The sequence below is a fragment of the Corvus cornix genome, unplaced genomic scaffold, assembly GCF_000738735.6.
Source record: "Corvus cornix cornix isolate S_Up_H32 unplaced genomic scaffold, ASM73873v5 scaffold7, whole genome shotgun sequence".
In the NCBI taxonomy this organism is placed as follows: domain Eukaryota; kingdom Metazoa; phylum Chordata; class Aves; order Passeriformes; family Corvidae; genus Corvus; species Corvus cornix.
This window is the reverse complement of record NW_024108692.1, coordinates 270,835-341,470: the sequence shown is the minus strand read 5'-3', so window position 1 is coordinate 341,470 and position 70,636 is coordinate 270,835. Positions and strand designations below refer to the sequence as shown.

The 70,636-nt window shown below is 48.8% G+C and overlaps 1 protein-coding gene, 1 long non-coding RNA gene and 1 other non-coding gene across 4 annotated transcripts; all 3 read left to right on the top strand.

The window, feature by feature from the left end:
- The first annotated feature begins 26,202 nt into the window (after positions 1-26,202).
- LOC120412263 lies at positions 26,203-38,943 on the top strand. The gene is made up of 3 exons (XR_005604788.1): positions 26,203-26,310; positions 26,558-26,623; positions 38,015-38,943. It is a non-coding gene; the product is annotated as an uncharacterized LOC120412263 (long non-coding RNA).
- Positions 38,944-39,012: 69 nt separating this feature from the next.
- LOC120412283 (E3 ubiquitin-protein ligase TRIM58-like) lies at positions 39,013-56,603 on the top strand. 2 transcript variants are annotated; one of them, XM_039572668.1, is made up of 12 exons: positions 39,013-39,960; positions 40,319-40,405; positions 45,207-45,359; positions 46,279-46,446; positions 46,786-46,953; positions 47,362-47,526; positions 48,209-48,373; positions 50,355-50,519; positions 52,663-52,827; positions 53,170-53,337; positions 54,619-54,645; positions 55,644-56,603. In XM_039572668.1, the coding sequence occupies exons 4-12, from the start codon at positions 46,320-46,322 to the stop codon at positions 56,201-56,203; spliced, it is 1,710 nt and encodes a 569-aa protein (XP_039428602.1). In that variant the 5' UTR covers positions 39,013-39,960; positions 40,319-40,405; positions 45,207-45,359; positions 46,279-46,319; the 3' UTR covers positions 56,204-56,603. The 2 variants fall into 2 exon arrangements, with proteins under 2 accessions (XP_039428602.1, XP_039428603.1); XM_039572669.1 differs by having other exon boundaries at positions 40,304-40,405.
- A 13,457-nt stretch (positions 56,604-70,060) lies between these two features.
- On the top strand, positions 70,061-70,247 carry LOC120412285. Its single transcript, XR_005604798.1, has one exon. It is a non-coding gene; the product is annotated as a U2 spliceosomal RNA (small nuclear RNA).
- The last annotated feature ends 389 nt before the right edge of the window (positions 70,248-70,636 follow it).

Sequence of the window (70,636 nt, the reverse complement as noted above, 5' to 3'; positions counted from 1 at the left end):
AGACCAAAGGGAAGGAGGCTGCCACTGGGATTTAACAGGAATTCGTCTTCCCCAGTGGGACGGGGTCAGCCAAGACAGCAGTTGGGAAGGAATCAATGTGCCATATGTAGGGAAAAAAAAGAGAACATTAGAAATGGATTGTTAAGGGTGTCAAAGTCTCCTATTGTATCAGGGGCTACCCATTCTGGAGCCCTTGATAACATGCAGGGTGGGTCTGAACTGAGAAGGGTGTTTCCTAGTAGACACAGGAGCCACTTAGATTACTTTGAATTTTATGCCAAAGCGGGGACAATTGTCCAAATGGTTTTTTCCTTATTCAGGAAGTAAGTGAGAAAGATGAGCAGTGTGTTTTATTCAGCCACTGCTGGTGAATGTGGAGGATGGGTTTGAAATGTATATGTTTCTGTTTGTTCCTAGTTGTGGTTACGGTTTGCTAGGAGGGGATTTGATGACTGAGTTGGGAACGTGGTTGTGGGAAGTGTTGTGAGGGGTGATGGGGAGGCTAGCACTGTTGTGCTGATAAAGCTGATGCTAAAATAAACCCAGAAGTGTGGGCAGTCCCAGGGAAATTTGGAAAAGTGGATATGGAGCCTCTCCAAATTACTCTGAAGCAATTAGGACAAGTGGTGTCTAAAAAGCAATGCCCTATTTCAAGGGAAGGAAGGAAGGGGTTACAGCCAGTAATTGAGTCCCTGTTAAAGTGGGGTCTTTTGGTGCCATGTATGTCTCCCTATAACACCCCTATCCTGCCAGTTCTGAAATCAGATGGAACCTATAGAATGGTGCAGGACCTAAGAATAATAAATGATGTTATTAAACCCAGGCACCCCATGGTCCCAGGTCCTTATGCCACCTTGAACTTCCCTCCTCACACTGCTATTATTCAGTACTTGGTTTAAAAAATGCTTTCTGGGGATGTCCACTTACAGAGGATAGTAAACAGTATTTTGCTTTTGAGTGGGAACAAGAGGAAAAAGGGAAAATGGTAAAGCAACAATTGATATAGACGGTCCTTCTGCAGATATACATAAGCACCAGTTTTATTTGGGAAAGCCTTAAGAATTCACCCCACCCCCAGGGACTAGGTTATTGCAGTATGTGAATGACTCAATAAACCTGATGAGCAGAAACAGCCTGTTGGACCTCCTGCAGCACTCGTCGCGCTTCCGGAGTCAACTCCTGAGGTGAATTCAGATCAGGATCCCCTTTTAATATATTAAAAAGTGAGGAAAGTTGCTTTGGGGTTAGACCTAGATAAGGTCGTAACCAATTGATGACACCCAGCAGTTTCTGAGCATCATTCAAGGTTTTAATCGAATCCGGGAATTGCACCTCTTGGCGTTGGATAGTTTGGTCCAAAATTTTCACTCCTAAATATTTCCAAGGAGGATGCTGTTGAACTTTCTCCGGAGCTACCTCCAATCCATAGGCATGCAGAGCAGCGAGCAGCTGAGGCTGTATTCTCAGCAGTTCATCCCGAGTGGACGCTGCCACCAGGATATCATCCATGTAGTGGTAGCAGCGTGCATCAGGAAACTGCTTGCGAACTCCGGCTAATGCTTGGGCGACATACCACTGACAGATAATTGGGCTGTTGCTCATCCCTTGAGGGAGGACCTTCCATTGGTATCTCTTAGCAGGTTCAGCATTGTTAATAGCAGGCACAGTAAAGGCAAATTTTGGTTTGTCATCAAGATGCAAAGGAATTGTGAAAAAACAATCCTTTAAATCAATGATCAGGATGTCCCACCCCGTAGGAATCATGGTGGGAGAGGGCATGCCAGGCTGCAATGCCCCCATACCTTCCATTACTGCATTAACTTTCCGGAGGTCCTGCAATAATCTCCATTTCCCTGATTTCTTCTTAATTACGAAAACAGGAGTGTTCCAGGGGCTAGTAGAAGGTTCAAGGTGCCCCTGTTGTAACTGTTCCTGAACCAGCTGATGAAGGGTGTCTAACTTCTCTTTTGGTAGGGGCCACTGCAGCTCAAAGACTGGTGTGTCGGTCAACCACTGCAAAGGCAGTGTAGGATGCTGTGCGCCCTTACACACAGTGACCCCTGCTAAAAATTTGTCCCAATCCGTACACCCCAAGCTGCCAACACATCCCGTCCCCAAAGGTTAAGGGAAGTGGTAGCAACATAAGGCCTGATTGTAGCTGTGTGCTCCTCTGAGTCCTTCACCATCACAGGCCGTTCGCTTCAATAGCTCTGTGTGGTTCCTCCTAATCCTGCGATGGCCGATCCCACTGGGGGTAAAGGCCATGAGGGAGGCCACGCAGAGAAGGAGATGATAGTTACATCAGCACCAGTATCAATCAAACCTTGAAGCTGAGTCCGGGGTGGACGGGCGTTCAGCAGGATCAGGGTACATGTCATCTGTGGCCTTTGGTCAGAGATGTCTGCAGTCCAGAAGGCCTGCGGAAGTCCTGTAGATCCACTGCCGTTATCTTTGTGAGTTTGTTGTTCTATCCTGGGGACACAAGACTTAAAAGGCACTAATTTAGCAAGGCACGTCTTTTCAGGAATAGTTACAGGGGGTTTTTGTGTGGAGACCATAGCACAAATCTGACCTTTAAAGTCAGCATCAATAACTCCTGAGTGCACTAAGATTCCTTGATGGGCAATGTCAGGTTTTCCCACCAGCATCGCACTGGATCCCTGGGCTAAGGGTCCATATGCGTCCAAGGGAACCTTATAAATACCGCTAGAGTCTAAGACGACTGCGGCTGTGGTGTGGACGTCAAACCCGTCTGATCCGTGGGTGCCGTCTGATCCCTGGGTGCCATCTCTAGGGTGGCTGGGTAGGCCTGTGCCTGTACCACTCTCTGGGGGAGAGACTGCATCGGAGAGCAATTCCCCCTCTTTGCATCCTGGTGGAAGTTTCCCAACAAAGGCTGACCTTTGGCATGAGTCTGGGATCTACAATATGTAGCAGTGCAGGTGGCTGCAGCTATTCTTTCTCCTAAAGAGAACTCAGACAACCAGCTGTGGTGGTTAGCAACCCAAGTTTAGCATGTAACTTTGCAGTCATGGTGAGAACCCACGATTCCCTTGTTTTACCTTTTGCATGTTTTCCCCTGACTGGTTAATATTTTGTCACCTTGTTTTATGTATGAAGTTATGTATATTCATTTTCCTTGTTTAATATGTATTAGTTCTAGAAAGTTCTTTGTTCCTCGACGCCCCATTGGATCCTTCCCTAAGTCCCTCCTATGTGTTGTTCCCATTGGTTCCCTTCCTGTCAATACCACCTGCTTGTCTATCCCATTGGCTGAGATCCCTTTCCCCACCTATTTTGTACCCAGTATAAGATCCCTGGACCCTCCCACCAATTGGTCTCTTCATCCCTGTCGTTTCACAGGAATAAACCTGCGTGGAAAACATCTGGAGAGTCCCCTCTCTTTACTTCTTTGCCTTTGCCTGCGTGCCTGCTAAATAGCGACAGAAGGATACAGCCCCTTTTGGGTGAGGAGCTCTACCCCATTTTCACTGTGTGTTGGGCACTGAGTGCCGCCTTCCAGAGGGGTTTCAGCGTTGACCTCCGGGCTTTGTGTCAGCATACGAGGGGTTAAAACCCCCTTCTGCCAGCTCTCAGTGGCTGCAAACACCTCCAACAATAGTCTGAGCAATGCCCTGCTGTGCCGCACCTCTTGCACTGGGGGATCGGTGTGTTCTCTTTTTGGCTTGGCTTAGGCCATTTCCCTATTTTTGTGTGTTTGGGTTGCTTTGGTTCACGACCAGAAGATATGTGAACAGGCTGCAGGAACGCAGCCAAAGCAGACCTTCTCTGGTTCCCAGATCCCACCTTAGCACAGGCTTCGACCATGTCTGTTACCTCAGGGTCTCCTGGTAAGGCATCTATGATTTTTCTGCACTCCTTGTTTGCATTATCTCTCACTAACTGCCTTAACAACATCTGCCTTAACCTGTCATCCTCAACCTGCTTCTTGAGAGAAGCAGCGACTTCCCTTGACTGATTTCCCTTGAACTATTTCAGTATATCTCTTTCTGGGTGCTGACAACTCTATGGTTTTCAACAGGGCAGCCATGCCGACCTGTTGAGCTTGCTGCAGGACGCTAGAGGACAAGTTACCCTGTAGACTGGGATCAGAGAGGGGACCAGTCCCCATCAAAGCATCCACTCCTGCTGTCTGTCTAGTATCAGCAGCAGGGAGCTGCATATTCGCTAATGCAGTCCTGTCGGCCAGCTTTCTCCAGGTTTTCTCAAAAACTGTAAATTGTATAGGTTGAAATAGGATTTGATCCAGGTGTCTGATATCAAATGGAGCAAGCAAATCCGTGTTTATCACCCTTATTATCTGCATAACCTCAGCAGAACCTAGCCCATGTTGTGTCACCTTGGATTGCAGATCCTGTGCAAGCTTCCAAACAATCACCTCATGCTTATCATGCTCGCCTGAATTTGGGAGAGCCTTATACACTGGGAAAGCTTGGATCTCCCCTTTCAGGGAGTCACTACCATCCTGAACTACTGGCACAGCCTTTGGATGCAGTCTAACAGCTTCCTGATTACTCCCATAATCCTCAAATCGGTTTGGCATCCCAAGTGTTTCCAATAAATTCCAATCACCCTCCTCCAATGCTTGCATCTTAACAGACTCTAAGAAGCGATTGTAGTGGGTCGGACGCACTGTTACCGTGCAGTCCTGAAAGGTCCAAGGGCGAGACCGGCGCAGCCTTTTCCTTCACTGCCTGGCTGGGGCAGCTTTACACCCTGGGGCCAAAGCCTCCTCTGCCTCACTGCCCGACGATGAGTCATCAAGTAAAGGCAACTCTGAGGCGCTGGGAATGAACAGAGGTTGGCGGGGAGGAACGGACTGACCAGAAGCAGAACAGGAAGCACAGGTTGCAATCGGCCGTGCTGTGGTTTGAACTGCAGGCTCTTTTGAGGATGCGATCTCGGCCGGCTTCGACCGATCTGGTACTGGAGTTGCTGCGGCCGTCTCTGGGGCTGCAGCCGCTCGCAGAGCTGCTGCTGTATCTTGCTCCACGGCAGTGTTCGGTGCTGCCGCTGGCCCCTGTGCTGCGGTCGCTTCCAGAACTGCAGCCATCTCCTGCGCCATGGCAGCTCTCTGCGCCGCCGCCGGCCGGGGCATGGCCGCCACTGCTGTCGCTGGTCTCGGCCCCGCAGGCAGCTGGAGCGCCGGCCCTGCGCTGGCTGCTGACACCGCGGCCGCGGGTTCCGGCTTCGCCGGTGGCAGTGGCACTTCTGGGTTTGGCGCTGGCCGTGTCACTTCCGGATTCGGAGCCGCGTCTCTCGCAGGCGGCGTGGGCCCGGCCCACCCCACACAGCGGGGTGCCTCCAGCCCCTGCAGCAGCTGCTTTTGCAAGCTGAGCAGTTCTGGTAACTGCCGTGAGATATTCGGCAGTTCTGTCAACAAAGGCAGATGACATCTTAGAATGCCAGCTGCTCGGGTCTGTGACTGCGCAGAACAGTCCGGCGCTATGGAAGGCGATGTCTTATATCCAGGCGTTCTCAGCGCAGCAGACACATGTGTGGATGGGCTAGGAGCCGCCATGGGGGTCCAACAGGCCAGACCGCTGACCTGCGGCCGCGGATAAGCTGCATCCGCCACTGAGCCAAACAGCAAGGCGGGCTGCATGCCCGCCTGCTGCCCCGACACCGCCGCCACTGCCGGCACAGGGTCCTTGCGGGGCGCGGAGCCCTGTGACTGCGCAGGGTGACCCGGTGCAGGCTCCGGGGCAGGCTCCGCCCGTGGACCCGGAGGGGTTTTTTCAGATCCACCACCACGCGCCCCTGGAGCCCGGTCAGTGGGGTCCACTTCGGATATCTCTCCTTCACTCGCCACCAAGACAGACAAGCCAGCTCTGCTGCCACAGTTAAGGTCTGTCAGCAGAATAAACATTGAACGCCAAGTTTGGAATAATTCCAACACTGCCAGGTCCCCAAACGAGAGCTCGTGCCGTATAGCACAGCCGAGTTCCTGCCACAGCCCAAAGTCCAGGGCAGTGTCTCTGTCCATGGGAATGCCATGCAGGGCAGCCCAGTCTAATAACTCACAAAGTGAGTTTTCAGGAATGGAGGTGTGCATTATACTGAAAACACCTTTCCAGACCAGGACCACAGCATTGGTTTATGAGCCGCTGTTCACCATTTCTCAGTCCCGTCGGGCCTCCCGGTCCCGGGGTGGGGGAGGAATGGAACAGCATGCCTCTAGAGGAATTTGGCTTGGCTCACAGCAGCAGGACACGTCGCAGCATGCAGATCACATCGGCGTACACCAATTAATGCGCAGTAAATATTACCATATCCCGCAGCCGTAGGGAGGAGGAGAGAAATCCAGCAGGCAGGAATTGTGCAGCAAGATTATTTAATTACTTTACAAACTCTTTTATAGACTTTTTTCTTCATAGTCTAATTGGACAAAGGATCAACCACCCCTTGGGGTGATTGGCTAAAATCCTAAAATATCCATTATCAAAATATTTTCCTACTGTACTATAAACAAAATTCTACAAGGTCGCAGGTGTTCATGGTTTACAGAACTTCTGCTAATCTCTTCATGAGAGAGAAAAGTATCCCACGGCTTAGAAAGCAATGCTAACAGCATTTTTGTATCCACACTGTGGTTAGCCCTAAATATGGACGTAACCAACTGATGATACCCAGCAATTTCTGAGCATCATTCAAGGTCTTAATATAACCCAAGAATTGCACCTCTTGGTGTTGCATAGTCTGATCCAGAATTTTTACTCCTAAATATTTCCAAGGAGGATGCTGTTGAACTTTCTCTGGAGCCACTTGCAATCCATAAGAATGCAGAGTATTGAGCAGCAGAGGCTATATCCTCAGCAGCTCGTCCTGGGTGGATGCTGCCACCAGGATATTATGGTAATGGTAACTGCTCATGGACTCTGGACAAAGCTGGAGCGACATACCATTGACAGATAGTCGGGCTGTTCTTCATGCCCTGAGGTAGAACCTTCCATTGATATCTCATCGCAGGTTCAGCATTGTTAACTGCAGGCACAGTAAAAGCAAATTTTGGTTTGTCATCAGGATGTAAAGGAATAGTGAAAAAACAATCCTTCAAATCAATGATCAGGATTTCCCACCCTGTTGGAATCATGGTTGGTGAGGGCATACTAGGCTGCAATGACCCAATACCTTCCATTACTGCACTGATTTGTCGGAGATCCTGTAACAATCTCCATTTCCCTGATATTTTCTTAATTACAAAAACAGGAGTGTTCCAGGGACTAGTAGAAGGCTCAAGATGTCCCTGCTTTAATTGTTCCTGAACCAGCTGACGAAGGGCGACTTTTCTCTTTTGGTAGGGGCCACTGGGGAATCCAGATAGAGGTGTTTACTAGCCACCGCAAAGGCAGTGTAGGATACTCTGCGCCCTTCAGCACAGTGGCCCCCATTAAAAATTTGTCCCAATCCGTACCCCCCAGGCAGCCAATACATCCCACCCCCAGAGGTTAAGTGGAACTGCAGTGACAAAGGCTTGAACTGTAGCTGTTTGTCCCTCTGGGTTTTCTACCAGTACAGGTCGTTCACTTAAGTAGCTCTTTGTGGTTCTTCCCAACCCTGCGATGGCCGACCCCAGAGGGGCTAAAGGCCACACAGGAGGCCACGCAGAAAAGGAGATGATTGTCACATCAGTGCCTGTGTCAATCAAACCTCGGAGCTGTAGCTTGGGCAGCTGGGCATTTGGCAGGATTAGGGTACATGTCACCTGTGGCTTTTGGCTAGAGATGTCTGCAGTCCAGAAGATCTGCGGAAGTCCCGTATATCCAAAGCCACCATCTCCATGATTTTGTTGTTTTGACCTAGGAACAGACGACTTAAAAGGCACAAGTTGAGCAATGCGCATCATTTCAGGAATAGTGACAGGGGGGTGGGTGTGGAAACCATAGCGCAAATCTGGCCTGTAAAATCAGCATCAATAACTTCTGGGTGTACAAAGATCCCCTGAATGGTAACACTAGACCTGCCCACAAGCAATGCGCTAAAGCCTTGACCTAGGGGTCCATATGCATCCAAGGGATCGTTATAAACACTACAGGATTCTAAGGTGACTGTAGCTGTGGTGTGCACACCCACCCTGGCTGATCCCTGGGTGCTGCCTCTAAGCTGGCTGAGTAGGCCTGTGTTGGAGGAGCCATGCCCCGGGGAAGTATTTGTGTCTGAGCGCACAGTCCCCTTGTGCTCCTGGTCAAATTTCCCAAGCGTGTCAGAAGTCGACCATTGGCATGGTACATGGATTCACAGTATTCTGCACAATGACCTGGCCTACCGCATCTCCTGCATTGAGCAGCTCCCCTGTTCTCCTTATTTCTCTGCTTTTCTCTAATCTGTTTCTGACTGCTCTCAACCTTAGATTGCTTTTTTGTCCCATGATCAGAATTTAACTGAATAGGCCACAGAAGTGCAGCCAGAGCAGACTTATGATCTCCAGATCCCACCTTAGAGCAGGCTTCAACCATGTCTGTTAGTGTGGGTTCTCCTGGCAAAGCATCAATGATCCTTCTACACTCATCATTGGCATTATCTCTTGCTAGTTGCCTGCACAACATCTGCCTCAAGGTCTCATCTTCGACCTGCTTCTCAAGGGCTGCAGCAATTTTTTCCACAAAGGATAAGAAATGCTCCTTCTGCCCCTGAGAAATTTTCACATATCGTGTTTTAGGAGCAGCCATGTCTATGCTTTTTAATAAAGCTCCCATGCCAACATTTTGAGCCTGTTCAAGGACCAGAGGATCCCAATTAGCTTGGAGCTTGGGATTGGAAAAGATACCAAGTCCCGTAAGAGCCTCCACTTCAACTCCCGCTCTGGGATGATTTGGAGGTAACATCATATTCTGAGCTGCAGCCTTGTCAGCCAGCCTTCTCCAGTTCTCAAAAACTGTATATTGCACAGGTTGAAATAACACCTGAGCTAAATGCTTAACATCAAACGGAGAAAGCAGCTCAGTATTCAACACTCTAATAACCTGCATAACTTCAGGAGAACCATGCCTGTATTGTGCTACTTTGGATTGCAGATCCTGGACTACTTTCCAGGCAATAATTGCATGTTAGTCAGGCTGACCCGAATTGGGAAGAGCTTTCTCTACAGGAAATGCTTCAATAACCCCCTCTGAGGAGGCACTATTGTCTTTAACTACTGTTGCACCTTCCTGAGGTAGGTGAAACATAGATTTAGAGGAAACATAAAGATTCTAGTCATACGCTTGGGACTTCAATAGTAAGTTTGGGCCCAGTAAGAGCTAATCAAAATAGTTAGGAGAGCTGGACCTGAAATAGAGTTTTAGATGCTAGTAACTGATTACCAAATAATTGATGATCTGTCATTTGCATGTTTGTTCAGCTGTGCTTAGAATAATGAGCAGAAACATTGATAAGTTGGTGTATAGAATAAAGACAATTACCAATTTCCTCCCTTTGTAGGAGCCCATCCAAAAGTCATGCAAGAGGAAACTTACAGGTCACTAAAGTAATTAGAATTGTTAAAACTCAGAGAAGCAAAAAGGTCAAAATGAGGAAGATGTTACTTCATTTTCTTTGGGACCACTGACCCAATTCAAGACCACCGACTCAATTCAGATCACACACTATGCATGCTTAATGACATTTAAGGCTCATTTCCATACGAAGCAGAGAATGGGAGATGTTAATGTTATGAATATGCATTTTGTATTTTGGATATTCATAATATTTGGAAATAAAAGGTATCATGTTTGCTTGGATCGGGGCCCTGCATCTTAGGGAGCTATCCCACGCAGAGCCTGGCGCCAAATAAAACATGCACTTTCTAACTCTAAACTGTTAGAGAGTTTTTGTCCGTCTCAGTTGGATATCGGTATTAGATCGATATTCAGTTTTTTGGTAAATCATAGGAACCTGCATAGGTTCCTCCTGAGGCATCTGTACAGCTCCCTCTGTTTCTCCAGGCATGCCTACCTTCTCTACTAAATCCCAATCTCCCTCTTCTAGAGCACGCAGTTTAACCACCTCCCAGAACTGTTTCGCATGTCTTGGACGTACCGTCACCCTACAGTCTGGGCGTGTCCAAGGACAGTTTTGTGGTACTCGTGTTAGCAATTGCCGGGCCAGCGGACGGCGCAGCAGCGGGGGCTGTAGATGGTTGCGTGGAGCAGTGATGTGGCATTGCTGGCTGCAGCGGTACCGGTGTCCGTACGGGCGCGGCCGGAGCCGCTGCGACTTCCGCGTTCGCCACTTCCGCCTTCGCCGCGTCGGTTTGCACAGCCGGCTCGGGTCTCTCTGGTGCAGGCCGGGCCGCAACACGTCCGGCAGTGCTGCAAGCTGCTGCATCATCTCCGGCAGCACTGCCAGCCACCGCGAAATGTCTTCTAGAGCTGCGGAGATTTCCGCCATCGACAGCTGCCCTGTCTGCGCTTGTGCGGGGAAATGCCCGGATGATGGCGCTTGCGCGGAGAAGCCGGGCGCCGCTGACGCATGCGCAGCACGATAGGGCGGCTCAGGTGCATGCGTGGAGGCGGTGTGGTAGATAATCCATAAACTACGGGTCCCGACGGCCGCGCTGCTGCTCCAGCTTAAAGGCGGCTGTGGCGGAGGCGCCGCGGGCGTGCCGGGCGGTGCCGCCAGGGCTGGCTGTGGGGCGACCGCTGGGACGCCTCCCGCTGCTGCGGGCTGCGGCATCGGGGGGGCTGTAGGAATTACGGATCCCCCCCTGCCGCAACTGAAGTCGGTGGCTGTGCAGCCATCTGGGCTGCGGAGGAGGGAGGGGTGGCCGCTGGGGCGAAAGGTGGGGGATGCTCCATCTTGTTACGTTGTTCGGTTATCTTTGGTAACTGCCTAGCAGGCGAGGAGTATTTCGGCATCACAAACTCATGCAGGGACGGATATTTAGGCGGAACATAGTTCTGGGGCAAAAGGTAGGACCCCTGCGCAGCCTCCGCGTTTCTCTCCGGTTCTGCCGGTACTGGAGCTGCGGGAGCGACCTCCATTTCAGGCGGCGCCGGCGATGGGTCCGTAGACTCGGTACCCACACTGCTCTGAGTCTCTAGACTCTCTGATGACTCTATCTCCTCGGGAATTGTATCTCCCTCAGGACTCCCCGAACTGGGCTGTCCCTTTCCTTCGTGTTTCGCATAAAAATCTTGTAAGACATCAAATAAGAAACGCCATGCACGAAGTAGGTCATGCACACCAGTATCTCCATATAGGAACTCATGAAGTAATCTATCCCCTAACTGTATCCAAGTTTCCAAGCCAAAAGCAGTATCAGGCTCTGCTGAAAAGCCGTGATCTGCCACCTAACGCAATACATTACAAAGAGCGTCATCAGAAATATTGGCATTCGTGGCCGATAAAACAGCTGTCCAGGCAGCAAGGACCGTGCTTTCCTTTGAATTTTTATGCCCCATCTTTCAGTTTAGACTTCCATCGCCATAGCCCCAGGGCAGGGGCGGGGGGGAAAATGGCACACGTACCTCCGAGCTGCCGGAGAGTCTCTGAAGTTCGGTTGTGGTCGTAGTGAAACAGATTTAAAAGAAACATAAAAATTTTAGTTATAGGCTAGCTGTGTTGAAATTAGTTAGAATAAGAAAGAATTGGAGCTGGACTAGAGTTAATTAAAATAGTTAGGAGAGCTAGATTTGAAATGGTTTTTAAGATGTCAGTAACTGATTACAGAATAAATGATGATCTGTCATTTGTATGTTTGTTTAGCTGTGCTTAGAACGAGGAACAGAAATATTGATCAGTTGGTGTAGGGAACAAGGACAATTACCAATTTCCTCCCTCTGTGAGAACCTGTTCAAAAGTCACGCAAGAGGAAATGTGGAGGTCGCTAAAGTAATTAAGATTGTTAAAGTTCAGAGAGGCGAAAAGGTCAAAATGAGGAAGATGAGCATGCTTCATCTTTTTAAGACCACTGACCCAATTCGAGAGCAGCGACTCAATTCAGAGCACGCACTACGCATGCTTAATGACATTAAAGCTCATTTCCATATGAAGCGGAGAATGGCAGGGGTCATTGTTATAAATATGTATTTGTATTTTGGATATTCATCACTTTTGTGGATGAATGAACTCTGTAACCGTTCATACCTGGACACTGCGCATTAGGAAGCTGTTCCACGCTGCTGTCCGGCGCCAATAAAACATTCACTTTCTAACTCTAAACTGTCAGAGAGCTTTTGTCTGTCTCAGCTGGATATCGATATGAGATCGATATTCTTATGTTGGTAAATCAGTAGTACACATCGCGGGCCACAAGATGTAGCTATTGTACCGAGAAACGGCAAGAATCACACCATAAGTCCAAGGAGAAATGGAATTATTTTATTAATTACAAGCTGGGTTATATAACTTGATTCACAAGAGAGCATGATACGATTGGTCCCTTGATCAACCACCTCTTAGAATGATTGGTGGGGGTTCCACAACGCCCATTCAAAATACTTTCTCCAGTGTACCAAATCAATAGTTGGAAAACAAGTTTGGAGGTGCAACATAAAGTCTTGGTTTACAAAAATCTCAAATCGTTTCTCAGCTAACTTGCATGAGAAAGGAAAAACTTTACAGAATGCTTCAGCAGCTGGAAAATTCCTCTGCTCCTAGCTTTTTAGCATCCACAGGGACGTCTAAAGGGAGGGCACAAGTGATGGAGAGAAAGGTTGAATGTTTGGAGCATATTTTGACTGAAGGCTTGCAGTGTGTTGGCCCAGAGGGGGTCCAGGGAATCTTGGAGGTGCTGTTGCCCAGGACTGAAGGGGAGCTGTGACAATTTTTAGGATTAACAGGATATTGGAGGACCCGGATTGAGGACTTTTTTGTTCTAGCCAGACTGTTGTGTGATTTTTAACTCAAGATAGCCGCACTGTTGTGGTATGGACACCAGAGCAAAATTTGAGAAAATTAAAAGATGAATTGATTACTGTCCCAGCCTTAGCTTTTGCAGACTCAGAAAAGGAATTTGAATTGTATGTGGATGTTAAACAGGGCTGTGCCAAAGGAATTCTAGTGCTAAAATATTTGACCCATTGATGAGGAGGTGGCCCCACTGTTTGCTCTAAGGGTGACTGAGGCTCTGTTGTCTGCAGAACTGTGCAGCCACGACTTTGATGGCAACTGATAGCAGGATTGTTAAAGTCTAGCATCAAGTTCTAAATGGATGACCAGCACTAGATTGTTACAGTATGAAACCTGCTTAATGGAACAGGAGAGTTTAGAATTGAGAAGCGGGGAAGGGTTTAACTCAGCCTCCTGTTTAACTGGTCCCGAGGAAGGAGCCTTAAAGGAGGCTCATGATTGTATCCAGGCAATAGATCTCCAGACCTGAGCTAGGGAAGATTTACAGGATACCTCTCAGCCAAAATTATTTATATAACTTCAAGAGTAATAGAAGGAAGACGAATTACTGGATATGGTATAGTTAAAGGAACGGAACTGAAAGAAGAGGGTGTGAAAAACGAGGTTCACTCTTCGTAAAATTTAAAAAAAGTTTAATAAAAGGGACAATTAGGAGACAATAGCAAAAAGGGTATTACGGCTGGGTGCTTTGGCAGAAATCGAAAGGCACACGTCTACATCCAAAAGATCGTCTTTAAAAGTACATCTCTTATTGCATATTCAGCACAATCATGCATGAGTCATAAATTCTTTGGAGTTTCTGTGTATCATCCCATCTGCCTTATCTTCCTCCTTGGCTCCATTCCATCTCTGCTCCCTCCGTAAATTCTTCTCTCTCTGGTTTCTGGTTTTTCTTCTTCTCTGATAAAATATTCCAGGAATGTGAAGGCTTTCTCTGCCTATCTTTTCTAAATTAACTACAGAAACAATAGACATTCTATATCATGTATTACATTACAGAACCTAGGTAAAGTTTTTCTAACTTTAAGGAACATGCAAAAAGCCAACATCACAATACATTCATAACAATTATATAACATGAGAAAAGCCATCATCACAATGCATTCATAACAAGGGGAAGTTACCATGCACATGGTCAGCACAGACTGCAGAATTATATGCCTTAACAAAAGCCTGCAAATTGTATCAAGGACAGGTGGTGAATATATTTTCAGATTCAAAGTACGCATGTGGGGTGGTAAATCTGTTTGCAAAACTAAGGACAGAGGTTTATTAATGTGTAGGGGAAAAAAGTTCTCTCAGGAGAGCTTTATTACTTACCTATTGGAGGTGGTGAAAATACCAAAAGAGGTAGAAATAATACATGTTAGGGGACATCAGGCAAGGTACTCAGCAGAGACTGGCAAATGGAGAGGCTCAGAAAGCACCACTTTTGCCAGAGGTCTTCGGGATCCTCCCTTTGCTGCCAGTGGCTCAGCCATTGCTGGGGGAACTGTCTTTTCCACCAGAGGAGTTGGAGATAATTGTGAGTGGTGGGGCAGAAGAAAGAAGGGAGAATTGATTTACAAAGGACAGTAAGCAGTGGATTCCAGGAGCTTTGATCCTGCAAATATTAAAACAACTCCATGGGGGGAGTCATTTGGGCTCTCAAGGATTGGCAGAAGCCTTCCTCAAGATGTACTGCTTTGGGTCTTTCTGTTTTAGCAAAATGAGCAGTTGAGGGCTGCCTGATTTGGACCAAATTTAATAGCCAGTCTACAAAGGAGATGGCAAGGCCAGGGAGTGACCCTGGGCTACACATCCTTTCCAAGGATGACGGGTGTATTTTGCTGAGATGTCTCAGGTGAGAGGGCTTAAATATCTTCTGGTAGTGGTATGCCAGCTGGCTGGTGGCCAGAGGTGTCTCTAGTTGCTTCAGCAACTACTGGATCAGTTATTAAAGTATTTTTAGAACAAATGATTCCGGAATATGGGATTGTGGGGGCAGTGGACTTGGACAGGGGAACTCATTTTGCAAGGGGATCCTTCAAAGGATTATGGTTCCTTTGGGAATTCAGTGGGACCTCCATATCCCTGGCATCCTGAGAATTCAGGTCAAGTAGAAAAGAAAAGAACCAAACCCAAGGAGATAATTCTCAACCTAGTCAAAGGAACGGAGGTAAGTGATGTATGTTTAAACCAATATGTGACCAGAATATTGGGTCTAGTGAAATCTCTTTGACAGGAAGCCCAATTAGCACAGACACTGCCTTTGGACTTTGCTGTTTGTAGCATCCAACCAGGACCACAGAAACAGAAGTCAGGACAGCTGAACACGGGTGGACCCATCATACTCCAATCAAGGCCTCTAAAACCCCAGAGATTTGGACTTATCAGCAGGAGGGAAAGAATGGGAAACCTCAGCTAACTCCACAAAAGTGAAACAGATCAGTACCATGGATCTCTGTGGATTAGTGGGTTAATACACTATTTCCTTGCCACACTTGGTTCAGGGCCCAGATGTGGAAAAGCTGGGAAGGGGAAGTTCAGATGTTAATTTTTATACCATGCCAGGTGGTTAAAAAAGTTTAATTAATGATAAGTAAGGTTTGTAAAGATCAATTGAGAAATAAGAAGAGGGGGTATTCATAGGAAAGATGTGTGCTAGTGTCTTTAGAAACAATTCAGTGTGTGAAATTATGGGTGTTAATGTCTGAAAGGGGTCTTAATGTCTCTACCAACCTCAAGCTATTTTGCCTCACTGCTCTGGCCTTGCCTACCTCTCCCTTGACTTGCCCACAATTGCCTGCACTTGCTTTGCAGCGCCTTGCCTGCATAGAAGGCAAGGTAAAGAGTGGTAGGCAGGGCAAAGCAAAGCCAGCAAGTTGTAGGTAGTGTGAGGCAAGGCAGACGTAGGCAAAGGAAACAAAGCAAGGGTAGGTTAGGAAAAACTAGGCAAGGTACTGAAGGAAAGGCAAAGCAAGGCCAAGGGAGTTGGAGTGCCTTTCCTTGGGAAGCAAAGGACATAGTGCCAGTGTTGGTGGAGCTGATGATAAGGTACTATGGGGAGGCAAACTCCAGCAAGACATTTCTCTTCTGGCCCCTTCTGTGTAGGAGCAATTGTTGGATGTATGCAATAGTGGAGGTGGTAAGCGACTTTCACTTGGTAAGTTCCTGAACGAGAATGGCAATGCTTTTTCATGGGAAGGAAAGAGCGTAGCCCCAGTGTTGGGGGTGCAGAGAAGAAGCTGCCTGGTGGAGGTCAAGGGTGGCAGCAACTTTCTGTCCTGGCACATTTGGTGTGGAAGCATTCCCTCAATTCATACAATTATGAAGTCAGTATCCATCTTTGGAAGGTGGTCTCCTGACAGAAAATCAATTTGGCATATGGTTTCCGCTTCTCAGAGGTGGCCTTCTGAAATACTGGCAGCACACATCTTTTGGACAAGGTAAACAGGTACCCTGAGTCTTGGTGAGCAGCTGATCTAGTGCTCTGGACAGGTAATGCCCAGTAACAGTGTTCCGGCACCTTTGTATGGGATCAGTCCCTTGATGTTTTGTATTTTGGAGGAGGGGATGCCATTTGTTTTGAGATGGGCTTCTAGTTCCTCTCACTGGCAAAGAAAGCAAGTTTGGATCCGCATGTTGGGTGGTCTTAGTGAATTTAAAGGCTTTTTCCAATAGGCAGTTCTCTGGGTTAGATGGTCTGTTTCTTCTTTTTTGTGGGTCCAGCGGCTGAATGTGTCTAGTTTTGTAACTGGAATCTGTTAGACTGGAAGTGCATGAGGGTCCATAGAGCTGAGCGCACAGACCTGTGTGTGCTGCACTTTGTATGCTGCAGTGTGTGCATCCAAAATTAGTTTCTTTGCCAGAGGAAGCATGAGCCCATCTCAAAAGAAATGAAATCCCCTCCTTGAAAATACAAAACATCCGCGAATTAATCCCCTACAAAGATGCCAGAACACTGCTACTGGACATTGCCTCCCCTGGGCACTAGATCAGCTGCACACCAAGACTGAGCAGAGCTGCTTACCTTGCCCATAATAAATATACTGCCAAAAAGTCCAGAAGACGAGCTCTAAAAGCTGGAAACAATATGCCAAAAATTGAATCTTTCAGGAGACCACCTTCAATATATGGATACCAATCCATGGTTGTACAAGTCAAGGGAATGCTTCCACACCAAATATACCAAAAAAGTTGCTGCCACCCTTTACTTCCACCAAGCAGCTTCTTTTCTGCACATGAAACACTGGGGCTACATGATTTCCTTCCTGTGAAAAAGCATTGCCATTCTCATTCAGAAACTTACCAAGTGAAAGTCGCTTACCACCTCCACTATTGCATACATCCAACAGTTTCTCCTACACAGAAGGGGCCAGGACAAAAATGTCTTGCTGGAGTTTGCCTCCCCATAGTACCTTATCATCAGCTCCACCAACACTAGAACTGTGTCCTTTGCTTCTCAAGGAAAGGCACTCTGAATCATCTGGCCTTGCCTTTCCTTCAGTACCACTGCCTAGCTTTGCCCAGCCTACCATTGCTTTTGCCTTCCCTACCTACCTCTCCTTCCCTTTCCTTGCCTTCCATTCCCCTCCTTTGGTTTGCTTTGCCTTGCCATCCAAGTAGGTAAGGCAATGTAGTCAAAGTTTAGGCAATTCTAGTCGAGAGAGGTAGGGAAGTCAAGGCCATACCAATGAGGGGGAAGCAAAGCAAGGCAATGGAGTGGCAGGCAAGAAAAGGCCGAGAAATTGTAGGCAAAGCAGAGCAGTTGCTTAGATGCTTCGTCCTTTTCCAGTTTCCCAAGAAAGACACAAGAGATCCAACTTTGGGTGCTCTAGATCACTTTGGTGAATTAATCTGTATACAGAAAAGTAAGAGAAGTTATGGTGGGCTTCATCCTCTTCCCCCTGCCACACATCTCCTGATATCTCTGCTCTCCCAACTACCTTTGCCTCTCTAGCTGCTTCCTGGAGCATCCCAGTTGTCTTTTGCTGAAGAAGGTGAATGCTCTCTTCAGATTCTGGATCTTTTCTCTGCTGCTCTCCTTCCCCCCTTGTGGTGGTGCGATGTTTTGTTGTATGTTTTGTCCACATGCTCTGGATGCTTCAATGGTGTAACTCTATTACGCCCTTGCCCCCATTCCCAGTTGATTACACCCCAAACCCTAGCTGCTCCCCCAGTGCTCCCTACATGGTTGTTCTCCTCCCCTCATTCTAGTTGGCTCTCCATCAATCACCCAAGTCCCTCGCATTGTTCCAGAGGGTTCTGTGTCCATCACCTAAGCCCTCCCTGATTATCCTTATATGGTTCTTGTCAATCCCCAGAGACCCTGCCCTTTGTGGTACCTCCCCTCTGGAAATCCCCTAAACCTCGACGCCCCATTGGGGCATGTGGCCCCTTTCCCTCCGCCCCTTAAGGCCATTGGTCTGTGTGTACATCTGTCCCTGTCCATATCCCTCCCCCAGAGATCCCTATTGGCCTATGGTCGAGCCATTCCCCTTGTAACACCCTCCTTTGTAAGTTGTTGCCCGCCCTTGATCTGCGCTTGTTCTCCCTGGACTCCCTCCTGGCTGTAAATGTGGAGCTGTATCCAGAGACAAACCTCCTCGCAACCTTTTATCTTTTCCCTCGTCGGGGTTGCTGACAGCCACAGCACCTGGGGTTTCAGCTCCCCTGGGCAGAGCTGAGACTCCAGAGGAGCAGCCTTAAAGCCGAGTGCCTTTGGCTGCTCCCCACTCCTGCCGCACACTGCGAGTGCTAGCTGGGCTGTGGAGAAGTGGTCGCTGTGACACCCCCTCCTTTCACCATCTTGAACTCTGCTAGTTTGTGGACCCCACATCCAAAGTTCCAAAGCACAAATCCATAGCAACAGATCCCTGTGTCTGTTTCCCATGGCCCTGGTCCCTAGCAATGGGCCCTAGTGCAGGTTCCATGGCAACTGAACATCACAGTGCATCCATGTTTTGGCTGCTTTGGGACTTGAACCTGGGCAAGTGTCACATTGCAGGTAGGTATCGAACTAAATGTAAGAACAAGTCCTTATCATGGTTGCCATGGTAATCATCCTTAGTAATGGGACCTTTGGATGGTTGCAGTGGCACCTGAGTCTAGCGGGGGGGGGGTCCTTATGATGGTTGTCATGGCAACCAATATGTCAACAGGACTTTAGGGTGGTTTACATGGCAACCAACTCACATAAGTGTCCATGGCATGGTCCCTAGGAATGGGCTTTATAGATGCCATAGAAGGTGACCACAGCAATGGATCTTCATGGAGGTTTTCATGGCAACTGATCCCAACAATGGGAACTTATGCTCATTGTTGTTGGCACCTGCTGACAGAAAACTGTATCAGTGCAAGTGAGTGTAGCAACACTCCTTAGCAGCAGTGGTGTCGGTGATTGAGGCATGGACCCAGACCAGCAGGGAATCTGAATTGTTTATTCAAAGAAATGAGCTGGTTTTATACACTTTTTCAAGGCACAGTATTTCCTTATATGGCAATTCTCACTATGTGACCTATCCTGTGTTGCCACATCAGCAACACACTTTCCAAATATCCTTCTGTGGGATGATCACTCGCTGTTCACCTGTCCATCAGCTCCTGGCAGGCTCCTCTCCATAGGGGTCTGCTGTGTGACACCTCCCCCCAGGGTCCAGTGGAGACAAGCTTCTCTGTGCCGCCATGTGCTCCTTTGTGCTGCCATGTGCCTCTGCAGGCACATCCCACAGCTCACAGCTCGATTCTATCTTATCTCTCCCCATACAGGGGTTTACTGATGATTATCATGGCAACCGACTAGCAATGGGTCTCAGTTCAGGTATCTATGGCAACAGTCCCCAGCCACAGGCCTTAATACAGATTGCCATGGCAATCCACCATCACAACAGGTCAAGTGCTTGTTGCCGTGGCAGCCGTTAATGCAGCAATGTGTCTCAGTGCAAATATCCATGACAACAGGTTTTATGTTGGTTTCTATAGCACCTGACCGTATTGACGGGTTTCAGTGCAAGTGTCCATAGAGATAGTTCATACCAGTGAGTTTTAATGATGGTTGCTAGAGCTTCCAACCTTGGCAACTGGATCTAAGGATGGTCTTATACCTTTTGCTATTATCTCGGCACTCTGGGTTCCTACACTGTTGCTCTTACCCTTTGTTTTCTTATCTCATTGCTGTTTCCAGTAAATTGTTCTTATCTCAACCCATGATCTTTTGTGCCTCCAATTCTCAACTCCATCCTGCTGCAGCAGGAAGAGGTAGAAGAAGCAGAAGTAAGAGAGTGATGTGTGATTTGGGACAGTCTTGCTGGGGGCAGTGAATTGGGAAGTTCCATTCCTAAACCACAACACAGACACAAGCAGAGATGAGGCTGAATGTGCAGGGCTCAAGAGAGGCAAGTGGTAGGAGGTCAGTACAGCTTTTGGAGAAGGGTCCGTCCTGCCTTGTGTAAGGCCCCAAAAACTTGCTCGAGGAGCCTCTTACATTTTTTTTATGAACTCTGAATTAGGCACATGGGTGAAATAGTGACAAGATACTCTCAGAAAGTCAAAACAACAAAACTTTACTGGCAACTTCCATAAATCAGAGGACTTTAGCAAAAGTTTAGAGCAGCATTCAATCAACAGAAAACATTTCACAAAGCACTACCTTAGCCCATTCAACTTAGCAAACTCCAAGCCCATTCAATTTTAAGTTACTCAAAACTCCAAGAAGATGGAGCTAGAAAAAGGAGGAGAAAGAGAAAGAGAGAAGATTTAGAAAAGAATGAATGTAGCTACTACTCCTGAGTTCCAGCAGTGTCTCTGATGATATAAAATCCCGGATGAGGTAGGGTCAAGCCATGTGCTTTCCTTGTATCCTGGTTTAAGTACGTTTTGGTTTTCGTGGGCTGTGGAGAGAAACAATGGACTCTACATGCTCCAGTGTGAATCAGGCTGAGGCCATTTTATTGATGAACTACTGTCCCTAATACACAGTTCTTGCTTTCCTACACGCGATTGTGCATAATTATTATTGGTTAAGGCCTATTTTCACACAAAGCTGCTTTATGCTTTATGATTGGCTCTTGTATGTGTGTCACATCGTCCATTGTGTATGTCACAACTGTCCTTCAGTTGGCATTTTCTTATCCTTCCTTTGCTTGTTCCTCGTTCACATCCTTCCCAATGCTGCTTGTTCCTTTCTCACAACCTTCCCATGGACTTTTTCCCCTGTGTATGTGCTTAAGTCCTTCTGTCTTACATGCTCTGGATTTTCTATCTTATGGGTGGTTCACAATATGTATCATTTTCTAGTAAAAACATGGTTTCCACATTGGGCCCTTCCCCAGGTGCGACTTCTGGTCTGGTAGCCACTCTGGAGATGGGTTAGGGGCTCCAGGGCGGCCAGTGAAAGATCACCTCTGGTGTGCCAGGAATCGGCGGCCACTGGAGGGCTGAACTAAAGGCCCTGGGGGTTAGGGTGTGGGTAGCAGGGCAATTCCTCACCAAAAGCAAGGCCCGACCTTCCCCTTCTCCCACACATGCATCCAAAATGTTTTGAGCCAGCAGTCTCCTCCAGTCTTTCAAACTTTATCCTGAGCTATGGTTTCATGATGCTGGTTTGGGCCCTTGGCCATCAGAGTCTTCCACAGGTTCTCCAGGCATCACAGGGTCCTCCTCCAGCTCCCAACCAGGAAGGAAAACCAAGTCCACAAAGGCACCCCAGAAAGGGCTGAGCATGGCTGTGACCTTCAAATTGTCAGCTGCTTTCCATAGGAAATAACAGAAGCTCCCACAGACTCTAACCCCTGCCATGTAGCATGACATGAGGAGGAGATTCCTCCTTTAGAGGTCAGAGAAAGGAAAAGGAGCCCCAGAATTGAGGGACTGTGCCTTTGAGAGCTTTCCTTTACAAATGCATGGAATACCCTCTGCTCTAGGAGGATGTATCTCTCCTCAAACAGGGACATCCTTGTGGCCAAAATCACCCCAACCTGAAGGCCAGGCACTGGAAGGGGTTCTGCAGGTAACGTACTCTGGGCACAGACCTCGACTGGCCTCGCTTCTCTCTGCAGTGACAATCACACCCCAGGGCTCTGCAGCACCACATGGGCTTTCACAGGGAGGTTGCTCGGGCCTCACTTGGCCCCTTCCCTTCCTGCGACCCCACACAGGGATTGTTCTGCTCCTGCCCTTCTCCTCCCAGAACCTCCCCTGAACAGCATTTTTTTTGTGCCTGGAAATTCCTTAACAAGTCAGTTGGGTTCTTCGGGCTTGACTTAGAACTTTGGTTTTTCCTCTGTCAGCACACGGCAGAACTGCTCAGGGTGGGAAGGAGCACAGGAGGTGTGTAGTGGGGTCTCCTGCTGAGAGCAGGGTCTGCCCTGAGGAACAAGCTGAGGGCTCAGAGCTTCAGCCAAAGGGGTGCTGAACACTCCTGGCACCAGAGAGGTCAGGTTTGTATCTCCCAGTGGTGCTGCAGAGAGGGACCCCCCAGCCAGGTGAGAGATACTCCAGTATGAACCTGGTATAAGAACAGTCCAAATGGCACCAGGAGCCTCTGCCAAGGTCACCAACACAGCCTGGTCAGGTGGGCTCTGTGCCCACGTGTCCACACGTGCCCCCAGGTGTCTGTCACAGCCCCATCTGCCATGGCTTCATCAGCTGCACTTCTTCCTTCCCCTGTGTGCTTATGGTGGTCCTTCCCTGAGCATTTGTCAGCCCCTGGGGACCTCTCCAGATCCAGATGAAGCTCCATGCACAGGTCTCAGAAGCTGTGAGTGGTGTGAGGTCAGGAGAGCTGTTAGGGTAGTGTCAGTCCTGCCTTGCCATGAGCAATGGTTTCCTGGGGCTGGTTTGGGCCCTTGGCCATGACACTCTGCCACAGGTTCTCCAGGCTTGGCTGGGCCCTGCTCCAGCTCCCAGCCAGGAAGGAAAACCACATCCACAAATGCCCCCAGAAAGGGCTGAGCATGGCTGTGCCCTCGGACACCACAGAGCTGGAACAGCTGGCACTGGACTGGGGAAACGGGACCTGTCCCCAGCCATGGCTGCAGAGGCAGAGATCTCTGGAGAGGCCCTTGCCAAGGTGGGAGGCACCACTGACACTTCAGGGAAAAAGGTCCAGCTGTGATGAATGAGCTCCACTGGAGGCTTGGGGGAGGATGAGAGCAATGAAGGCAGAGGAAGGGACCCTTCTAATTCCCCCCAGGAAAAGTCCCCCAATCCCATCCTCCTTCCTCCCCTTGCCTCTGGGTACCATGGTCCACCCAAGCTCTCAGCTGCCGTGTGGAGGCATTGCCCTTCTGCCTCTGGATAACAGATGAGCACATGGGAAACTTCTACCTGAGGAGAGCTCAGAGTGAGGAAGGTCTGCTACTTCTGTGGGCCAGAGCAAGGCTTCCCTTGGTGTTTCATCCTACTTGTTAGACTAGTCTAACAAGGAGCTGAGAAATGCTCCCTTACAGTCAAAGAGTGAAACAGAAACCCAAAAGTGATGTGTAAAGCCCTCAGCCATTTCACCTGACCTTTGTGTAGAGCATTCCTCTACCAAGCATGAGGAACAGCCTCTGCTAGAGCAGGTTCTGCAGAGAAATTTGTCACAAGGATTGATCTCCCATGGCCTTGCTTCTGAAAACATGAGGTCCTGTGAACCAAGAGCCCTTACCTCGAAATACAAGAACAGCACCAGCAGCCAATGTGAGAAGGAATAAAGGGAGTTGTATCCAGGAAGCAGAGACCCACTGCGATGCACCTGGAAAAACAGAACCTTTGAAAAAAATTATCTGAGTGTCATCTGGCAATGTTCAATCTTACCCCCAAACTTAAGCACCTGCCTAAAGAGTTTCTGTGGAGATGAATGCAGAAATAGTCCCATTCCTCCATGGGTGGGCAGAGCCTGCCTTCCCTCGGGATGTGCACAGCCTGTGGGGCAGGAGGGACCCTGCTCATTTCTCACTGCAGCCTGTCCTGCCTGCAGTGCGCCGTGATGCTCTGGGATGGGTCTGGCTGGGCTGGAGAGCTGTCACTTTCCCTGGCACTGGGAAGGGCCTCACAGGGCTCCTGTGACCATGAGCCTCCAGCAAAGACTTCTCAGGATGATGGGACTCACCTGAGAGGAGCACAGTAGTTTCCTTCTCCACCTGCAGCAGGGGGTTCAGGATTTGACAGGTGACTTTTCCCACTTGCTCTCCTGTAACTGTGGCTTTGCACACATTGAAGAGTTTCTCACTGTCCTTTCCAAATGAAATAATTTTATGATTCTATGATTCTGTGCTATTTTTGATCAGTGAATCCAAGCTAAGCAGCTCCACCTGATGTTATCAACACCTGCATACAAACGGTGCCCACTGTCCAGCTGGGGGGAACTGGCAGCCCAGATCATCTCCTTAGCCCAGATGAGAAGTCACAGCAGGGAGGGCCCCATTCCCCTCAGTTCCACAGCCAGGGATGCTGAGCACTCAGGCGTTTCGCCAGCCCCACACGGGTCAGAACAGGGCTCAGGCTGGGCATGGAGCATCCAGAGCATCTCTTGGCACAGGAACTCCCCCCAGGCTCTTTTGCACCTTAACCAAGCTGTTCCTGCCTGCTGCATTTCACCACACAATGAAACTGCCTTCGAACCTACTGCAGTCCAGGCTGGGTCTCCTGGAACATTCAGGTTTAGAGCTCCTTCCTTGCCTAAAACTCCCAGAGCTGCCATGACCATCATGGGGCTGGTGAGATCACCAGTTCCTGGGTTCCCTCCTGGGTGGTGGTACATGGGTTGAATTTTCATGGCTCCTTACAGATCTCTCAGTGACTCAGAAATAAAGTATCACATTAAACAAAAGGCAGGTGCCATTTAGCCCACGAGCTGCTGGGAGCTGGCACATGAGACACTCTCCCATTTCCTCCACTCAGCTTCTCCAATCTCCAGCTGTCAATTTCCCAGACAGAATGAAAGTGCTGATCTTACTCCTGATCCTATGGAAAGACATTATAAGCTGTTTTTACATGAAGTAAGCAGAGGATCCTATGATCAGAACCAGGGAGACCCTGCATCCAGCTGGGAGAAGGAGAGGGACAAACAGTTTTACTGGAGTGTGTGCATCTGATGGCCTGGCACAGCAGCCCCACCAGAGTACAAAGTTCCAGCAGACACTGGGGCACAGAGTACCCCAACACCATCAGGCTACAGAGGGGTAGAACCTGTCTGTACTTCTGGAGTGATGTAGGATCCCAGCAAGTGACTGTAATGGAGGCTGGAATCAGCCTGACTGGGAATGAGTGGCTCAAAGTGCCCCACTGTTACTGTCCCAGAGGCTCTGTGGATTCTTGGCAAAGGCCATCTAAGGAGAAGGGATTTCAGTTTTCTACAGCAGCTTCTCACAGGACTTGTCCTCCAATGCTTGCATCAGTTTTGTTGCCACCCTTCAAGTACCTCCATATTCTTTTTAAATAGTGGGGCCCAGAGTTGCACATGAGGTGAGGCTGCAGCAACACTCAGTGCAGCAGGATCATTGCCTCTCTTTACTACTGGTTCTGATGTCTTTGATAAAACTTCTGCAGGGCTGCTCTGTAGCCACTCCTCTCCCAGTCTGTATTTTCCTCTGGCATTACTCTGCCCTAAGCGCAGATGTCAACACTTGTTCTTGTTGAATCTTATGCCTTTGACAATTGCCAAACACTCAAATCCATCCAGACCCCTCTGCAAAGCCTCCTGCCCCTCAAGAAACTCAGCAGCATCTCCAGTTTGGCATCATCAGCAAACTTGCTAATGATACATTCAATTCCTGCACCCAAATCACTGATAAACACAAGGAACAGACATACTCTAGGACTGAGCCTGCAGGAACTCAGCTGGTGACTGTCCAACAGACAGAGGTAGCTGTATTTTCTACAACCCTGGAGCCCTGGCAATCAGGCAGTTCTTCACTTAGGGTACCATATACCAGTTTGTCTCACAGCTGGGCACCTTGTCCAGAAGGCTGATGTCAGGGTCACTATCACTATAACCCAGGAAAGCTTCATCCAGCACCTTTCTATCATGAGGCAGGTGACTTATCATAGGATATCAATTTAGTTAGAGAAGACTTTCCCAATATCAAATAATTTCTAGGGCAATGAGAAATACTTCTGACACAGTCTTTGAAGGAAGAAACAGCTGAGAAAAGTGACACTAAGGGGCAAGTTGAATGGGAATCCAAGAGTACTTCAGATGTCATCCTCTAGAAAAACAGAATTTCTCCCATTTCAAGTTGATTTCTCTAAAGGGTGACTGTAAGTTCCAGGAAAACCCCACCTTCATTCCCTAGGTAACCTGTCAACAAAAACATCAGTCTAACAGAATAATGATCCTTGATCTTCAAACAGAGCCACACCCTGAGTTAATCCTCCAGTGTTTAATTCTTCATTTCGGTTTCGTTCTTGAAAGTTATTTCCTTAAAGAGCTGATCAAAGTTCACATTTCATCTATAGATTGAAGACGTGGAGATCATTCTTACCTGACAACAGGTAAAATCTAGCTCTAATTCTAAAACAGGGCACATTTTGTGGGTGTTGAGTAGGATCTCTGCTTGTCTTAAACCTCTCATTGACATCGAAGCTCCATTTGCACTTAATTGCCTACATCACCAACACAGAGCCCTCATATAGCAGATGAGATGTGACCTTCAGGAAGCAAAGTGACTTTTAGGCAAAGAAACACCATATTTGAACTTCAGGATCTGATTCTTCTGTTCATTTTCCTTCCCTTCTGCAGCTGGAAATTTCTCTGGCAAGAAAATACCAGTCCCATATCAGTGCTCATCTTTGCTGACCGAGGCAGGTAAGCAGCTCTCTGTTGTTTCTTTCTCTCCTGAACAAGTGGTGAATGTGCTGCTGCTGTCGGGGTGGAAAGGAGCCACTCTCTTCCCTTCACCCCAGCTGTATACCCAGGGCCCAGCGACCCCGAGGTGTCCTCAGGCAAAGGTGGCAAGAACTGGGGTCATCAGCAGCACAGCTGTTCCCAGAAGGTCTCAGAGATGAACTAAACATTATGGGGAATGGTCATTTGGGGGAAAAGTTGAGATATGGACTGGCCCTCTGGGTCTGGTGTTTGTTTCCCAAGGATCGTTCTGATGCTGTCCAGGGGGAGGTGGCAGAGCAGGAGAGAAGGGCGGAATTCCCCCTCTGGAAAGGGCTGTTGGGCCCAGGGACGCCCTTGGGGCAGGGCCTTGAGGCAAAGTAGGGCTGATGATAATGCTGGAACTTCCTTCTGAGGAGCAAGGCTGGTTCCAAGTCTGGCCACTTGGAACTCTTTCCTGTTGCAAGCTGCAACAGTGTGAAACTGCCTTGATTTTATGGTAGCTCAGGATGATGATAACTCCCAGAGCACCCAGGGGTCAGTTGCTCATACAGAAATGTTAACAAGCTTAAAATTTCTCAGTTAGTACCTTAAGTACCTTAAGTGATTGAGGTTGTCAGTTCATAAGCAGCAAACCTCAGGTCATCACAGCATTGTCTTTGTTTACCCATTAAATAATTCATCTCATAATTCCACCGTGTTCAGGGGTCTTTGCAGATCTCACAGGTGGTGCAGAGTCAATGTCATCCTCACTCAATTTTCTCCCCTTCTGGTCTAACACTGATTCTTGTCCTCAGTTAAACTGTGTCCCCGTGTGTCTGTTTAGCAGTGCTGAACATGAAGTTTTGAGGGATGGAGAAACTCCGCCTCTGTGTGTTTTTTGTTGTGTTGAGTTTTTTAGACCTGTGTTCTCATGGCAGGGCTGGTTGAGAGGGCTTTAAACTAGGTTTAAAGGGGTAAGGGGATGTGTTGGAGAGGATGAAAGTTTGGTAAGAAAGTTTCACAGATATGTAGGCTTGGCAGAAAGATCTCTGAATGTAGAAACTGAGGATGAGATAGAAATGGAAGCAAGTTTTGATATAGAGTAAAAGATGTTTTGCTGAAACACTGACCACTGAATAACTGAGAAGGCAAAGGTTGGAGATGAGATGGAAGGAGATTTTTATGATTAGGACAAAGGTATGTGACTACAAACAAACACATGTTTTTCACCAAGTAAATAAGTCTCAAGAAGAGCATAAGTAAATAGAAAACATGTCTTTACCAAAAAGAGAGATATGGCAGGCAAACAAGAAATGTTGATGTAGCAACAAGAAGAGAGGTCTGAGAATTTTCCACTGTAAGCTTAAATTGTAACTTACTTACTCTTGAGATTGGATAATAATGACTAAAATATGGTGATGGTAGTAGTTATGATAGGCTATAGGCAAATGTAAAGGTATTGTGTATGGTGCTTATTGGTTGTTATGTGTTAAGATACTCTGCAAAGAAAAGTATAAAATGCTTTGTAACTTGAACAGAAGGGGACTTCAGGTATGCCCACAGCTGGAGCTGGCAGCTGTAGGGCTGGCTCTGGATACCCACTCCCTGAACTGCTGTAACTTCGCCTATGCAATAAACAGCTTTCAAGAGAGCTGCCTGAAGTCCAGACATCCTTCGTGAAACTTTCTCCTATAGGGATGAAACCAGGCTGTCCAGAGATGAACCTAAGCATGATAAACCAGAGTCAGGTGAAGTCAGCAGCCCAGCTGAAGTTCATGTACACTAATGCACGCAGCACGGGTAACAAACAAGAGGAGCTGGAAGCCATGGTACAGAAGCAAAGCTGTGATGTAGTTGCCATCATGGAAATGTGGTGAGATAATTTATGTGACTGGAGTGCTGCAATGGATGGCTACAAGCACTTCAGAAGAGACAGGAGAGGGAGAAAAGGTGGAGGAGTGCCTCTCTATATTTGGGAGGCTCTCAAAGCCATGGTAATTGAGACTAATGGTGATAAGGTCGAGTGCCTATGGGTAAGAATCAGGAGAAAGGCCAACAAGGCCAACATCCTGGTGGGAGTCTGTTACAGACCACCCAACCAGGATGAAGAGGTGGATGTGTTATTCTATAAGCAGCTGGAGGATGTTTCAAGATCACCAGCCCTTGTTCTTGTGAGAGACTTTAACTTGACAGATATCTGCTGGGAACTCAACACAGCAGAGAAGAGGCATTCTAGGAGGTTCTTAGGAGGAGAACTTCTTGTCACAGCTGGTGAGTGAGCCTACCAGGGGTGAGTCCCTCCCAGACCTGCTGTTTACAAACAGAGAAGGGCTGGTGGGAGATGTGGTGGTCCGAGGCTGTCTGGGGTACAGTGACCATGAAATAATAGAATTCTCAACATTCAGTGAAACAAGGAGAGGCATCAACAAAACTTCCACTCTGGACTTCCAGAGAGTGGACTTCAGCCTATTCAAGAGACTGATTTGTAGAGCATCTTGGGAAACAGCCCTTAAAAAGAGCATCCAGGAAAGATGAACATACTTCAAGAAAGAAATCTTGATGACACAGGAGCATCCTGTCCCTATATGCTGAAAGATGAGCTGGTGTGGAAGACGACCGACCTGGATGGGCAGGGAGATTTTGAAGGAACTAAGGGGGAAAAAAAGGCGTATCATCTTTGGAAAGAGGGGCAGGTAACTCAGGAAGTGTTTAAGGATGTTGTTAGGTTATGCAGGAAGAAAATTAGAGAGGCTAAAGCTCAATTGGAATTTAATCTGGCTGCTTCTGTAAAGAACAATTATAGGAGAAAGTTTCACGAAGGATGTCTGGACTTCAGGTGGCTCTCTTGAAAGCTGTTTATTGCATAGGCGAAGTTACAGCATTTCAGGGAGCGGGTATCCAGAGCCAGCCCTACAGCTGCCAGCTCCAGCTGTGGGCATACCTGAAGCCACTTTCTGTTCAAGTTACAAAGCATTAGATACTTTTATTTGCAGAGTATCTTAACACATAACAACCAATAAGCACCATACCCAATACCTTTACATTTGCCTATAGCCTATCATAGCTACTACCATCACCATATTTTAGTCATTATTATCCAATCTCAAGAGTAAGTAAGTTACAGTTTAAGCTTACAATGGGAAATTCTCAGACCTCTCTTCTTGTTGCTACATCAACATTTCTTGTTTGCCTGCCATATCTCTCTTTTTGGTAAAGACATGTTTTCTATTTACTTATGCTCTTCTTGAGACTTATTTACTTGGTGAAAAACATGTGTTTGTTTGTAGTCACATACCTTTGTCCTAATCATAAAAATCTCCTTCCATCTCATCTCCAACCTTTGCCTTCTCAGTTATTCAGTGGTCAGTGTTTCAGCAAAACATCTTTTACTCTATATCAAAACTTGCTTTCATTTCTACCTCATCCCCAGTTTCTACATTCAGAGATCTTTCTGCCAAGCCTACATATCTGTGAAATTTTCTTACTGAACTTTCATCCTCTCCAACAGACAATAAAAAGCATTTCCCTATATACTTTCCTAGCAAAAGGAGGAGCAAGGAAAACTTCCATTCTTTATTGGACTTAGGGGGGAATATAGTTACCAGAGAGGAGGAAAAGGCTGAGGTACTTCACACCTTCTTTGCCTCAATTTTCAACAATAAGACAGAGTGTCCTCAGGACAACTAGCCGCGAGCTAATAGATGGGGATGGGGAGCTGAATAGCCCCTCTGTAATGTAGGAGGAAGTAGTTAGAGACCTCCTGAGCCACTTAGATGCTCACAAGTCTATGGGACCAGATGGAATCCATCCTAGGGTGATGAGGGAGCTGGCAGAAGAGCTCATGAAGCCGCTCTACATCATTTATCATCAGTCTTGGCTCACTGGGTAGGCCCCAGAAGACTGGAGGTGGCAATGTGGTACTCATCCATTAGAAGGGCTGGAAGGAGGATCTGCGAAACTCCAGGCCTGTCAGCCTGACCTCAGTGGCAGGAAGGTTATAGGTGTTATATGTTCTATAACAGATCACCCTGAGTGCCATCACACAGCACCTATAAGGGTGACTGGGGGATCAGACCCAGCCAGCATGGGTTTAGGAGGGGCAGGTCTTGCCTGACCAACCTGATCTCCTTTTATTAAGAAGTGGCCAGCCTGGTGGACGTGGGAAAGGCTGTGGATGTGTCTACCTGGACTTCAGCAAAGCCTTTGACATCATCTCCCATAGCATTCTCCTGGAAAAGCTGCAACCCATGGCTTGGACAGATGCATCTTTGCTGGGTTAAGAACTGGCTAGTGGCTGGGCCCAGAGAGTGACGGGGATGGTGCTGCATCCAGTTGGTGGCCAGTCACTGATGGTGTCCCCCAGCAGTCAGTGTTGGGGCCAGTCCTGTTTAATATCTTCATTCATGATCTGTGTAAGGGGATCGAGTCTACCATTAGCAAATATGCAGATGACACCAAGATGGGTGGAAGCATTGATCTGTTGGAGGGTAAGAGGGCTCTGCAAAGGGATGTGGACAGGCTGGATAGATGGGCCAAATCAAAAGATAATGAGATTCAAGAAGACCAAGTGGCAGGTCCTGCACTTTGGCCACGACAGCCCCTGCAGCACTACAGGCTGGGGACAGAGTGGCTGACAGCAGCCAGGCAGAAAGGGACCTGGAGGTACTGGTTGACATCTGACTGAACATGAGCCAGCGATGTGCCCAGGTGGCCAAAAAGGCCAGTGGCATCCTGACTTGGATCAGGAACACTGTGGCCAGCAGGACCAGGGAAGTGATTCTTGCCCTCTACTTGGCACTGGTGAGGCCGCACCATGAGTGCTGTGTCCAGTTCTGGGCCCCTCAATTTGGGAAGAATGTTGAGATGTTCCAGCACATCCAGAGAAGGGCAACAAGGCTGGTGAAGGGTCTGAAACACAAGTCCTGTGAGAAGCAGCTAAGGGGGCTGGGGTTGCTTAGCTTGGAGAAGAGGAGGCTCAGGGGAGACCTCATCACACTCTACAACTACCTGTAGTCAGGTGAGGGTCGGTCTCTTCTCCCAGGCAACCAGCAGTAGGGCAAGAAGACACAGTCTTAAGCTGCACCAGGGGAGATTTAGGTTGGACGTTAGGAAAAAGTTTTTCTCAGAAAGGGTGATTGGGCATTGGAATGAGCTGCCCATGGAGGTGGTGGAGTCACTGTCCCTGGAGGTGTTTAAGAAAAGACTGGATGTGGCACTTGGTGCCATGGTCTAGTTGACAAGGTGGCGTTGGATCAAAGGTTGGAGTCAATGATCTTAAAGGTCTTCTCCAACCTCGTTGATTCTGTGGTTCCATATCTTCTTTGGAAAAGCATTCAACTTGTTTGGGAATGTGGTTTTGTCCTTCAAAGGAACTAATGACTTGTCAGGCAGTGAGAGATCTTTTGGGCCTTCCTTGGATGACAGGAGAATTTTGTAAAAGCTGGATGTAAAAAGACCATGATATTTCTGAGAAGTTTCAGTGTTGCTAAACAAGGTGTGTAAGATCTCAGCATGTTCTGGCTGGAGTTCCTGAGTCAGATGTTCCTGTCTTGTGACATTTTCCATTTCTAAGCCTCCAGCAGCTGATCCAGAGGGGAACAGGTATCTACAAGTCCTGTGTCACATCTGCCCCTCCCCAAATACCTGGTCTAGTATCACAACTCTAATAATATCCAAAACAGCCCCTGAGACCTCTTTTTGAGTGACTGAGGAGCAGCCCCCATATCTCTAATCAAGATAAAACTCTTTCCCATATTAGATCTCCAAACTAATGCCTCCAACAAAATTCCATATGGCCTCATGTGATAACTGTCTGCAAATCATGAACTTAGTGTGTGTCCAAGCCCATGAAAACCCCTGTGCAGTAGAAAGAGCAGAATTTGACATGACAGTTACTAAAATTTTGTGCCAGTTTCATATTCAGTGCCCTGAGCTGTCTGTGTGGTTTATGGACATGTGGTTGGTGGCTGTGGCCATCTCAGCCCAAGACCCTTGGCTTCATGAATGATGTGAGACTTGATGGTGATTTAACACCAGATGGCCAAGAAGTACCACACAGGTGCTCATTCACTCCCTGGTGCCCTAGAGCCCCTTGGAAAGCTAAACCTTGTTGGCTGAGATAAGAAGAGCTTGAAGCAAAGTAAAATAAACAATGGCAATAACAAAAAGATGAATTGTGTTGAAAAGGAGAGAGGGAGAGAGAGAAAGAGAGAGAGAGGAAAAAAACCCAAGTGATGTCCAATGTAATTGCTTGCCAGCCACAGACTGATGCCCAGCCTGTACTCGAGCACTGATCAGCCCCCTTCCAGCCAACTTCCCACAGTTGACATAAAAGGCATGGTGTTCTGTGGTCTGGAATATTCCCCTGGTCAGTTTGGGTCAGCTGTCTTGTCTGTACTTCTTCCTCACTTCTTATGCACCTGCTTGCTGGCAGAGGAAAAGACATTGAAAAATCCTTGACCTGGGGTGAACACAATGGAGCAACAACCTTATCAACATTGTTCTCATCTTGAATCCAAAACACAGCCCTGGACCAGCTACTTGGGAACAAAACACCTCTATCCCAGCTGAAACCAGAACAGAGAACTCACAGTGCTCATTTACCTCCATGCACCATAAATAGAGCTCAGAGCAACCAGCTAAGAGCCTGTGCTATGGAGATCAGAGACATGAACCCCCATCTTAGTGATCTATGATGAATTTGAAGAAATATCTCTGGGAGTCCCTGTCTCTCCTTGGGAAGTGAAGAGGGAGAATTTGTTATTAAAACCATGTGAATTCAACACTTGCCCTGTCACTGCTCTTTATCTGTCTGCCTTGATCCACCACCATGCCTGTTCTAACAGCATCCAATTTAGTCACATCAGATGTAGCTGTGAGGCCTGTAGGTCATCTTCTCTTCCAGACACTGCAGTGAAGGGTGATTGACTCCTGCTTGGAAGTCATCAGGATGCCCCAGCTTCTTTACTGCTCATTAAACATGGAATGTTAAACATTAATAAACTAATAAAGATATCACACCAAAAGTGTTGCTATGGGGACTGAGGTCAGGAACATCCTGGAAATGTGAAAATGCACGGAGAGAGCCAGAGCCAGAGAAGGGCAGGATCTTTAGTGCAGTGCAGCAAAACTGACCCTGGTGCAGCTCCCTAAATGATTTCGGGTTTGTTCTGGAGCTGATGCACTGTCACTCTGCAGCCTAATTTTTTCCAGAGAGTGGTAACTTTGGGATAGCAAGTGCCATGGATTGCCCTTTCTCCAAATGTAGGCTTGGGAGGGGATAAACTTTTCTTCCTCCTTTTCATCCCATTTCAGTGCATGGACAGAGAGACTCTTGTAACCCAGCCTTCCAGAAAGGCTGGACATATTTTAAGGAAGAAATCTTGAAGGTGTAGGAGCAAACTGTCCCTATGTGCTGAAGGAGACAGATCTGGCTGAATGGGGAGCTTTTGCAAGAAGTCAAGATAAAAAAGATGGTGTATGACCTTTAGAAAAAGGGGCAGGCACCTCAGGAAGAATACAAGCATGTCATTAAGTCATGTAAAAAGAAAATTAGAAAGACAAAAGCTCAGTCAGAACTCAAAGTGGCCACTGCTTCTAAAAGACAGTAAAAAGTGTTTTTATAAATATATCAACAACAAAAGGAGGACCAAGGAAAATCTCCATTCTTTATTGGATGTAGGGGAAATAGTATCACCAACAATGAAGAAAAGGCTGAGGTTCCCAATGCCTTTTCTGCCTCATTCTTTAACAGTAAGACCTCTTACCCTCAGCACAAACCTGAACTGATAGACAGGAATGGGGAGCAGAATGGACTGCCTGTAACCCAGGGGGAAATAGTTAGTGACCTATTGAGCCACTTAGACTCCCACAAATCTATGTGATCATACGGGATTCACCTGAGGGTGGTGAGGGAGCTGGTGGAAGAGCTTACCAAGCTATTCTGCATCATTTATCATCAGTTCTGGCTCACAGGGGAGGTCCCAGATGACTGGAGGTGCCAGTGTGATGCCCATCCTCAAGAGGGGCTGAGGAGGTTCCAGAAAACTCCAGGCCTGTCAGCCTGACCTCAGTGCTTGGCAAGGTTATAATACTAGCCTTGTTAGTATTACCTGCAAGGCAGATAATACTAACAGTGATCACACAGCACATACAAGACAACCAGAGAATCAGGCCCAGCCAGCCTGGGCTTAGGAAGGGCAGGTCCTGCTTGACCAAACTGATCTCCTTTTATGACCAGGTGACCCATCTGGTGCATGAGGAAAGGCTGTGGATGTGTCTACCTGGACTTCAGCAAAGCCTTCAACAGTCTTCCACAGTCTTTCCTGGAGAAGCTGCAGCCCACAGCTTGGACAGGTGCACCTTCACTGGGTTAAGAGCTGACTGCAGGCTGGGCCCAGACAGTGGTGGGAATGGTGCTGCACGCAGCTGTTGTCTGGTCACCAGTGGCTTCCCCCAGGGATCAGTCATGTTTAATATCTTTATTGATGATCTGATGAGGAGATTGAATGTACCCTCAGTAAATTTGTAGATGACACCAAGTTGGGTGGGAGCATTGATCCGCTGGAGGGTGGGAAGGCTCTGCAGAGGGATCTAGACAGGCTGGATCAATGGACCAACAGCATGAGGTTCAACAAGACCAAGAGCTGGGTCATACAATTTGGCCTCAACAACTCCCTGCAGCCCTGGCTGGGGGCAGAGTGGAAAGTGGCCAAGCAGATAAGGACCTCAGAGTACTGGTCAACAGTGTCTGAACGTGGCCCAGGTAGGCAAGAAGACCAATGTCATCCTGGTTTGTATAAGGAATAGCATGGCAGCAGGACTAGGGTAGAGATTTTCCCACTGTAGTTGGCACTAGTGAGGCCACACCTCGAGTGCTGTGTCAAGTTCTAGGCCCATCAATTCAGCAGGACATTGAGGTGCTGGAGCGAGTCCAGAGAGAAGGGCAGTGAATCTAGTGAGGGGTCTGGAGCACATGTCCAATGAGGAGTGGCTGAGAGCATTGTGGTTCTTTAACCTAGTGTAGTGTGTTGGCTGGATGCCATATACCCACCAAAGCTGCTCTATCACTGCCCTTCTCAGCTGGACAGGGGAAAGAAAATATAGTGAAAGATTCAGGAGTTACTGACCAGGAGATATCACTCACCAAATACTGTCAAGACAAAACAGACTCGGGGATATTAATAGGATTTATTACTAAATAAAGCAGGGCAGGGCAATGAGAAGTAAAATTAATCTTAAAAACACCTTCCCCCCACCCTTCCCTCCTTCCCAGCTCTACCTCCTCCCCACAGTGGCACATGGAGATGGGGAATGGAAGTTATGGTCAATTCATCACACCTTGTTCTTGACTCTGCTCAGGGAGAGGAGTCAGAATCCTTCCTCTGCTCCAGTGTGGAGTCAGAATCCTTCCTCTGCTCCCTCCCATGGCAGACACTTTTCCACAGACTTCTCCAGTGTGTGTCCTTCCCACAGGCAACAGTTCTCCGTGAACTGTTGCAATGTGGGTCACTCTTCCATGGGGTCAGTTCTTCAGGTACAGTCTGCTCCAGCATGGGTCACCCACAGGGTCACAAGTCCTACCAGGACCCTGCTCCAGCACGGGCTTCCCAAGGGGTCACAGCCTCTCTTGGGCATCCATCTGCTCTACTGTGAGGCTCTTCCAAGGGTTGAAGGTGGATCTCTGCACCCTATGCCCTCCACGGGCTGCAGGGGCACAGCTGCCTCACCATGAGCTTCCCCATGGAATCTCAGGGGAATTCCTGCTCCAGTGCCTGGAGCACCTCCTGCCCATCTTTTTGCACTACCTGGCTGTCTGCAGAGCTGTTCTCACATACTTTCAGCCCACTCTTCTCTGGCCTCAATTACATCTGCACAAAACTTTCTTTTCCTTCTTAAATATGTTATCACAGAGGCATCACCACAATCTGTTCAGAGCTCAGCCTTAGGCAGCGGTGGGCCTGTCCTGGAGCCAGCTGGCATTGGTTCTGTTGGACTTGGGGGAAGAAGCTTCTGGAAGCTTCTCACAGAAGGCACCCCCTGTAACCCCCCTGCTACCAAAACCCACCCACACAAAGTCAACACACCTGGAGAAGGGGTGACCTTATCACTCTCTATAACTACCAAAAAGGAAATTGTAGCAAGCTGGGGGTTGGTTTCTTCTGCAAGAAAACTAGCAAAAGGTCAAGAGGAAATTCAAGCCTTAAGTTGTGCCAGGGAGGTTCGGGTTGGATGTCAGGAAGAATTTCTTCACTGAAAGGCTGGTCAGGCATTGGAACAGGCTACCCAGGGAGGTGATGGAGTCAACATCCTCGAAGTGTTCAAGAAAAGACTGAATGTGGCGCTAAGTGCCATGGTCTAGTTGTCAAAGTGGTCTTCAATTAAAGGTTGGACTTGATGATCTCAGAGGTCTTTTCCAACCTAAAGATTCTGTGATTCTTTGATTCCAAACCAAAGATTTAAGCTACTGTGCCCCTTAAATTTCACAGCAGGAAGTGAGGACTGGGTTGAATTTTCTCTTGCATCCCCTGTCATAGCTTCCTGGGAGCATATGTCTTGGAGTGACTTTATGATGCTGTATCCCCCTGTTGCCTGCTCTATGCACAGACGTGAATCCTGTGCCTTTCTGTGCCTGTAAGGCAGACTTGAGAGGCGGGGGGAAGGCAGTGGAATTCCTTCAGCGGCTGTGTTCAAAAACACAGACAACTCGCCGGCTCTTCTCCTCAGCTCTCAGCTTCTGCAGCAGGGAAGAGAGTTACACAGCATTGCTTTTTAGCTAGCTTCTCATTCATTAGCTGAGGAAAAAGGTTTTCCTGGGACTTCGGCTTCTTCTCTTCTGGACTGTTCAGCAACACCAGAACATCACTGGGATGTCCTACACTGCAGCCCAGAGGGGCCCACGCAGAATCCCAGCTCCGGAGAGGGCAGAGCCACACCCAAAGAAAAGGCTTTGAAATCTTTCCAGGTCTTCTCCACAGTGAGAAGTTTTATTATTTAGCATTATTAATTCTTTTTTCCATGCCTGCATGGATTTTGCTTTTTAAGTAAATAGGGTTTTTTTCACTTTCCTCCGAGGAATTTCTTTCCGAACCTGGTTGGGGAGGGGCTGCTGAAATCTGCCTTCTATTAGAGGATATGTTCATTTTGGACATTTCCTCCAATTTGTCTCAAACCAAGACAGCATATTAGACTGAAATTCCCAGAAGCTGCAGGGGTAACTAAGATCTCTGGAAAGGCACAAGTTTTCTTGATGTCTGAACTCAACTCTTTGAGCACTTGGCACTTTGAGAAGTTGCAGCTGGTGCCAGGTGCCAGGTGCCAGGTGAGAGAGAAAACAGGGCTTTGGGACAGGATTCCCCTTCTTTGCTCACTTCCCTTCTGTGCCTGTTCCAGGTCGCTGCGGGATCATCCCACCCAGGGGACTGCAGGGATGGAGCAGAGGAGATGGCTCCTGTTGGCTCTGGCCCTGCTTCTGGCCATCCCTGTCTCAGGTAACGCTTTCCAGGAGCTGTTCTGCTCCTTTCTGGGGGATTCCAGTTTGCGGCTATCTATATATAGAGGACATCTACACACATGGGCAGTTTGGGGATGAACCAATGCAGAAATACCTCAGGCGGACATCAGTGCCAGGAGATGGATTTGCCACTGGGAACGTGTCCCTGACACTGAAGAACGTCCAGCCAGCAGATGAAGGAATGTACAGTTGCACTGTGATATCCAGGGACTGGAGCACTGATACATCCACCAAGCTCAGCATTGCAGGTTGGAGACTTTCTGGGCTGGGTGGGGAAGGGGGGATGCTCTTACAGAGGGAAAAGAGCTCTCTGAAAGGTCACTGTCCCCCAGCTGATGCTGCCTCATATGACCCAACACATCTCCTCCCCACTCCCAGCAGCCCTTGGGCCACCTGTCAAGATGCTCTGCAAGCTCCATGCCCAGCCTGATCCCTGTTCTGACCCGCGTGGGGCTGGCGAGCTGCAATAATCCCTGCTGGGGAGGTGTGAGCCCACCTGAGAGACCTCCAAGTGCTCAGCATCCCTGGCTGTGGGACTGAGGGAAATGGGCCCCTCCCTGTTGTGACTTCGCATTTGGGCTAAGGAGATGATCTGGGCTGCCAGTTCCCCCCAGCTGGACAGTGGGCACCGTTTGTGTGCAGGTATTGATAAAGCCAGGTGGAGCTGGTCAGCCTGGATTCACTGATCAAAAAGAGCATGGAATGACAGAATCAGGGAATCTTAGAATCACACGATAGTGTGAGTTGGAAGGGACTTAAAAGAATTTCTCATTTGAACTTCCCAGCCATGGGCAGGAACACCTTCCACTAGAGCAGATTATTCCAAGTGCTGTCCAACCTGGCCTTGAACACTTTCAGGGATGGGACATCCACAGCTTCTCTGGGCAAACTGTGCCAGCGCCTCACTCTTAGTCAAGAATTTCTTCCTAACATCGAATCTAAATTTTCTCATCCAAAGGGGATTAGAGATGCTTTTGGGACAGGAGAGAGAAAAAGCTTCAAGACAATGCCCATTTCCTACTATTGCACTGGACAAATTCCTGTAAAATCCAGCTTTGACCAGGAGCGTGACTCAGCAATGTGTGTGGTGCCTCCCACATCATCACACTGATGAAGCTTTGGCGCAGTCCCTCTCAGTGACCATCTCTGCCCACCTGTAGTGCTGGCATGGACTGGGGAGGTGCCCGGGAAAAAGATGACCGGGCTTTAGTGCTCTGTGTCCTGCTTTACCAATCCTCAAACTTGGATGGGGCTCCCACAGAGTCATTCCGAAAGAAGAATACAAACCACACACCTTCTCCCTGCTGGCTCCATGAAATAGTGGTGAGCTTAGACACAAACCCATCCCAAACTGTAGCTCTTTCTCAGCCAAAGGAAATCTGGCATTTATGGCAGATGGAGTGTGGGATGACAGAAAGACCATTGGAAAGGATGTGTGAAGGACTGACAGAAACTGGCAGAAAACTCTGGGTTAAGCAAGAGCTGTGAATCCAAGGAAGAGCTGCTTTCATGCCAACTTCTCCCACTAACAAACTCTCTTGCCTTTAAGGTACTGGGGAAGTGTTCATTTGAAATTCAGGGCCCCAAGGGCAAGGACTCGAGCTTGGCTGCAGATCACAGGGATGGCTCCCCAAACCTACTGTCCAGTGGGTTACTGAGGATGGACAGGGGCTCTCTGTGGACACTGAAATACACCAGGACAGTGAGAAACTCTTCAGTGTATGGAGTCGAGTCACAGTTACAGGAGAGCAAGTGGGAAAAGTCACCTGTCAAATCCTGAACCCCCTGCTGCAGGTGGAGAAGGAAACTACTGTGCTCCTCTCAGGTGAGTCCCATCATCCTGAGAAGTCTTTGCTGGAGGCTCATGGTCACAGGAGCCCTGTGATGCCCTTCCCAGTGCCAGGGAAGGCAACAGCTCTCCAGTCCAGACAGACCCATCCTAGAGCATCACGGCACACTGCAGGCAGGACAGGCTGCAGTGAGAAATGAGCAGGGTCCCTCCTGCCCCACAGGCTGTGCACATCCCGAGGGAAGGCAGGCTCTGCCCACCCGTGAAGAACTGGGACTATTTTCTGCATTTATTTCCACAGAAACTCTTTGGACAGGTGCTTAAGTTTGGGGGTAAGATTGAACATTGCCAGATGACACTCAGATAATTTTTTTCAAAGGTTCTGTTTTTCCAGGCGCATCTCAGTGGGTCTCTGCTTCCTGGATACAACTCCCTTTATTCCTTCTCACATTGGCTGCTGGTGCTGTTCTTGTATTTCGAGGTAAGGGCTCTTGGTTCACAGGACCTCATGTTTTCAGAAGCAAGGCTGCAGGATGTAATTTCTTAGCCTCTTATAAGACTACTCTCTGACAAATAGGATGAAATACCATGTAGAGTCTGCTTCTGGCACACAGATGCATTAGCTTCCACTCAGCTGAAATGCTGAGTTCTCTTGCAGGTAGAAGTTTACCGTCTGTCACCCAGAGACAGAAGGGCAATGCCTCCACATGCAGGTGAGGGCTTGGGTGGACCATGGTATCTACAGGCAAGAGGAGGAAGGAGGATGGGATTGGGGGACTTTTCCTGGGGGGAATTAGAAGGGTCCCTTCCTCTGCCTCCATTGGTCTCATCCTCCCCCAAGCCTCCAGTGGAGCTCGTTCATCACAGCTGGACCTTTTTCCCTGAAGTGCCAGTGGTGCCTCCCACCTTGGCAAGGGCCTCTCCAGAGATCTCTGCCTCTGCAGCCATGGCTGGGGACAGGTCCTGTTTCCCCAGTCCAGTGCCAGCTGTTCCAGCTCTGTGGTGTCCGAGGGCACAGCCATGCTCAGCCCTTTCTGGGGGCTTTTGTGGATGTGGTTTTCCTTCCTGGCTGGGAGCTGGAGCGGGGCCCTGCCAAGCCTGGAGAACCTGTGGCAGAGTGTCATGGCCAAGAGCCCAAACCAGCACTTCATTGCTGATTGCAAGGCAGGACTGACCCTTCCCCAGAAGCTGTACTGACCTCAGACCACTTGCCTCTCTCAAGCTCTGTGTCTCCAGCCTCATCTCTGCTTGTGTCTGTGTTGTGGTTTAGGAATGGAACTCCCCAGTTCACTGCTCCCACTAAGACTCTCCCTAACCACACACTGTTCTCTCACTCCCCTATTTCTTCTCCATTCCTGCTGCAGCAGGATGGAGTTGAGAATTTGAGGCACAAAAGATGAAGATCATGGTTTTAGATAAGAACAATTTATTGGAAACAGCAATGAGAGAAGAAAAAAAAAACAGTAACAAGAACAATATTAGTAACAAAATTGTACAAAAGAGAGAGCGATTCATATGCAAAATGCACACCAAGGACCCCATGACAACAAACAAATACAGGCTGACTTCCCCCTCTGCCCTTTTTTCTTGACCAGAAGGAACCCCTTTTCCCCAGAAGAGACAGTGTCCCTTTCCACTTCCCCTACTCCCTGCCAGTGATCTGAGTTTGTAACAAATAACATTAGGGTCCTGCTCATGCCCCTTCCCCAGACACTGCAAAAATTAACCCTGGCCTGGCCTGAACCAGGACATTTTCCAGCAGTTAGTCTATACCATCTACTATAGATAGATAGATATGAAAGTATACAAACACAGGTATCATCTCCATAGTCATCCCACCCAGATATCTGCTGAGTCCATTTAGTCCATGACTGTGGGTTCTATCTGTCCTAGATGTCTTCCAGGGCTGGAGGACTGGTGTGTTGTCAGCTGTTTTGCTGCATCAGGAGCACCCACCTGGTGTATCTAGAATGGTCCATGCTCATTGTCCAACGTAATTATGACAAACAATGGAAGCAGAGAAGGCTCCAGGCAGACTTTAGACACCCTTTGTTACACCTTGGATACTTAAATTCAGGGGTTAAACTCAAGGTTCCTTTATTCTAGCTAGCGCAAAGGAGGAATCCCCACCAGATATTCTCAAGATGTGAAAATCACAGAAAAGTTTACTGCAAAAATATAGAAGATTAAGGAAACTTTGGGAAAAGGATTAAACACAACACTAAATTCAACATGAAAGCACTTATAATAGCATCACTTAGAATTAATTTGGTATTAACTTCATTAACTTAGCAACTCAGAAACTTTTAAATCCTTAAGATACTAGGCTACCCACAAAGTTCCATGAAAAGAGAATTAGGAGAAGAGAGAGAGAAAGACAGAAAATATATAGAAAAACACAGATATAGATATCATAGGGTTCCGGCACGAGTCAGATCACAACTCTGAAGCAGCTGGCAGGATGCGGCAGCTGGGCACAGCATGGTCATCCCTTTTAAACCCTTGGCACCCTGTAGGCCCCGCCTTCTAGGTGGGACTTCTGGAACCTCAGCCAATCAGAGGCTGGATTGGGACAGCCCCACCCAATGTGTAATTGATTGACAGCCAAAATGATGGGGAGGGGCACTGTCTCACTGACCCGCCCCCAACCACACACAGACAGACACCCACACACGGGCAGAGGGACGCACAGACAGACACACACACACAGATAGACACATGGACACACAGAGAGACAGACACAGGCACACCGACACACACACAGAGACAGAGACACACACAGACACACACATGGACACAGAGAGAGAGAAAAAGGCACACTGATACACACACACACACAGGCACACACATGGGCACACAGACACACACATTGACACGCACACAGACAGACACACACATGGATACACAGAGAGACACACACAGGCACACTGACCACACCCAGAGACAGACACACACATAGACACACACATGGACACACAGACACAAACACTGACACACAGACAGACAGACACCCAGACACAGGCAGAGGGACACACAGAGAGACACACACAGGCACACCAGCACACACAGAGAGACAGAGACACACACAGACACACACATGGACACACAGAGAGACACACACAGGCACACCGACATGGAGATACACAGATGCAGACAGACAAGAGACACACACGGACACACAGACAGACACAGAGACACACACACGGACACAGACGCACAGACATATAAACGCACATATGGACGCAGAGAGGCACAGACAGACACACAGATGCAGACACAGACGCAGAGACACACACACACACGGACACAGACACACAAACACACGGACACAGACACACACATACAGACACAGGCACACCGATGCACACATACACAGACACACACATGGACACAGAGAGACACACACAGGCACACCGACCACACACAGAGACACACACACACACACACACAGACACACGGACACAGACACACAAACACAGAGACACAGTCACACACACACATACAGACACAGACAGAGACAGACACACAGGCACACAGACAGAAACACAGACCCAGACAGAAACAGACACACAGAGACACAGACAAACACACACACAGACACACATACAGACACACACAAAGGCATTGGCTCACCACGCTAAACATACCCAGTCTCTGACACCCTTCCAGTAGCTAAAGGTGGCTTACAATAAAGCACATTTTACAAGGTCACAGATTACTAGGACAAGGTGGAATGGATTTTAAGCTGTAGGAGGGTAGATTTAAATTAGATAAGAGGAAGAAATCTTCCCTGTGAGGGTGGTGAGGCCCTGGCACAGGTTGCTGTAGAAGCTGTGGATGCCTCATCTCTGGAAGGGTTCAAGGCCAGGTTGGGTAGGGCTTGGAGCAATGTGGTCTAGTGGAAGTCTGGAAAGAAATGGCAGGGGAGTTGGAAAGAGAGGATCTATAAGGTCTTGTAAAACCCAAACCATTGTTTGATGGTTTGATTCTGTGATTCTGCACTTATATGAGACTCATCCTCTTGTCAGACTATTGACAGATGGCCAAGGGGAGGTTCTATGTGACCTCCCCTCACACAAAGAGAAGCCTTTTCATGCAGATCAGTGCCAGGACATACCCACAATACTTGGAAAAAAACCCCTACCAGGCAAGAAGAAGATGCAGGAGGGTCTAGGGCAGTGAGATCAAACAATCTCACCCCTCCAGACATTCCCACTTCAAGGGCCTCCAGAAAGTCCTTTGTTATATTTCCCATCCCCAAGCAGATGCCCAGGAGCCCAGGCTCCCAGGGTGCAGAGCTGCCCTGGCAGTGGGCTTTTCCCAGCACAGACAGGACAGCCTGGACTCTGTGGGATCCCATCCCCCATGGGTTCTAAGGCCAGCTGTTCTCCTGCACAGGATCTTTCCAGCTGGGATGCTGGCAGTGGAATGTTCTTTCCTTAAGGAACACTTGGCAATTTGCATGGCCTGGGCTCTCCCCCATGGCCAGGCTGTTGGGCAGTGAGGAGGCCATGGGGTTCCTTTCAATATTCCTGAGCAGCAGCACAGGAGCTCCAAGCCCATGTTTAGAAGGGCTCACAGTGCTGCTGAGACTCCTTTCACCAGGTAAAAACTGTAAGAGAAAAAAATCTCCATGTCACATGAAAAACTAGAGGTCCAGAAGAGAGGCCAAGGCTCCTTCCCAGAGAAAACTCGTGGTGGAAAAGGATTTGAAAGCCAAGGAAGAGATCCGTAATTGTGCCCACAGGTCCATCAGAATGTGAACTCCTCATCTCTGTTTTTTAGGGCTGAGTACTTTTCCAAGGCCTCTGAATTAGAAAGGATTGTCTGAGGAAAGAGAAGGCTGGAGAGTATAAATTAGAAACAGGCAGGACATGAGGGAACTGAACTGAATTTCTTCTGCCCTCCCTGCATAAGGAAAGAAAGCAAAAGGAAAAAAAACAGATAAGCAGGGCCATTCCCCAGCAGGCCTTTATCTTTTTGGAAGCAAATGCTGCTCCACAATCAAACTAACTTGTGAGTTAGTCCCTGGAGTGGATGCCTTGTGCAGAGCTTCCTTGGGAGCAGCTCTTATGTCCCATGCCAGTGGAACACCTTTGATGCTGAGATGGCAACTGGAGGTGGTCAATGTCCCTCTTCTCTCCCTCGTCATTGAAGGCAGTGTAGGAACAGCGTCTTCTTGGTCCTTTCTAAGAGGAAAGGCCCCGTGTCATTAGTGGAACAAGACCTCCCCTCAGGGGAGGAAAAATCATTATCTCAGTGACACCAGTCTTTTTTCACAGGAAGAGCAGTGGATGCCCTGGAATCTATTCAGCTGAAGGACCACCAGCACCTCTACCAAAAAATTCTAACTCTGCAGGAAGCTTTCCAGAATGAGCAGGAGTCCACACAGCGTGATCTTCAGCTCCTCAGAACAGACCTGAAGAATGAACTAGGTGAGCAGGGCCATTCGCCAGCAGGCCTTCATCTCTCTAGAGGCAAAAGCTGCTTTACAGGCAAACTGTCCTGTGTGCTTGTCCTCCACAGCTCCTCAAAGAGGATGGAGAATGACAACCCTTATGTGGGGAATTAATGCAGTACTTGTGCTCGCTGCAACGAGCTCTGGCGTGCCCCACGTCAGAGACAGTCCAACTGCGTTACTTCTGTGTGTCGCTGAACTTCGGCATCAGGAAGGAGCTGCTGGCTGAGCTCGCTAGCTGGCTTCTTTGCAGAGGGAACACGGCAGGAGCCGATGGTATCAGCTCACGTTAGCTGATACCATTAGGAAGAGAGAGGCTGTTCTGGTCTGGCTCCTAACAGGTTTATTGTTAGAAGTTTCACAACCAGAACAAGCTTGGAAGGGATGGAATGCGATGGGACCCTCCCCGAGGCTTGTCCTCAGTTTTATAGGCAATTTGAAAACCACAGTGAAAGGGGAAAACAACCAATGAGTTACAAGCCAGGGGTCAGATACAATTTAACAAGAACCACTGGGGGAAACCAAGAGGCAGGAGTTATAACAGAGAACCAGTGAACAACCGAGTAACCGAGAATTTTCCCGAACCGGAGGAGGCAGCTTGTACCCGGGCACTGCCCAAGGGGTGCAGCTTAGGCTTCTGAGCCGCCCATCGACCCACCCTCTGAGTCTGCCTCTTCGGGAAACTCGATCCAGGGGAAGGGCTGGGATTGATTGGCATCACGCTGCCCCAGCCCCACAGTGGGCTGGGTCACCACAACAGGGAATAGCTTTTTTGATCAAGAATACTCAAAAAACCCTAAGAAGAGACTCTCTGGCAGTGAATTTAAATCTGATCACTGGTCTCCCCCTCAAGAAGGTAATGAGAGTGTCCCAATTACACTGTTCTTTCTTTATAGGATTGACAATACAGGCAAATACTACAAATGCCCTGGAATCCATGTGGAAGAAGGACCTCCATGAAGTGTCCCAACAAGTTCAAACTCTGCAGAAAGCTTTTCAAAACACCCAGGTGTACACGCAGCGTGACCTTCAGATGATCAGAACAGATCTGAAGGATGAACTAGGTGAGCAGGGCCATTCCCCAGCAGGCCTTCAACTCTCTGAAGGTCAATCCTGCTCTACAGGCAAACTGACCTGTTAGTTAATCCTTTGCCTTTTGTCAGAATTGGCAGAACTTCCTTGGGAGCAGCTCTTATGTCCCAGTCATGGGGAACACCTTTGATGCTGAGGTGGCAACTGGAGATGGTCAAGGTCCCTCTTCTCTCCCTTGTCTTAGAAGGGAGTGAAAGAACAGCATCTTTTTGATACTTTTTAAGAGGAAAGCTCTGTGTCATTAGTGGGACAAGACCTCACCTCAAGGGAGAAAAAATCATTGTCCCAGTGACACCAGTCTTTTTTCACAGGAAAGACGGTGGAGGCAAATGTCACAGGGACTATAGCATACATCTGGCAGAAGGACCTCCTGCAGCTCTCCCAACAAATTCAAACTCTGAAAAAAACTTTCCAGGACATGAAGGTCTCCACACAGCGTGACCTTCAAATGATCAGAACAGACCTGGAGAACAAACTAGGTGAGCAGAACTATTTCCACAACAGGCCTTCATAGCTCTGTAGGCAAAGGCTGCTCTACAGGCAAATTGTCCTGTGAGCTTGTCCTCCACAGATCCTCAAAAGGGATGGGGAAAGACAGCTCTTACATGGGGAACAGTTTTTGTGCGGTGTGGCACCACACCATCCTCATGTTGTCTCCCAGGGCCCACATGTGTCCTCTGGAGAGACAGAGATCATTCCTGCCCTCCATGCTGCCCAGGAGGCCTTAGTCAAGCCATTAGGAAGACCCACAGGCACTGGGAGAGCCCTAAGAAAAGCCTTGACATGGACTTTATATCAGAGCTTTTGGGCATCATCATTATGGATCAATGGTCTTTCCCTCAAGAAAACCATGACTTTGTCCCAGTGAAACTGTTCTTTCTTTGCAGGAAGGACAGTGGAGGCAAATAAAAGCGCCTTAGAATCCAGGCTGGAGAAGGACCTCCATGAAGCCTCCCAACAAATTCTAACTCTGCAGAAAGCAATCCAAAACATGGAGGGGTCCACACAGCGTGACCTTCAGATGATCAGAACAGACCTGGAGCATGAACTAGGTAAGCAAGACCATTCCCCCCGAGGCCTTCATCTCTCTGAAGAAAAGAGCTGCTCTACAGGCAAACTGTCCTGTGAGTTCATTCTCCAGACCTCCTCAAAGTGGGTGGAGAAGGACGGTCCTTACACTGGGAAACAGCTTTTGTGCTCCGTGACACTTGAAACACCTTGTTGAAGTGTCCATGACAAGCCCCACCCCATGCTCCCCTGCTCAGCTTGGGGGCATCTCTGTGGGCAGTGCATGGGGGGGGGCAGGGGAGGGCACGGGCAGCACCCAGCACTCTCTGCCAGGGACCTTCCCCTGACCAGGCACAGGGCCCATGTCCGATCCCAGGGGCTACTGACCAAGGCTGAGGCCCAGTGAACATTCCTGAGACCACAGTGGGGTCCAAGGGGCAGGTGGGGGATGCCCCACCACACCTTCGTCCTGACAAAGAGTGTTGTTTCCCAGGGCCCACAGATGGTGTCTGGAGAGATGGAGTGGGGTCAGTGCTGCCCTCAGTGCTGCCCAGCAGGCCTTGGTCAAGCCTTTAGGGAGGTCCACAGGTAATGGGAGAGCCCTAAGGAAAGATGCTCTGGCAGTGAATTTAATTCAGAGCTTTGAGGCATTACGATTGCAGGTTGCTTGTCTCCCCCTTGAGATAGCAATGAGACTGTCCCAGTGAGAGGGTTCTTTCTTCACAGGAAGGACAGTGGAGGCAAATACAAGGACCATGGAATCCATGTGGCAGAAGGACCTTCTGCAGCTCTCCCATCAAATGCAAACTCTGCAGGGAGCTTTCCAGAACATGGAGGTGTCCACACAGCGTGACCTTCAGATGATCAGAGCAGACCTGGAGAATGAACTAGGTAAGCTAGGCCATTCCCCAGCAGGCCTTCATCTCTCCAAAGGCAAAAGCTGCTTTACAGGCAAGCTCTCTTGTGAGCACATCCTCCACAGCTCCTCAAAGGGGATGGGGAAAGACAGTCCTTACATGGGTAATAGATTTGTCATTGTTATGAATAGGTGTGAGGGGTTTAGATAAATCCCTTCCTTTTCGCCAGGCCTCTGGCAGCAGGCAGTAGCTCCATAGGGATGGCCAGTGCCCCAAAACCCACTCTCGTCTGCAAGTTCTTCAGTAACGGCTGATTTGGTCTATTATAGAATTAATTATTTATTTAATAGAAACAAAACTAACAGACATAAGACCTAAAATAAACTATTATTACACAGGAATAAGGACAAAAAGAGACAACGAGTATTACATGCAGGGTTAAAGGTACCATTAATTTTACAGCTAGCGAAGAAATAACATAACATAGGATCCAATGTTTCTTACCATCCAATTGTGATGGAGCACACATCAAAATCCTTTCCCTCAATTCCCAGAAAAGTAACCATGGAACCTGTGTCCAGACTCCAGGAAGAAGTCTTGCACACTTTCAGGGTGTGTGTGTAGAAGGCTTCTGCCTCTGTGATAATCTGTATTACTTTTATAGCGTAAAGCAGGCCTTTAGGGCACCAGTGTTCGTTTTCCTTTATCTCTTCCCACATCTGCTCTCCATACTAAGATGTTGATTCTTGGTTAGGCTGGCAGACCCTTTGGTACCAGGAGATGATTCATGCTGGGCCTTGCCTGCCTGGGTTATCTCTCCTATCTGCACTGGCCACCTGTGGTGGGGAGAGGGGGACTATACCCTGCCACAGTCATCCATGCCATTGGAACACCTCCTTGCTAAAGTGTTTTCTGCAGGGGCTCAAGGTCCCTCTTACCTCGCTTATCCTTGAAGAGAGCTGGAACTCTTAGTTCTCTCACTGTCTGATATTCATTAAGGTTTTGTTGTAGCTGCTAGATTTTGCTTAGCAGGCTGTAGCTCCCTGAGAGCTCAGTGGGGGTTGCCTAGGGCAATGCGACTTGTCGCATCCCGCAGTCCGTTTTCGATGGCCCCGCAACCTTGCTCTGGTCAGCTATCAGTGTTACAACCAGTGATGACAGAGGAGATGAGAAAGGGTGAGAAGGCTTTAATCACATCTTGAGCCGGCAACCCTCAGAGGCAGAGAGACCTCGTGGTCTGGGCTCGGGGGGTTTTGTCAGGGGCCCAGGGGCGGTCCCTGGGCGGGGTTGGGGTACAGGAACCAAGAGGGAGAAACGGAAGGAGTGGCCACGGCTAAGGGCAGGGAATAGGGGGAGCACGTGAAATAGGAAAAGCAATGGATCACCACAAGGTTTCCCCTGGAACCCCTGTCCCTGTCTCTGTCCCTTTCCCCATTGCCCTTCTCCTCCTGCCCCACTCCTGACGCCACTTTAGGCGAGGCCGGGCTGTGCACACCCTGTGTGTCTGTGCCCATGACGAGCCCCGCCGTGTGCTCCTCTGTTCAGCTTGGGGGCATCTCTGTGGGCAGCGCGTGAGGTGGGGACAGGGGAGGGCACGGGCAGCACCCAGCACTCTCTGCCAGGGACCTTCCCCTGACCAAGCACAGGCCCCATGTCTGATCCCAGGGGCTACTGACCAAGGCTGAGGCCCAGTGAACATTCCTGAGACCACAGTGGGGTCCGAGGGGCAGGTGGGGGATGCCCCACCACACCTTCGTCCTGACAAAGAGCGTTGTTTCCCAGGGCCCACAGATGGTGTCTGGAGAGAGGGAGTGGGGTCAGTGCTGCCCTCAGTGCTGCCCAGCAGGCCTTGGTCAAGCCTTTAGGGAGGTCCACAGGGAGTGGGAGAGCCCTAAGGAAAGATGCTCTAGCAGTGAATTTAATTCAGAGCTTTTAGGCATTGTGATTGCAGGTTGCTGGTCTCCCCCTCGAGACAGCAATGAGACTGTCCCAGTGAGAGGGTTCTTTCTTCACAGGAAGGACAGTGGAGGCAAATACAAGGACCATGGAATCCATGTGGCAGAAGGACCTTCTGCAGCTCTCCCAACAAATTCTAACTCTGCAGGAAGCAATCCAGAACATGGAGGTGTCCACACAGCGTGACCTTCAGATGATCAGAGCAGACCTGGAGAATGAACTAGGTAAGCTAGGCCATTCCCCAGCAGGCCTTCATCTCTCCAAAGGCACATCCTCCACAGCTCCTCAAAGGGGATGGGGAAGGACAGTCCTTACATGGGTAATAGATTTGTCATCCATGCCACTGGAACACCTCCATGCTGAAGTGTTTTCTGCAGGGGCTCAAGGTCCCTCTTCTCTCCCTTGTCCTTAAAGAGAGTTTGAACTCTTAGTTCTCTCACTGTCTCATATTCGTTAAGGTTTCCCCTGGAACACCTGTCCCTGTCTCTGTCCCTTTCCCCATTGCCCTTCTCCTCCTGCCCCACTCCTGATGCCACATTGGGTGAGGCTGGGCTCTGCACACCCTGAGTGTCTGTGCCCATGATAAGCCTCTCCTGTACTCCCCTACTCAGCTTGGGGGCATCTCTGTGGGCAGTGCATGAGGTGGGGGCCAAGGGTGATACCTAGGACTGGCTACCTGAAAACAGAGGCTAGACAAGATTAAGAGAATGAAAGGGGGTATTTACAAAAGAGGGCCTTCAATAGGTACACCCTGGGAGTCAAAAAACCCTCTGAGGGGATACACCCAAGATAGGCTCTAGGTCATGGGTTTTTCACACTCTTATAAGTTTGGTCTATTGCCTATCAGGGTTAATTCTCCAATTACAATTTCAAGTAATGATGTAATTACCCCAAGTTTGCTCCTCCTGTTCAGAGGCTTGGTTTACATGTTTCAGGGCCTGAGACAACAAGGTGTCCTTGAGTCCAGGCCCAGAGAGGGTTTGTTATGTCTAACCCGAGTGTGAGAACAGTAGCTAACCGGCTATGGAGTTTTAGAGTTACAAACTAAAGCAGCACTGTTGTAACCACTGGACTCTGCCTAGCAGGCTGCTGAGGCCTGAAAGCTCAGTGAGGGTTTCCTAGGGCCGTGCGATTAATTGCATCCCGGAGTCCATTTTGGACAGCCCCGCGATCTGGCTCCAGCAGCTAGCAGCGTTACAATGCAGTGGATGGTAAAGAAGGTAGAGAATGGTCTCTCATGAGGGTTTGAGATGACTTTAATCACATCTTGTCCCTGTGATGTTCAGAGGTAGAGAGACAGCATGCTCTGAGTGCGGGATGGTTTTGTCAGGGGCCCAGGGGCGGTCCCTGGGCAGGGTTGGGGTACAGAAGCAAATAAGGAGAAACCGAGGGAGTGGCCAAGGCTAGGGAGGGAACAAGGGGAACATCACAGAATCATGGGGTTAACAGGCCACCACACAGTACAGGATCTGAAAAATATGAAAGCTAAATCCTATGGCATCAAGGGAGGGCACCAGCCGGCACTCTCTGCCCAGTGTCCTGGGATCTTCCCCTGGCCAGGCACAGGGCCCATGTCCAAATCCATGGCCACTGAGCAAGGCTGAGGCCCAGTGAACATTCCTGAGACCACAGTGTGGCTGGAGGGGCAGGTGGGGGATGCCGCCACACCTTCCCCATGGCAAAGAGCGTTGTCTCCCAGGGTGCACAGATGCTGTCTGGAGAGATGGCGTGGGGTCATTCCTGCCCTCAGTGCTGCCCAGCAGGCCTTGGTCAGGCCTTCAGGAGGGAGTGGGAGAGCCCTAAGGAAAGATGCTCTGGCAGTGAATTTATTTCAGAGCTTTAAGTGTGGCTTTTGTCGAGAAGGACATAACAGCACACACGTGTTGTAATCCAAAGTCGAGAGAGATAGAAAGATTTTTTATTTTCTCTACTGCTATTCTTATACGTCTTCACAATTGCAGTGGCCTGTTGAGATTGGCTGCTTAGCAAACAATGACAAGGCTGTCTAACAAACAATGACCATTCAAGCATTAAAACAATCAGCTATACAAGCAAAGGTATAGTTGTTACATACTATCTGCCAAGTTCTTCCTTGTACACTCTTAATGTCCTAACAAGAACATCCTCTCCTTGTGTCCAGAACATCTACTCTCATTGATTATCTTCTTGGCTTTCTCTGTGGGTTTCATTGAAGCTGCAGAATTTCACTCTAAAATTCTCACGGGTAAATTCTGACCGATTTCAGGCTCTGTGAGGCCCCCAGTCCATCTGTCAGCCTCATCATTTAGGCATTGTGATTGCAGGTTGCTGGTCTCCCCCTCGAGATAGCAATGAGACTGTCCCAGTGAGCGGGTTCTTTCTTCACAGGAAGGACAGTGGAGGCAAATACAAGGACCATGGAATCCATGTGGCAGAAGGACCTTCTGCAGCTCTCCCAACAAATGCAAACTCTGCAGGGAGCTTTCCAGAACATGCAGGCGTCCTCACAGCTTGGTCTTCAGATTGCCGTAGCAGACCTGAAGAACAAACTAGGTGAGCAGGCCAATTCCCCAGCAGACCTTCATCTCTCTGGAGGCAGAAGCTGCTCTACAAATGTCCTGTGAGCTAGTTCGTTGCTTTCTCCAAGTGGGTGCATGGGGCAGAACTTCCTTGGGAGCAGCTCTTATGTCCCATGCCAGTAGAACACCTTTGATGCTGAGATGGCAACTGGAGGTGGTCAATGTCCATCATCTCTCCATCACATTTGGAGGAAGTGGAAGAACAGCGTCTTCTTCGTCCTTTCTAACAAGAAAGGTCCCATGCAATTACTAGTACTACACCTCACCTCAGGTGAGGAAAAACCATTGTCCCACTGACACCAGTCTTCTCTTACAGAAAGGACAGTGAAGGAAAATACCCCAAGGGTCTTGGAATCCCTGCAGCTGAAGGACCTCCAGCAGCTCTCCCAAGAAATCCAAGCTCTGGGAAAAGATATGCAGACCACTTTGGGGTCCCCAGAATATGACCTTCAGCTCCTCAGAACATATTTGGAGAAAGAATTAGGTGAGCAAGGCCTTTTCCAGCAGAACTTCATCTCTCTGAATGCAAAAGCTGCTCTACAGGCAAATTATCCTGTGAGCTTATTGTCCACTGCTCCTCAAAGGGGATGGAGAGGGACAGATTTTCTTGGCAAGTAGCTCTTGTGTCCCCACCTGTCGAGACACCTGAACACTGAGGTGGTGACTGCAGGTGGTCAAGGCCCCTCTTCATTACCTTGTCTCTGAAGGGAATGTGTAGTGTGGGCTCTCTATGACCCAATATGTAGTAAAGGAGTCCACCTGCATGTCCTGCTATTGTCTCTCTTGCTTTCCCCACTTCTCTTCCTCTTAACAAAGATTGTTGTCTCCCACAGCCCACAGCTGCTGTTTGGAGAGATGGAGGGGGGACAATCCCAACCCTCCATCCTGCCCATCAGGCCTTTGCCAAGCCCTCAGGAAAGCTCACAGTGCCTGTGCTCTTTCCCCAGCCCTCCAGCAGTCAGTCTGTCCGAACCAGATCCGAGGAGCTGCGAGGGTCTTTGTTCTCCTCTGTCCAGAGCCCACGTGCCCCTGAGCCCTGGGAGTTGGACACTTCAGGGAGGGAAGGACCACAGGAGTGTGAGAGCCCCAGATGAAATGCAGGGGGTCAGGCCTTGGGCAAACCCTGCTCCCCTTCCCTTTGCCCAGGAGCTCCCGATAAGTTTGACAAGTGTCTCCAGGGGTAACTGGTGAAGGAAAGTCACCTTTGCTTCCTGGCAAATCCTTCTCTGTGAAAGCCCATCTCCTTTTTAGTCTAAGGTCTGGCCATTCCTCTGGCCTCTCCTTCCCATCTGAAAAGGAAAGAGGGGCTGAGCTCATCTCACAGCACCTTTTAGTCCTCCTCCGTCCTCAGAGGAAGCAAGGTGGAGCCACGTGCTCCATGTCTGGAAAACAAAACTATCACACAACCTGATTTACTGTTTTCTCTGGGAGTCTGGTGAAATGAGAGTAGGTAGAAGTGGTTAAGAGAACAGTGTGTGTGTGTGGTGGGGGAGTAGGGGAGCATGGAGGTGGCATGAGTGTCATGAAGGGGAGATAGTTGGGTGTCACATGTAAGAGATTTCCTCAATCCCATTCTGTTTGATTGGACTGTCAGGGCCCCAGCAACACTAAGAGCCTTGTGCCTGACCATACTGTCAGTGTCGGCGTAGGGGAGAGTGAGAGTGGCATCATTGTCACTGAGAGGAGAGAGTTGGCCAATTTTGTTTCACTGCCAGAGCAAGCCTTGACAAATCCACTTACTTCCTGCTTCTCTCCTTTCCTACAGACCTTCAAGAACTACGGTCCTACAGAGGTAAGCATAGGTGAGATGAGGAAGTGAGTACTCAAGAGCCTGAGTGCAGCTCTGGAAAACACATCCAACCCCCTCAGAGAGCTGTTTGAAGAAGAACACGCACAGGGAAGGGGGGTTTGATGACTTTTTTCACTGCCATGTGCTGCCCAAGGCCTTGCCTGTGCTTGTCAGGAGCCCTCTCAGCTGTGGGGAGCAGGCACAGCCGGCTTGCAGTGGCCACTGCAGCCCCGCCTCCCACTCCTGCTTTGGCCTCTTGGGGCTCTCAGGAAAAGTCTCTGGAACTGATCTTGCTCCACAGCAGGAGCAGCTCCTTCTCCTTTCAATCTGAGCTGAGCTAGAGGAGCTCAGTTCATGATATTGCACCTTGCTCGAGTCCTGTCAGAAGTTCATCCCATCCCCCGATGAGCATGGAAAGCTGAGGCAAGAAACATTCCCTTATCCTTGTGGCAGTGGATCACTCCTCCACTCTAATCCATGTGCAAGCAATATCCCACACTGGTGCTCTCCTGTTATTGAGGAAAAAGTACTTAAATCCTGAAAATCCCCTTCACACTTTGCCAAGGAGTTAATCCAAACCTAATTCCAGCTCCTGGCACCCAAATGTAATTCCTGCTGCTGCCAACTCCTGGTCCTTTTCCTCACGCCATTCCCACCCCCGCCCGCCCCCCCCCCCCCCCCCCCCCAGCAATGCAGAGACGGAGGGAGAGGGGGTTCAGCCCCACAGCCGCCTCCTTGGAGCTGTCTCCTGCAGTCCCAGCAGCACTGGAGCAGTGCCTGGCATTTGGTGCCTGCAGGCTGCCACTCTCTCTGGCAGCAGCCCAAGGAAGGGACATGGTGGGAGGGGAGGGAGAAGCTGGAGGTGCCCTGAGGCTGCTGAGTGCTCCTGAGTGTGGAAGGGGGAAGGACAAATGAGAGTGGCCTGAGGGCACAGAAGGGAAAGGCTCAGAAAAGCTGAGCTTGTGTTTTCTGCTCCTCATAGCCTGACCTGACCATTGCAGGGGATGTCACCCTGGATGCTGACACGGCTCATCCCAGATTGGAAATCTCTGCGGATGGGAGGAGAGTGAAAGATACAGGTGTCATCACATTCTTGCTCAGCAATGAGAAGAGATTTGATTCCCATCTGTTTGTGCTGGCAAAGGAAGGATACACATCTGGGAAACACTACTGGGAGGTGTCTGTTGGGAGAAGAAGAATCTGGGCCTTGGGTATTGCCCGGGAATCTGTGACTCGCAAAGGGACTTTGACTCTGTGCCCTCAGAATGGCTTCTGGGTTATTGCGTGTGCAGATGGGCAAGATTATTGGGCCTACACGAATCCTTGGACCCGTCTGACCGTGACTGGCAATTTGTCAAAGATTGGGATCTTCTTGGACATCCCAGCCAAGCAGGTTTCTTTTTATGATGTCTGTAAGGCAAGAGCTTTGTACACTTTCAGCATTGCTGATGGCAGAAGCCAGGAAGGCAAATTAATTCCCTTCTTCTCCACAGGCCTTGCTGCTGCTGAGCCTGACACTGAGCCTCTGGTAATAGTGCAGTTTTCTGATGATGATGAGTAGTTTACTCTGCATGTCAAAGGTCAATACTGTGATAGAATCACATTGTAATGAGGCAGCTGCCAAATTTGTGTCTTCTGAACAAAAGTATTGAAGGAGAGGGAAAATCTATCATAGTGGTCAGCTATCTACATTATGCATCAGAATGAAAAGTTTTTTGAGGGAAATTTTATGTTGTCAAGGGAAATTTTCTTTCATAGTAGTATGAAAAAAGCACTTCTGTGGATTGTGAGTTTTCCTGAAAAATTATTGTCTTGCGATGGTTTTTTTTATCCCATACCATTTTTGGTTTGTTTGTTTGTTTTGTGTCCAAGGTGGTTGCTGTCCCCCCCTCCTCCCACCCCCTCCATCTCCCTGACTGTCAGGAGTATTGAAATGAGTGAGAGCTAGACTGGGGTTTCCAGAGAGAGTTGGGGGGGGGGGGGGGTGGGTTGAGGGGCGGCTCCTTCCTTCCGGGTGGGCTTTTTGGCTGGCCTCGTAGCTTTGTGGGTTTTGTCTTTTTCTTTTTTTTTTTCTTTTCCTTCGGCACTGTTGCTGTGCTTGCTGGCTTGCTTCTCTGCTTCTCTGCTTCTCTGCTTCTCTGCTTCTCTGCTTCTCTGCTTCTCTGCTGTTGGGGAGCCCAGAGCCAGTGCGTGTTGTGCCAGGACCCAGGTACACCCTGTTCCCTGCTGGGGCCGCCTCCTCTGCACAACCTGGACCCAGGGGCCGCCAGCTATCACCGAGGAGCAATTCCCCGCGCAGCCCTGCTGTTCTCTGCTGCTGCTTCAGGGCGTCTTGCTGCACTGTAACTAGACACCCCGTGCCTGCTGGGACATCCCACAACTTCTGCTACAGCTGTGGAGTTTCTGATACCTTGCATTTGATACTCTGGGATCTACTTGTCCCTGCCATCCCAGCTTGCTGCTTCTGAGGTCCCGGCTACATCTCATTTTGCTATCTGGAGAGGTACTGGGACCAACTGCCCGGGGGGGTTTGTAAAGGAAGCCCCTTTTCCATCCCGTCCGACGGCGGCAGCCATTACCCACATACAGAGAGGAGACTGAGCTTGCTCCGGAGCGCCCCCTGCAGCCGCGGGGGAACCATCGCACCCGCCCTGCCCGGCCGGGAGCCACCAGCGCCCCTGCCGGCCGTGACCGGAACTGCACCGGGGGGAAAGGGCCCGACAGCCGAGGGGAGGCTGTCACTGGGACTCTGGTTCTGTTTGTTGTGGCTGCCACTGTTGTTGTTTGTTTGCCTTGTTATCCATATACATACTGGTAAAGAACTGTTATTCCCTTTCCCATATCTTTGCCTGAAAGCCCCTTAACTTCAAAGTTATAATAATTTGGAGGGGAGGGAATCATATTTTACATTCCAAGGGAGATTCCTGCCTTCCTTGGCAGATGCCTGTCTTTCAAACTAAGGCAATTACTCTCCTTTTCCTGATACTCTGTGATTTGTCATTTTGCTGAGGAGGGATACCAATAAACATCTTGTTGGGCACCTACGACCAGGCAAGGTCACCCCACCACACATCTCCACATAGCTTTGTAATATCTCCAAGGACAGAGACTCCACAGCCTCTCTGGGGAACTCGTACCTGGGCTTGGTCCTCCACAAAGTAATAAAGTGTTTCCTGTTGGTCCTCAGGAATCTACTGTGTTTCAGTTTTTCCCATTGCCTTGTGTTCTGTCAGTGGCACCTCTGGGAAGAGCCTCCTTCAGGTGTTGAGACACACTGCTGAGATCTCCCCAAGCCTTCTCCTCTCTGGGCTGAACAGTCCCCTCTCTCTTAGTCTTTCCTCCTGGCAGAAATGCTCTAATCCCTTAATCATCTCTGTGGGTCTTCCCTGGGCTCTCTCCAATAGTTCCATGTCTCTCTTGTACTGGGGAACCCAGAACAGCAGCTGTGGCCTCTCCAGTGCTGAGAAGGGAAAGATCCCCTGTCTCAACTCGTTGCCTCATTCCTCCTAATACTGCCTGGGATATCAATATCCCATTGCAGGAAGAGCTTATTCCTCAACTTGGAGCCCACCATAGCCCTAAGACCCTTTTCTTGCCCAGATGTTTTGCAGCTGGGTGTCCCCCACGATGTGCTGGTACCTGGCCTTGTTCCTCCCCTTGTACAGGAATCTGCACTTCTCCTTGTTGAACTTGAAATTGTTCCTGTCAGCCCTTTTTTCTCCAGCCTGTTCAGGTCCACCTGGATGACAGCAGAATCCCTCAGTGTATGAGCCATCTCTTCCATTCTTGGATCATCATCCAAGATGCTGAGGGGACTCTCCACCCCTTACTCACAATCACTAATGGAGATGTTAAAAAGGCCAGAACACGAGTATTGACCCCTGAACCACACTGCTGATTACTGGCCTCTGCCTGGGCTACCCTGTGCCCTGTTGTCTGCTGGAGCTTGGACTGCCGTGGGGCTGATGTTCAAGGCCATTGGATCCACCCAGTCCAAATCTGGTTGTCTTTCTTGTCCAACTGGTTGGAGACAGGGTCCCTCTAGTCCTGATCATGGGATTCTCCACTTTCTTCTTGTAAAAATTAGTTTAGAATGCCCTTCAATAAGATTATGTGGGAAAAAGACTGGGGGTAGATTTACATTTTAATAAACAGAGATTATGTTTGGTGTGCCTGACTCCCCTACATGCTAAGGAGACTAACAGAGGGAGGGGAATAGAGACCCCACTGCCAGGCTCTGCCAAAGCCCTTGCAGAGGAGGGAATTTGGTGATTATTTGAAGCTGAAAACCAAGGGAGATACAGGAGGATGTCTTGCTGTTGAACTAGCAGCCTTCTCCTTGGACTGATCATGTCCCCATCCCAAAGTTATCTTACGTACTGAGATACTCACCCCCAAGGTACGACCACCACTCACTGAGTAATATGTATGACTAAAGTCACTCAAGCTCCACCTAAATGTAAAGAAAGAATACAAAAGTGAGTTAAGAATGGGGAGAAGCTGGGATTAACTCCTTTGTAACTTCTGGGATCAGTGGATGGCTGAACCTGTCTTCTCCCCCTGTAGGGATGCTGATTGGGTAAGAACTGTACTCTGTGCATGTGGAATGATTATTTCAAGCTAGTTTTTATTGGGGATTAGAGCTTGATAGTATTTCGCTTTGAATATATTTTTTTGTTCATATACTATCACTGGCAATTCTCAAAATTTAACCTGTCAAAGTTTTATTCATAAAGAGTGTGTACTAGTTTGAAAGCACACCAGTGGGAGATCCCAAGTTGGAATTACAATTAAATGGAAAATTAAGATATAGGCAATAATACAGAAACACTGTCTTAAACGGACAGAGTCAGGATACAACCTGACACCCTGTTGGTCAGGGTGGTGGTAGCAGTCCGATAAGATGGTGGCTGCAGTCCTTCTGAAGTGGTGAATGTGGTTCTGTTGAAGCGGTGATCCTGTAGAAGGGTCTGGTCTTCCTGTGGTCGCTATGTAGCTCTTCTCTGGGAATTTAGTAGGTAAGGGCTGCCTGTGGTGTTCCAAACCTCAGATTATATCCAGGTAGGAATGACTATTCCAAATCAGCAGAAATGATTCTGTGCTTCCATCCACCACAGATCTTACCTTCCTCATGGCTAGGAAGTCACTCAAGTTCCCAGTGATGTTTGAATTCAGCCAGAAAGTTTGGTCAGATGATCTGTGGCTTTCTTGTCCCACTGCAGCATTGTTGCTCAGACCCAGAGCTGCTTGGCAGCTACCCCCATATAGGCCTGATCCTTTCCTTTTCCTCAATTTTCTTTTCTTTTTCCTTCTATTGTGCCTCACAGCTTTTTCCCATTGACCATCTGTCCCAGTGTGGGTTGGGTTCTCCTCCCCAGGAATAAGCTAGCCAGCTGTTAGAAACCTTAATTGCTCCATTGTTAGTTTTTGTTAATGTTATAAATAAAGTATGTAATTCATGCTATTATGTATAAAACTGAAATGTAATCAGACCATACAGAGACAGAATTTCAAAATCCCTCCACCAGCCTGGCTGAGAGAAAAATTTCACAGCACCAAAAGAAGTTCTCTCACAGATGTAATCAATAAGTGAGGATTCCACCTAGGTGGGGTTGGATCTTATCACCGGGACATTTGCACCATGACGACTTGATCACCACCTTCTGATACCTACATCTCATCTGATAAGGGATCGGACATTCTGGGAACTAAAAATAACTGTTCCAGGAACCAGAGATGGCCCATCCATCACCAGAAATGGCCCACTCATCACCCAGGATGGACAGTCCATCAGACCCAGGAAAGGCTTTGTGCAGCCCAATTCTGGGACAAGAAAACTTCATGAATATGCTAAAATTACGAGAAGAATATAATTAATTCAGACTCTGCCCAAAAACTGTATAAAAAGGGACCAGCCAAAGCAGCAGCCGTGAACTTGGGAGCTCTGATGCGATACAGATCAGATCTATGCATGTTCACCCAGCTCCGACCCCGGGCTTGGTGCTGCTTTTCTCGATCGTGGCTTTTGAGACTGATATTTCAGTCGCATAATACATGTTATTTCTTTATAAATTTTGATTGGGCAATCTCGTTTATCTCATTAATAAACCTGCTTAGCAGGAAATTTGCTACAGTTGTTTCTTTCAGCTTCTTTTTCTGCTCTGCCGTCGGGAAGCCCAGAGCCAGTGTGTGCCCGCCAGGACCTGGGGCCACGCTCCTCCGCATGGCACCGACTCAGGGACTTGCCAGAGCTGGTGAGAAATCCCAGGGAGTCTCTCTCCGCCGTGTTTGGGAGTCGGGCTGCTGCTGCTGCCCAAGCCCCGCCATGCCTGTGCTGCTGCTCTGGGGTTGTTTGCTACGCTGTAGCTGTTTCACCCCTGCCTGCTGGGAGGTCCGGTGGTCCAGCTGCAGCTGCAGAGTTTCTGCTGCCTCTTGCTTGCTGGTCCCGGGAGAGCCCGCCCTGCCATTCCAGCTTGCTGCCCCTGAGGTTTCCCACTACAGCTCCTTTTGCTATCCAGAGGAGGCACCGGGATTGGCTGCCCCTTGGGGTTTGTAAAGGAAGTTCCTTCTCCATCCCTTCCTGCCGGCTGTGCCCGCCATCGTCCACACGGAGAGAGACGGCGGGACCCGCGCCACAGCGCCCCCTGCAGCCGCGGGGGAACCATCGCACCCGCCCTGCCCGGCCGGGAGCCACCAGCGCCCCTGCCGGCCGTGACCGGAACTGCACCGGGGGGAAAGTGCCTGCGGCAGAGAGAAGGCTGTCACTGGGGTTTTGGGGGGGTGGGGGGTAAGATTCCACAATTTCAGTATCTAGCATTTATTCAATTTTTTTTTTAATAAACAGGGTTTTTTTTTTCCACTTTCACCCTCTCGTATCCATTTCTCTCATTGGCAGAAGAAAAGGGAGTTATTGAAGCCCTTTCTCCTTAGAGGAAACACTCATTCCAGGGTTTTTTCCTGAAATTTGTCAAAACTGAGACACACAGCAACAGCTTAAGGCCAAAACCAAAGTCATAGACGGTTTTCCACTCTTCATGTCTAGAGTTGACCAAGAAATGTCCCATGGTGGGATGCCCCTCTCCTACAGTCACTGCAATGACCAATGGCAAACTGACCCCTTGCTGAGGCTTTCCCCAGGAGAAGCCGCATTTGTTCCCCCACAGGGCAGCCTGTTCTTTCTAGAGCCAATGGGCACAGGGGCAATGGCAGCCCTTGAGGGAAGTGGGATTGCCTGTGGAGCTGCCTGACACATAATGGACCTCAGTCACTGTGAAATTTTAAATGTTCCCCGAATTGTCAGTTAGTGCAATGAAATTTTAACAAACTATTGAGAGTGACCTTTTACTATCACTTCCTCTTTAGGCTTGTGCATTGTTTTCCACCTCATTGACTGTTAGAGTTTCATTGACACAATTTTTTCATGTGGGTTGTAGTGAATGAAAAGACTGGATTTTAAAGCATTAGGAGATGAATTGGAAGGACCACCTAGAGAAAGAAATAAAAAACTCAGTTAAACCAAAGAAGGATGAGAAAATGCAGGAGAAACTGCAGTGGGCTTCTCACCCCCAAAACATTTTCCAAAATATTATGGCAGACCAAGACATAACAGCAGAAATGCAGAACACTGTGTGTATGTCCCCGCACAGATGCATGCCCGGAGCTCTGCTGTTGAGGAACACATCTGGTGCAGGAGCTGGGTTTGCAGCTGCAGTTCCAGAGGCAGACGGACATGCAGGTTGAGATGCAGGCTGAGCTCTAGCTGGGAGCCTGGAGAGACCAGAAGCTGTGCACTGCCAACCTTTGTAACAAAGGACAGAAACCCAGTGACTGCAGCGAGGTGGATGGACACTGAGAGACAAAGCAGGGGCCCTGACCTGCCAAACCTGATCGATAACAAAGGAGACCAAGGCCTGTGATGCCAGAGAGGTGGATGGACATGGAGACACTCAGCAGAAGAAAAAGACTTGGGAGGAAAGGAGAGACTTTTGGGCTGGAAATATGAGGGGGAAGAGGTGACAAATATGAGAGGACAAAATGGTAGGATATGTGAGGTAAAAAATGGGAAACAAGAGGGGACAAAAGGGTGGGAAATGTGAGAGAAAAATGGTAGGAAATGTCAGGGGAAAGAAGAAGGGAGAAAAGGGCAGAAAACTTGAAGGGGAAAACCAGCAGGAAAAATGAGGGAAAAGGGATGGAAGTGAGAGGAAAAATGGGTATGAAACAGAAGGAGAGAAAAGGTGGAAAACGTGAGGGGACAGAAGAGTGAGAAGTGTAAGAAGAAAAATGGCAGAAAACGTGAGGGGAGAAAAGGGTGGAAAGTGAGAGGAAAAAAGGTTTGCAAAAGAAAGGGTGGAAAACACCAGGGGAAATAGGAAAAGTGCAGGAAAATGATGTGAGCCCAAGGGGTACTTTACTAAGATGCACCAGCTCAAGCTGTTTCTGTGTTGTTGCACCACAAATCAGTGGCTTTGTGGAATGAGACATCTGAGACTCTGCCATGGGAAACCTGGGGTTGAAGCGGTGAGGAAACCTGGTGTCACTGTGTGAGTGGGGGGTGTGGGGACTCAAGTGGGGACCTGTCAGGTCACTGGAGCCACCAGTGAACCAGCAATGAAATAAGAAATGAGCAGTTACAGCAGCAACATGAAGGGCAGAGTGTATAAGAGAGACATGATTCACACACAAGTGCTCACCACGTGCAACCTGGTGCTTCCATGACCACTCACTCCACCTCTGCCCTGAGTGGAAAGGATCCATCCCCCCCAGCCCCTGAGCATGGCGTGAGGTGGTCTAGAATAAGCCCAGGGTCATGGCCAGTCCCCTCCTGGCTCCTGCCAAATGAACCCTGTCCCGGCCAGAACCAGGACATTCCCCCAGTGCTGTGCAGGCAAGAGCGCACTGCGGGGAGGCTGCCCAGCTGGCCCAGGGAAGCAGAGGCTGGCCCCAGGCGCTGCTGGAGCACAAGGAGCAGAGGGCAGCCCCTGCCTTCCTTGCTGCCCACCAGCTTTGCCTGGGGCCTTTGGGCCAGGCCTGCCAGGGCCCCCAGGGCCCCCAGGATCCCCCCTGAAAGCTCTGCCTGAGGGCACAGGAAGTCTGGAGGGACGGTTCAAGTGTGTTTCAGGAGCTGAGCCATGCCACTGCTGCTGGAGCAGGTGTCTGGAGTTGGACCAGGTGATCTCTTAGGGTCATTTCCAATCTCAACTACTCTGTGTTTCTGTGATTCTGCACAGGGCATGAGACATCTGAAACCACAATTTTCAGAATCTCCAAAGTCAGATGGAACTGTATCTGTACCCAATTCCTTTGTGTATTTAATTTTCGTTTCCTCTGTTTCTTTGCAGACATGGTGATAGAAAGTGCGTAAGAAATGAGTGGTGTCATACAGAGGTACTGAATCCTTCTTGGAAGGTTATTGATCACCAAGCAGAATGGAAGTCAGGAAGCAATTCCAAAGTGTTTGGAAAAATCCTTTTAGTGTAAAGTATCACTTTACTCCATAATTCTGGTTGTGATTGAAGAAGGAATGGAGCTGGAATTTAAATGTCCTCCAGAGAAGCCATTAAGGGAATTGTGTATTGCTTCCTACTTCTGTCCAGCCTTCTTCACATTTGTCCTGAGCTTGACCTCCCACCCTGCCTGCATTCCCTGGGCTCTCTGTGTTGGGAAGTGCTCGTGCTGCTGGAAGACTCAGAGCATTTCTACCTCCTGGGATTTGGTGTGTGATCCTCCTGTGCCATGGCAGATACATCGACTGTGTGATTTCAGCAAACAAAGGAAACAGCAGCCAAAGTGCCCCCCAAAGCAGAGCAGCTGAATTACCCAGTGAGTTCTACACCAAATCTCAGGTAAGAGTCCTGGGAAGCTTGGATTGTAAGTGTTTTACCAATTCGTGTGTGTGAAGAATCTGGGATGTACAGCAATTGCTAATTTCGAATCCCAATTTTGCTGTTATCTATACCCAGAAATTGTTGTTCTAGTATATAGAAAAATCTCAACTATTCAGATGTTCCCTTGGCATAAAACAAGGAAGAAAGAAGAAAAGAAGAAGGAACAATAATCAGGCTTAAAGGGCAGCAGAAATGTGAGCTGGTCCTTGCTGAACATTGTGCTGGTTTGCCCTGTTCCCGTGGGCAAGGACTCAACAAGGGCCTCATGGCAATAAAACTTTGTGAGCCCAAGTCAGGTGTCCGTGTCTGTATCACCCTCGCAGGGTGAGCGATACATTCAGATGCTCCATTTCTCCTCAGGTGGATTCGCTGTCTGGGAGGTTCAGCAGCAGCGTTCTGGAAGGAAAACAGCCAGTCTGACCACAGCTCCAAAGAGGGGACACAGGGAATGAGCATTCCCAGCTGCAGGCACTCCTGGCCTCTGGGTTCAGAACTGGAAACTCAATCCCAGGGTGGGTTTTCCATCCCAGCAGAGCTCTGCCCCTTCATTGTGTGCCTGCAATGTGGAGGCTGCTGCTGTTCTTTCAAAAGGTGTTGATGTGGATGAAGTCGTCCAGGACAGAGGAGGGACCTTGAGCTTCCTCAGGTGTTTTTCACAGAGACAGTCCATGGGTGGGGGTCACTGGATCCATGGCCAGGCACGGCCATGGCTGCAATGGAGCTTGAGACAAAAACACCTCTAACACCGCTCAGACAGGGACTCAAGGCCCAAGCTTGAGCTTAAATGGAGCTTCTGGAATCTAAATGGAGCTCCTGAAGCTAAAATGGATTTTCAGGCTATGTGGACAGGGCTCCAACCTAAGAATATTACTCTCTGCTTAGTTGTTAATCAGCACTCAATCCTGCTGGATCATAAATCACAGTTTCTAGTGAAAATATTTTGAGAGCCAGCACAGCCCATGCTCATGCTTTAGCTGAATTTTCCCAATCACTTCTGCGCCCTTATTATGGGAACTATCAAAATCTGGAATCTGGCCAGAGCCAGTGCAACACAACATGCAAATACCTGTACTTTGGTTCCGTTACATGACAGAGAACATTAAATAGTTCACATTTTTTCTAGCAAAAAAACCTTCTATGAATTTCATAGTATGTTTAAGAAAAAGAAATAAAAGAAGCCCTTTTATTTTGGCAGCAATTCGTGACTTAGATATTGTACTGATACGTGGAAAAGACTCCACTACTGAAATAAGTTGTAAAGTAGGTATGTTTATTCCAGTGCTGGGGCACATGTGGATTGCTCCACCAAATGCATGCGTGCCCGCAATACCATTTGGCTTGGTATATATCGAGTTACAAGCTGCATATTCATTACGTTTCCCAATGTGCCTATACATATTCATTTCCTAGCCCCACCTAGCCCTGTTTCCTATTATAATGAGCCCAAAGTCATTTCCATATGGCTTGTGCTTGCACAGTGCCTCGTGCAGGGGTTTCTGGGATGAAGTAGGGAGTCTTCCTCGATGAAGTAAGGAGTCTTCATCAATTTGAACTTTTCACCTTGCTTCCTTGCGCATGCTCCCTGAGTCCCTGGCCCAAGTCAAGCTCCAAGGCTGGTTTGAGCTGGTTCCTAGGTCCAAAGCAGGATCTTCTGGTCACGGCTGCTTCTCCTTATCAATAGTCTTGTATCCTCCCTTTTCCTACTTGGCAAATGTAATTAATATTAGGCAAGCTATATGCATTGTTTTAGGAAGCAGCCCTTTTAGTAATTCACTTAACCCTTGTTTTCCCAGCTCAGTAGTAGTTTGAAATCAAACCAGTGAGAGACTCAAAATCAGAACTACAATTTAATAGGAAAATTAAAAATAAATGCAATAGTACAGAAACACTGACAGTCAGGATACAACCTGACACCCTGTCGGTCAGGGTGGCGGTAGCAGTCCGATAAAATGGTGGCTGCAGTCCTCCTGAAGTGATAGATGTGGTTCTGTTGAAGCACTGATCCTGTAGAAGGGTCTGGTCTTCCTCTGAAGGTCCAGTGGTGGTTATGTAGCTCTTGTCCTCTGGAAACCCAGTAGGTAAGGGCTCGGTGTGGTGTTCCAAACCTCAGATTATATCCAGGTAGGAATGCTTGGTTCCTTCCCCTGGGCAAAGCATCTCACAATGGGGTGATGTAATTTTATGAATCATGCAGTGAGACTTGATGGCCCATTAACAGAAGATATCTTCCAGAGGGAGTTATCAGGGATGCATCATGGAAGAGATAAAGAACACTGCCCCACCTGGTTTTAACAGATGGTGGTGATAGAATACATACTTTTGGTTACATCTTACATTGTAACCTAAGACAAATATAAAGTCCAGTTTTAGATACTGAACTGACTCATATCCAGCACAATGCTACCAAAAAGTACTGGTAAAAATGGCTACAACAGGGGGAATGGGAAGTCAGTGTGTTCAACAGAAACATGCCTGAAGGGAGAGTCCCAGAGAGTTCCAGAGACTTCAGTGGCACAAAGTCTGTTGGGAGATCAGGAACCAGGAGTGAGGCACAGGGGTCAATCCTGCCCCAGTCCTGGTCAACTTCTTCCTGCCTGACCCCAGTGATGGAGCAGAGAGCACCCTCAGCAAGTCTGCTGATGGCACCCAACTGGGAGGGGTGGCTGAACCACCCTGGCCATGGATGGTCCTGCTGCCACCCAGAGGGACCCAGACAGGCTGGAGAAATGGACTGACGGGAACCTCTTGGGGTTCAGTGAGGAGAACTGCAAAGTGCTGAGAGAGGGACAAGCCCAGGCAGCAGCACAGGCTGGGGGACACCCAGCAGAGCAGTTGGACAGTGGGAGGCATCAGGGTCCTGGTGGACACCAAGTGAAACCTGGGAGAGCAATTTGCCCTTGCCCCAAAGAGGGATCATGGTCTCTAAGGCTGCATTAGGAGGAACGGTGCCAGCAGGTCAAGGGAGGGGATCCTTCCACTCTCCTCAGCACTGGAGAGGAGGCCACAGCTGCTGTTCTGGGCCCCCAGTACAAAAGAGACACAGAACTACTGGAGAGAGTCCAGGGAAGGCCCACACAGATGATTAAGGGATTGGAGCATTTCTGTCAGGAGGAAAGGCTGAGAGAGCGGGGACTGTTCAGCCTGGAGAGGAGAAGGCTTGGGAACATCTCAGGAATGTGTCTCAACACCTGAAAGAGGCTCTTCCCAGAGATGCCATTGACAGAATATGAGGGAATGTGAAAAATTGAAACACGAGATGTTCCTGAGGAACAACAGGGAACACTTTATTACTTTGAGAGGGACCAAGCCCAGGTGCAATCTCCCCAGAGAGGCTGTGGAGTCTCTGTCCTCGTAGATATTCCAAAGCCATGTGGAGATGTGTGGTGGGGTGACCTTGCCTGTTTGTAGGTTCCCAACAAAATGTTTATCGGTATCCCTCCTGAACAAAATGACAAATCACAGACAATTAGGAAAAAATACAGTATTTTTTCAGGAAAACTCACAGTGCCCAGGAAGGGCTTTTTCAATTATACCATGAAGGAACATTTTTTTCCGCAAGCATATAAAATTTCCCTCAAAATATTTTTCATTCTGATGCATAATGTAAATAATTTCAGAGCTGGCCACCGTAACAGATCTGTCCTCTCTTTCGTTAGCTTTGTTCAGGAGACACAAATCAGGCAGCAGCCTGATTACAATGGGATTTGATCATTGCCTGTACATTACTGATGTTTGAAATGCAGAGTGACCTACAGATTGCCATCAGAAAAGAGACCTATTTATCATCACCAGAAAACTACATTATTTCCAGAGGCTCACGATCAGGCTCTGCAGTAACAGGGCCTGTGGAGCAGAAGGGAATGAATTTCCCTTCCTGGCTGCTGCCATCAGCAATGCTGAAAGTGTACAAAGCTCTTGCCTTACAGACATCATAAAAAGAAATCTGCTTGGCTGGGATGTCCAAGAAGATCCCAATCTTTGACAAAGTGCCAGTCACGGTCAGACGGGTCCAACGATCTGTGTAGGCCCAACAGTCTCGTCCATCTGCCAACCCTATGGCCCAGAAGCCATTCTCAGGGCCCAGAGTCAATGGCCCTTTGCGAGTCACAGATTCCCAGGCAATACCCAAGGCCCAGATTCTTCTTGTCCCAACAGACACTTCCCAGTAGTGTTTCCCAGATGTGTATCCTTCCTTTGCCAACACAGAACTGTGGAAATAAATCTCGTCACATTGCTGGGCAAAAATTGGATGACAACAGTGTCAGTATGGTGCAGGGTCCATTGTGACACTGTCCAACTTCATGAAACCAAGGAACCGTTGTGACACTATGAAAACTCATGTTACCAAGGGGCCACTGTGACACTGGGGGTTTGTGTAAACAATGGTCCAATGTGAAACTGCAGAACTAAGGAGACCACTGTGACACTGTGGGGCCCCATGGAATCAAGGGGACCATTGTGGGACCCCACATGATCATGAATCCTACCAGGAACCTGCTCCAGGTGGGCGTCACTCTCTATGGTTCTGCAGGTCCTGCCAGGATCCTTCTTCAGCACAGGCTTCCTTTGGGAATCTATCTGCTCCATCAGGGATCCTGCATGGGTTTCAGGTGGATCTCTGCTCCATCAGGGACCCCCACAGGCTGCAAGTGGATTTTCTGCTTCATCATGGTTTGCAAGTGAACAATAAATGTGTCCAGCTGTGTCATCGGGGTGAGGGAAATTTCTGGGGACCTCCTGCACCCCCAGCCCTGCTCCTCATCCCAAATGGGCATGAAGCTGCTGGGACGGGGGAAGGGGGGTCCTGATTTCTCCCAAGTGTCCCTCCACCAATGGACAAGCTTTGAGGCACTTTGAAGCCATTTTGGGGGTGAAGTTGGAGGGCAGAGGGACATCTGAGAGGGCAGAGGAACACTTTTAGAGGATTTTTGGAGTGTCCCTGTGTCCCTCTCCCCAAATCTCCCCCCTCCTCCGGCACTTGCTCCCCTGGCCCAAATGGTCTCTCCTGTGCCCCCAAAGGAGGGGGGACACCCAATTCCCTCGGTGCTGGGTTCCTCCCTAATCCCAGCAGCTCGACAGGGTGCAAAGGGCTAGGGCCAAGGCAGGCAGGACACTGTGTAAGGGGGTGGTGTGTGGCTGGGGTGACTGCGGGCAGGGCTATGCTAATGAGGCATTGGCCTTCCCGGGTGATTTGGCAGGATAATATGGGGCGGAACAAATGCAAATTGCAGTGCACAAGCAGCCAATCATGCATGATGCAGCAAGCAGGAGTGGGGGAGGGAGGGGCAGTGGGTGGGACTCAAGAGCCAAGGGGGGTGAAGGGAGGTGTGGCCGTGCAAAGTCCATTTAGGGTACTACAAAGGGCATGCTGGGAAAGCTGAGCACAGGGCGTTTCAGGAGTTTGGGGGTTGGTGCCAGTGGAGCACAGGTGGGACATATCAGATGAGTGGGAGAGTCTGTGCATGAGGAGGTCAGAAAGGGTGTGGGAAGACAGGTACGTGGGGGTGAGTGGGGGTTTCTGCCGTGTTTGCAGGGCTGTGGCCTCCTGGCTGAGATGAAGTGTAGGATTGGTTTTGAGCACTGAAATATCTGAGATGTCCTCCATGAGAGACCTTAATATTCTATGTTTTTTTGGGTGCAGGATCAGAAACAGAGCTTGCTCCCCTACTCTGTGTATGGTCCTGGTATTGCAGAAACTCCAGGAAAGGGGCATCCCACAATGGGGCATTTATTAATTAACTCCAGACATAAAGAGTGGAAAACTCTGTGACTCAGGTTTTGGCCTGACTGTGGTTTGCAGAGAGCTGCAGTGTGTCACAGCCCCGGCTGTGCTTCCTTCGGAGAAGGTGTTGGATCTAGTGGAAGGACCCTATGGGGCTGGGAGTGGCTGTATGAAGCTTGAGAGTCTCTGTGGCAGTGACAGGGGGCTATATAGATGCAGATTGCCATTTGCAGCTGGGAAGTACGAGGCTCCAGAGCAACCATATGGGACTAAGGGAGTACATGGGTGGGGCAGCTGTGACCTCTCAGCCCGGTATGTCCTCCAGAGCCACAATTTCCCCCGTACTTCTGTCCCCATCCAAACAGTTCCTGTGCTCACCTACATT

Excerpts from the sequence above, each read along its gene's own strand:
- LOC120412283 (XM_039572668.1), top strand. The coding sequence starts at position 46,320 with ATGTGGAAGAAGGACCTCCATGAAGTGTCCCAACAAGTTCAAACTCTG. Across the intron at positions 48,374-50,354 it reads AGACCTGGAGAATGAACTAG|GAAGGACAGTGGAGGCAAAT; the intron begins GTAAGCTAGGCC and ends CTTTCTTCACAG. Across the intron at positions 54,646-55,643 it reads AGAACTACGGTCCTACAGAG|GGGATGTCACCCTGGATGCT; the intron begins GTAAGCATAGGT and ends TGACCATTGCAG.